Source organism: Anser anser (assembly GCF_964211835.1).
Source record: "Anser anser genome assembly, contig: HAP1_SCAFFOLD_32, whole genome shotgun sequence".
Classification (NCBI taxonomy): domain Eukaryota; kingdom Metazoa; phylum Chordata; class Aves; order Anseriformes; family Anatidae; genus Anser; species Anser anser.
Genome location: NW_028154148.1, coordinates 4,169,640 through 4,239,291, shown reverse-complemented (window position 1 = coordinate 4,239,291; position 69,652 = coordinate 4,169,640). Strand labels below are relative to the sequence as shown.

General features: G+C 51.5%; 6 protein-coding genes across 6 annotated transcripts; 2 read left to right on the top strand and 4 right to left on the bottom strand.

Annotated features, from left to right (window-relative positions):
* Positions 1-8,082: 8,082 nt before the first annotated feature.
* Positions 8,083-9,688, bottom strand: LOC310890610 (olfactory receptor 14J1-like). The gene has a single exon (XM_083852923.1). The coding sequence runs from the start codon at positions 9,608-9,610 to the stop codon at positions 8,681-8,683; it is 930 nt and encodes a 309-aa protein (XP_083709049.1). The 5' UTR covers positions 9,611-9,688; the 3' UTR covers positions 8,083-8,680.
* An 18,351-nt stretch (positions 9,689-28,039) lies between these two features.
* On the top strand, positions 28,040-29,090 carry LOC310890573 (olfactory receptor 14C36-like; the record flags this gene model as incomplete). The annotated part of the gene is made up of 1 exon (XM_083852893.1): positions 28,040-29,090. The coding sequence occupies exon 1, from the start codon at positions 28,155-28,157 to the stop codon at positions 29,088-29,090; it is 936 nt and encodes a 311-aa protein (XP_083709019.1). The 5' UTR covers positions 28,040-28,154.
* Positions 29,091-38,823: 9,733 nt separating this feature from the next.
* Positions 38,824-42,698, top strand: LOC310890619 (olfactory receptor 14C36-like). The gene has a single exon (XM_083852931.1). It carries the CDS (start codon positions 39,364-39,366, stop codon positions 40,429-40,431), a length of 1,068 nt encoding a protein of 355 aa, XP_083709057.1. The 5' UTR covers positions 38,824-39,363; the 3' UTR covers positions 40,432-42,698.
* A 4,867-nt stretch (positions 42,699-47,565) lies between these two features.
* Positions 47,566-48,987, bottom strand: LOC310890572 (olfactory receptor 14J1-like; the record flags this gene model as incomplete). Its single annotated transcript, XM_083852892.1, has 1 exon — positions 47,566-48,987. The coding sequence occupies exon 1, from the start codon at positions 48,799-48,801 to the stop codon at positions 47,566-47,568; it is 1,236 nt and encodes a 411-aa protein (XP_083709018.1). The 5' UTR covers positions 48,802-48,987.
* A 4,801-nt stretch (positions 48,988-53,788) lies between these two features.
* On the bottom strand, positions 53,789-55,315 carry LOC310890665 (olfactory receptor 14C36-like). Its single transcript, XM_083852976.1, has one exon. The coding sequence runs from the start codon at positions 55,208-55,210 to the stop codon at positions 54,296-54,298; it is 915 nt and encodes a 304-aa protein (XP_083709102.1). The 5' UTR covers positions 55,211-55,315; the 3' UTR covers positions 53,789-54,295.
* A 12,002-nt stretch (positions 55,316-67,317) lies between these two features.
* On the bottom strand, positions 67,318-69,186 carry LOC310890539 (olfactory receptor 14J1-like). Its single transcript, XM_083852867.1, has one exon. The coding sequence runs from the start codon at positions 68,639-68,641 to the stop codon at positions 67,679-67,681; it is 963 nt and encodes a 320-aa protein (XP_083708993.1). The 5' UTR covers positions 68,642-69,186; the 3' UTR covers positions 67,318-67,678.
* Between the last annotated feature and the right edge of the window lie 466 nt (positions 69,187-69,652).

The following is a 69,652-nucleotide window of genomic DNA, read 5'->3' as shown; positions in this document are numbered from 1 at the left end:
CTCAGCTATTAGGGGTAAACGTTCATCTATGCAAGGAAGACAATATGGTGGGCACACACACCGCGCCACCCTGTGGTTTTACCTACGTGACCATGGAGAGGCCATGAGAAAATGGGATGGAAAATCTACTGCGACCCTAGAGGCACGGGTACGTGAATTGCAAAAGAAAACAATTGGGAAAAAGGGGTTCTCTGAAAAGTTTGCTGCTCCAACTTCCAGCAGGCAGTCCTTTAAACACAGAAATGAAGATTCTGACCAGGACTAGAGGGGCCCTGCCTCCAGCCAGGGGGAGGAAAGGGACAATCGAGTTTATTGGACTGTGTGGATTCGATGGCCTGGCACGTCAGACGCACAGAAGTATAAGGCTTTAGTAGACACCGGTGCACGATGTACTCTAATGCCATCAAGCTATAAAGGGCCAGAGCCCATCTGTATTTATGGTGTGACGGGGGGATCCCAGCAGTTAACTGTATTGGAGGCTGAAGTGAGTCTAACCGGCAATGAGTGGCAAAAGCACCCTATTGTGACTGGCCCAGATGCTCCGTGCATCCTTGGCATAGACTATCTTAGAAGAGGATATTTCAAGGACCCAAAAGGGTTCCGCTGGGCTTTTGGCATAGCTGTCTTAGAGACAGAGGACATTAAACAGTTGTCTACCTTGCCTGGTCTCTCAGAGGACCCTTCTGTTGTGGGGTTGCTGAGGGTTGAAGAACAGCAAGTGCCGATCGCTACCACAACTGTGCACCGGCGGCAATATCGCACCAACCGAGACTCCCTGAGTCCCATCCATAAGCTAGTTCGTCAACTGGAGAGCCAAGGAGTGATCAGCAAGACTCATTCACCTTTTAATAGTCCCATATGGCCAGTGCGAAAGTCTAATGGTGAGTGGAGACTAACAGTGGACTATCGTGGCCTGAACGAAGTCACGCCACCACTGAGTGCTGCAGTGCCGGACATGCTAGAACTCCAGTATGAACTGGAATCAAAGGCAGCCAAGTGGTATGCCACAATTGATATCGCTAATGCATTTTTCTCCATCCCTCTAGCAGCACAGTGCAGGCCACAGTTTGCTTTCACTTGGAGGGGAGTCCAATATACTTGGAATCGGCTGCCCCAGGGGTGGAAACACAGCCCTACCATTTGCCATGGACTGATCCAGTCTGCGCTGGAGCAGGGGGAAGCTCCTGAACACCTGCAGTACATCGATGACATCATTGTGTGGGGTGACACTGCAGAAGAAGTTTTCGAGAAAGGGAAGAAAATAGTCCAAATCCTTCTGAAGGCCGGTTTTGCCATAAAACAGAATAAAGTTAAAGGACCTGCACGAGAGATCCAGGTTTTAGGAATAAAATGGCAAGATGGACGTCGTCAAATCCCAATGGATGTGATCAACAAAATAACAGCTATGTCTCCACCAACTAGCAAAAAAGAAACACAAACTTTCCTAGGTGTCGTGGGGTTTTGGAGAATGCATATTCCAAATTACAGTCTGATTGTAAACCCGCTCTACCAAGTAACCCGTAAGAAGAATGCTTTTGAATGGGGCCCTGAGCAACGACAAGCCTTTGAACAAATTAAGCAGGAAATAGTTCATGCAGTAGCCCTCGGGCCAGTCTGAACAGGACCAGATGTAAAGAATGTGCTCTACACCGCAGCCGGGGAGAATGGTCCCACCTGGAGCCTCTGGCAGAAAGAACCTGGGGAAACTCGAGGTCGACCCCTGGGGTTTTGGAGTCGGGGATACAGAGGATCTGAGGCCCGCTATACTCCAACTGAAAAGGAGATATTGGCAGCATATGAAGGAGTTCGATCTGCTTCGGAAGTGGTCGGTACTGAAGCGCAGCTCCTCCTGGCACCCCGACTGCCGGTACTAGGCTGGATGTTCAAAGGAAGGGTCCCCTCTACACATCATGCAACTGATGCTACATGGAGCAAGTGGGTTGCACTGATTACTCAGCGGGCTCGAATAGGAAACCCCAGTCGCCCAGGAATCTTGGAGGTGATTATGGACTGGCCAGAAGGCAAATACTTTGGGATATCATCAGAGGAGGAGGTGGTCCGTGCTGAAGAAGCCCCACTGTACAACAAGCTACCGGAAAATGAGAAGAAATATGCCTTGTTCACTGACGGGTCCTGTCGTATTGTGGGAAAGCATCGGAGATGGAAAGCTGCTGTATGGAGTCCTACACGACGAGTTGCAGAAGCTGCTGAGGGAGAAGGTGAATCGAGTCAGTTGGCAGAAGTGAAAGCCATTCAGCTGGCTTTAGATATTGCAGAACGAGAAAAGTGGCCAGTTCTCTATCTCTATACTGATTCATGGATGGTAGCAAATGCCCTGTGGGGGTGGTTATAGCAATGGAAGCAGAACAACTGGCAGCACAGGGGCAAGCCCATCTGGGCTGCGGCATTGTGGCAAGATATTGCTGCCCGGGTAGAGAACCTGGTTGTAAAGGTACGCCATGTAGATGCTCATGTGCCCAAGAATCGGGCTACTGAAGAACATCAAAACAACCAGCAGGTGGATCAGGCTGCTAAGATTGAAGTGGCTCAGGTGGACCTGGACTGGCAACATAAAGGTGAATTATTTATAGCCCAATGGGCCCATGACACCTCAGGCCATCAAGGTAGAGATGCAACATACAGATGGGCTCGTGATCGAGGGGTGGACCTGACCATGGACACTATAGCACAGGTTATTCATGATTGTGAAACATGTGCTGCAATCAAGCAAGCCAAACGGTCCAAGCCTCTTTGGTATGGAGGACGATGGCAGAAATATAAATATGGAGAGGCCTGGCAGATTGATTACATCACACTCCCTCAAACCCGCAACGGCAAGCGCCACGTACTTACAATGGTGGAAGCAACCACCGGATGGCTGGAAACATATCCTGTGCCACATGCCACCGCCCGGAACACTATCCTGGGCCTTGAAAAGCAAGTCTTATGGCGACATGGCACCCCAGAGAGAATTGAGTCAGACAACGGGACTCATTTTCGAAACAACCTTATAGACACTTGGGCCAAAGAACATGGTATTGAGTGGGTGTATCACATCCCCTATCATGCACCAGCCTCTGGAAAAGTTGAACGATACAATGATCTGTTGAAGACTACACTGAAAGCAATGGGTGCTGGGACATTCAAAAATTGGGATACACATTTGGCAAAGGCCACCTGGTTAGTCAATACTAGGGGAGCTGCCAACCGAGCTGGACCTGCCTGATCAAACCTGTTACGCACTGTAGAAGGGGATAAAGTTCCTGTAGTGCACGTAAGAAACATGCTGGGTAAAACAGTCTGGGCTACTCCTGCCTCAGGAAAAGGGAAACCCATTCGTGGAATTGCTTTTGCTCAGGGACCTGGATGCACTTGGTGGGTAATGCAAAAGAATGGGAAGGTCCGGTGTGTACCTCAAGGGGATTTGATACTGGGTGAGAATAGCCCATGAGTTGAATTGTAGTATGTTAATTATTATATAATACTGTATGTCATCACTACCATGATTGCTATATATCATAGATGAAAATGGTGATTAATTACAAGGTATTGGAAAGAGTGTAACCTGAGCATGACATAAAATGTTATGGAATAAGGGGTGGATATCTGTCCTGGTTCCAGTTAGGACAGAGTTAATTTTCCTCCTAGTAGCTGGTAGGGTGCTATGTTTTGGATTAGGATGAGAAGAGCGCTGATAACATGCTGATGTTTTAATTGTTGCAGAGCAGTGTTTACACCAGGGCAAGGACTTTTCGGCTTCTCGCTCTGTCCTGCCAGCAGGCAGGCTGGGGGTGCAGCAGGAGCTGGGAGGGGACAGACCCAGGACAGCTGACCCAAACTGGCCACAGGGGTATTCCATACCATCTGACGTCATGCTAAACAATATATAGGGGTGGCTGGCCGGGGTGGGGGGCCGGCTGCTCGGGGATAGGCTGGGCATCGGTCAGCGGGTTGTGAGCAATTGCATTGTGCATCACTTGTTTCTTACACATTATTATTATTAATACTATTATCATTATCACTATTATTATTATTATTGTTATTATTATACTCCTGTCTTAATAAACTGTCTTTATCTCAACTCACCGGCTTCACTTTCCCATTTCTCTCCCCCATCCCAGAGACGGAGGGGATAGGGTGAGCGAACGGCTGTGTGGTGTTTAGCTGTCGGCCGGGTTAAACCATAACAAGCATAATTTGGTGGAGGTGCAGAGCTGATGGGCACATTTTGGAGGATGCTCCTAAAGACCTTTGTGCCCTTTTCCCTCCTGACAGCAACGTCACTTCCTTCTCAAGAGTAGAGTCGGCAACAGAAGTGAGACAGATACTCTGGGATCAAGAATGTCATCAGAAAGCTGATCCCAATAAGATATGTGGAGGTCAGGAGCAGCCTGGACAAGAGAGATGTGAGATTTTGGGGTGGGAAGAAGAGCTTGCCCAGCAGAAACCTATGATTTCGTAGAGGTAAGAGGGTTCATGTAATGTAGATGTTGCGATAACACTGACTTAAAACAGCTATATACAGTCCTTACCTTACTTGAACCAGGAATTTTAATCCCTAAACCCAAATGTTACTACAACGCTCTGACAGGAATCCATTTTCTTGCTTGCTAACCCTAATGTCTTCCCTTAACACTAAAATTAAAATGGTCTCTTTAAACCTAGACTTCTTGGCAGGCCTAAAACACCCCTAAACCACAGAGCTAGTCCATGCCTTAACCACAGACGTGACACCACAAGCAGAACACCAAACACTCCCACTAAAACTTTGCTTAATCTCTAACCCAGAAAGTGAAATACAGGTACCGAGGAGGCTCTGTAGGTCAGCTACGACTCCCCCAGGTGAGCTCTGCCTCAGGAGGAATGTGACTGGGGCAGTGACTGGGAGGTCACTTCTGTCTCTGCAGCTGATAGGGCAGCAGCAGGAACGTGTCACGCAAAGGGACTGTGAGGTCCCTTGTGTCTGGAGGTGGCACGTCACCCTTGGCTTCTCCCTGGGATGTGCACTTTGGGGCTGACATCTGCCAGTGGCCCTGCTAGGCCAGCAGAAGGCCCCTGCTTGGCATGCTGCCTGTGGGATCCCCTCTGCCTCCATCCCCAGGAGGACCCAGACACAAAGAAGGCCCGCACAGGGGTTGTCCTGTCCCTTCTGCTTGAGGCCAGGACTGGACAGCAGGAGGCACAAGGCTTGGCTGTGTCTAGCCAAGAAGCTGCAAGGCCAGCAGCAGGCCCGGGCCTTGGGAGATGCTGGTGAGGTGACTTCTGTCTGTTTGGCTGACAGGCCACAAGGAGCCTGATGGGTTGGGATGCCTGCTTTAGGAGTGGTTTCCACCCTGATGGAGCTTTCTTTGGTAGTAGGAAAGAGCAGAAGAGGAAAAACTGCCACTAATTGCACCTTGGAAGGCTTTAATTGGCTACGAGGAGGAAGAAGTATTCCTCAAATGGTAAGGTTGTGGTGCCATAGGTCACTGAAAGAGTGTCTCTGATCACAAGATGGTTTTATGTTTCAAGGAACAGCTGGTGAGTGTTGATGAGACACTGGTGGAATGATGGAAATGCAGGGATGAGAGCAAGGTGGTGGACAGAGATGGGCGTCTGCAGACTTCAAGGAAATAGGACAAAGTATGGAACAGCATAGGAAAGCCTTCAGAGGAGAAGGCAGAGGGTGCTGGCAAGAATGGAAGGCCCCAACAGCCCTGACATTTGTCCTTTTGGCTAGAGCTTCTGAGGAGACGAGATAGAGTCATTGCAATGGGGCCTCACTGCTTCCTTGATACCCTGGGCAGGGGTGGGGAGGTGTCCTAATGAAGTTCTTCTCGTGGCATCACACTGCCCACCACATCATACAGCCCCCAAGAAGAACCCTGAGCCAGACGGGGGGGTGCAGGATCTCCCCTCCCAGTGGCTGGGGTCAGGCCTTGGCCCTTCTGCTTCACCAAAACCAACCAAGACTTTTCTCAGCACAGCGCTTTGCCTGTCTGCAATCATGGCCTCCAATTATCTGCCCTAACAAGTCCCTGGGGAGGCTTTGTTAGGAACACCCCTCAGTGGGGCCCATTAATACCCAAGTCACTTCAACTTTTCCCTTTGACTTTACCTTCTCAAGCGGTTACATCATTCTCTCAGTACCTGAGCTTCATAGACTGAGCACCAAAATACACCATGGAACTCACTAAAAGAGAGAAAGTCCTAAGCAGCTATATCTAGCTCGCTTCATATGCTAATTATCTTATCAGTCCTTCTGCGCTTGCTTACTTCTCTCTGATGGTCGTCTGGGTGGTCGTCGGGATGAAGTAAGATGTCTTCATCAGAGCTGAACTTTTTAACCTTTCCTTCTCACGCATGCTCTCTGAGCCCTCGGTCTCAGTCCAAACCTCAAGGTTGGTTTGATCCAGTTCCCAGTGTCCAAGAAGCCCCAGTTACTTAGATGTCTTGCAAATTGAGCATTCTTTTAATCCTCCTTACTCCTCATCATGAATCGGTGCATTCTCTCATGCTACCCTTGCACATATATTTTGTATCTTCCAAGCGCAGCCCCGGAACAGTACATCACAAATGTAACATATTAAGCAATATTGTATTATTTCATCTTCTATTACTAACAAGCCCAGCACAGGAAACACCTTCAAAGACAACACCCTAGTTCAGTGGGTTCCTGGGACTGACCTAAATCTGAAATGGCCATTGGAAACCCAAGATACTCTCCCTTATTCCTTACGAGACACTTGAACATCCGTTTACCTTCCTGGGTCATCTTTAGCAAATTCTGACTGAAAAAATCAAGTATAGCACGCTTCAAATGGCTGAGGCAGAACCCATCAGCTTGTCCCATTTTCGAAATAGTCCCTGTCCAACTCAGGTTTTGAAAGAGAAAAATGTGAAATGACCCGTCAGGTCAATGCGCAGAGTAAGGGAAAGTCACACATATTGTGCTGCAGTAGCAGAAGGCAAAAAGCCCTGCACTGTGCCTCAGAGTAATCAAAGAGACTTAACCCAGTTCATCCGTGAGATAAAGCAGAGTGAAGGACATTGAGTTGTGTCCTAACATGAAGAAGGATGTACATCACTGGTGAAGGAACTGTCTTTTTGTGCCATCACCAATGCAAATTACAAAAGAACTACATCAAATAAAGGTAACCTGTCCCACCCTGGCCCTGTCACACCATGGGGCAGCGGAGGGACCTTTTTCACTTTAAGCCTCTTTTTCAGAGAGGCTTTGCCCTCTCCCTGTGCACCATGGCGCAGAGCCTGGCCCTGGATGCTCCGTGAGCGCCTTGCAGGTCGTGGCAGGCTGCGGTGAGGGGACGAATGCCCTGGGCCCCCTTCCTGCTCTGCCCAGGCCAGCAAGGGCCCCGAGCGGCCTCGTGTCCCCTGCCCCTGCAGCTCGGGGCTCCCTTCCCCAGCCCTGGCTCTGCAGCACCAAGCCCTGCTGGGAGCCCTCCCCTGCATGCTGCCACCGCTCCCTGACGCTGCTGGTGCCCTCTGCCGGGCACTGCCCAGCCCAGCCCAGCCCCTGCCCACCTCTCCCCACCTCCCGGACCTCTCCCCAGCCCAGCAGCCCAGGCTGGGCTGGCCCCAGGCCAGTGCCCACCGCAGCCTGCTGCAGGGCTCTGGGCACGGCCAGCACAGCCCCAGCCCCTCGCAAGGCACCGCAGCTGCTGGCACAAAGGCGGCTCTGGGCCTCCCCAGCAGCCCCCGCGCTGGGGCCAGCCACGGCTCAGGAGATGGAGGGCCGTGAAGCTGCAGGAGCCCTGCTCTCCTGCCTGGGACATCCCCAGCACAGAGTGCCTGTGCCCCGCAGGGCCAGCCCCGCTCCCCAGCCCAGCACAAGAGGCCTGGCCCAGGCACAGAGCAGCTCCAGATTCCTCTCCAGGATGCCATTGGCCATCAGACCCAGTACCACTGGGACAGTACCAGGCCAGTCAAGGCCAGTTACTGTTTTCTGAGCCATGGACAGCAAAGAAGGACGCTCCCAGTGCAGCCCTTGGTCCTTCACTGGTCACTCTGGGGTTCTGATTCATTCTGAGGCCCAGAAAAGCAAGAGGTCTGTTCAGGAAGCAGCTCCTGGGGTGTATTCCTGAAACCAGGTTTGCAAGAGGCGTGCAGAGATATTGAAGAGATGCCAATGTAGAGATAACAGGACTGTCACCAACATACATGAGATCTCAGGGCTTATCCAAATACAAGAAGCACAATGTGGAAGCCAGAAGAGAGCAGCAGTGGAAAGGCCACGTCCTGCTGCTGGCCATGGCCATGGCTCCAGGGAAGCAGCAGCCCCGACCCGAAGGCAGCAGAGAGGCAGAGCCCAGCGGGCAGTGAGGGGCAGCCGCGAGGGCCAGCGGGGCTGCTCCTCCCTGTGGCAGCTGGGCTCTGGGCCCTGAGCCCCTCCTGCGTGCTGGGGCTGCTCCCCCAGCTGCACAGGAGATGGGAAGAGACGGCAGCTGATAACAATGAATTTCTCCTGGCTTCTTTACTGTATTTATCTACATGTGAAGCCCAGTTTTATAAGTACATGAGACAATTCGGTTAAAGTAAGTTAGAAAATATAACGGGCAGAATGTTAAGAATAACTTTATTTAAACGAAAACCACAACTTGGAGAAAATATTCATAAAGGCAAATAATAAAAAATATTTTCCTGTTTCTGAAATAAACCTGGAACTCAAGTGAACATTAATGGTTCACAAAAGCATGTGTCCAAAGAGTTTCCTCACTGCCTCCTTGAGGTCCTGGTTCCTCATGCTGTAGATGAGGGGGTTCAGTGCTGGAGGCACCACCGAGTACAGAAATGACACCACCAGGTCCAAGGATGGGGAAGAGATGGAGGGGGGTTTCAGGCAGGCAAACACAGCAGTGCTGACAAACAGAGAGACCACAGCCAGGTGAGGGAGGCACGTGGAAAAGGCTTTGTGCTGGCCCTGCTCAGAGGGCATCCTCTGCACGGCCTTATATATCTGAATATAGGACACCACAATGAAAACAAAACAGCCAAATGCTAAACATGCACTAACCACCAGAAGTCTAAGTTCCTTTAGGTAGTCTGAACCTGAGCAGGAGAGCTTGAGGATCTGGGGGATTTCACAGAAGAACTGGTCCACAGCATTGCCTTGGCAGAGGGGCAGGGAAAAAGTAGTGGCCGTGTGCAGGACAGCATTGAGAAAGCCACTGCCCCAGGCAGCTGCTGCCATCTGGGCACAAGCTCTGCTGCCCACGAGGCTCCCGTAGTGCAGGGGCTTGCAGATGGCAACGTAGCGGTCATAGGACATGACAGTGAGAGTATAATATTCTGCTGATATGAAGAAGAGAAAGAAAAAGACCTGTGCAGCACATCCCTGATAGGAGATGGCCCTGGTGTGCCAGAGGGCATTGGCCATGGCTTTGGGCAGAGTGGTGGAGATGCAGCCCAGGTCGAGGAGGGCGAGGTTGAGGAGGAAGAAGTCCATGGGGGTGTGGAGGCGGTGGTCGCAGGCTACGGCGGTGAGGATGAGGCCATTGCCCAGGAGGGCAGCCAGGTAGATGCCCAGGAAGAGCCCGAAGTGCAGGAGCTGCAGCTCCCGCGTGTCTGCGAATGCCAGCAGGAGGAACTCGCTCACAGAGCTGCTGTTGGGCATTTCCTGAATTTGGGAGCAGTTGTCTGTTGAAAAGGAGAAGGCAGAAAAATGTTAAAACAGACTTCTCTGAGGAAAACTTATTGCAAGCCTTACAGCACTCTCATCCCAAGCCTCTCTCTTTGCAGGAGAACCTTTCTGCAGCTCTCCTCCTTGAGCTGCGGTTCGTGCTGGCTGAGAGTGGCATTGGGAGCAGGGGCTGCTGTGGGCTCCAGAGGAGTCCTTCCTGCTGTGCAGCAGGAGGGAGGCAGGAACATGGGGGAAACTCAAGTTCAGTCCACTGGTCAGACCAGAAGATTTGCAGTGTTGCTTCAAGGAAAGTATCCAACGACTGTGTAGAACAAGGGACATATATTTGCTTCATTTTCTGGTAGCTACGCCTGTAATGTTTAGGAAGAACCATCTATTCGGTGTTCCCCTGAGAAGAAACTACCGACAGCTGAGAACAGAGAAGCCCCAGACCAAGTGCAGCTGGACAGGATCCTCACCTGGTCTTGCATGAGCAGGATCTCAGCTTTTCCCTCTTTGCCAGGGCTGCAGAGGCCTCACTCCAGCTGCCCACAGACAGCCATCCAGCAGCACGGACATGGCCTTAGCATGGAGGTGTCTTCTCCTTGGGGCACCTGGATAACACAAGGATGCCACGAGAGAGCTGCATCCTGCTGGAGAGCAGCCTCCAGCCCAGAAGAACACCCCACAGACTGACATGAATATCTGCAAACCGGCCTGTTCCAATATCCCATCTGCATCCCCTGCAGTATCTGGAGGAGGATTGGCCACTCCAATCTTGGCTGACCAGGGGCAGCTGGGTTATGACACTCCAAGGGGCTTCTGCCAGACTTCCTCACCTCGCAGTGCCATCCAGCAGGACCCCCAAAGCCTACTGCATTGCCCACTGCCCTCCCAGGAACAAGACCCAGCAGGAGACCCTTCCAGGACGTGCAGCTGCATGGCCCTGCAGCCAGAGACGTACGTTGTCAAGGGCTGTGCAGATTTCTCCTGCAGGCAGCTCTCAGCATCCTCCCACTGCCAACTGCCTCCAAGCCCTCTCTCCTTCTCTCCTGTCCCCGTGCCACCTGCGGTCAGAGCCCCCAGCCCTGCTGCGCTGTGCACAGGAGCTGCTCCTGGGCACAGCTGTCTCTCTGCACCACGGCCCTCTTGCCACGAGCTCTCTCTGTCCCACGAGCCCGGCCCAGCTCAGCACCAGACGCCCAGCCCAAGGCATTGGAATCCCCCCTCGGGGGGCTTTGCTGAGGAGCCCACGAGCCTCAGGCACTGAGAGACAATTGAAGACATCTCTCAAGACGTCCAAGTCAAGGCAAGTTTCCTGCAGTGTCCCCCTGAGGGCCAGCACTGACACAGCCTCCCTTGGAGCTCGTTAGAGCAGAGCATTGGAGGCAGTGAGGACAAGGAGACAAAGGCAATGTGAAGGTGACCTTGATGTGTAGAAAAGCTGGATGTGTTTCACCAAGGAAAAGGGCCAGGCCTTGATCCCCAGCTAACATAAGGAGGGTCAACAAGTCCAAGTGCAAGGTGCTGCACTTTGACCCCCAGCTCCTAGGAAGAAAAATTAAGTCTATCCCAGCTAAAACTCAGACTATATCCACCCCTCATTCCATACCATTGTTCCTATGTCATACTCAGGTCTGACACTTTCTAAATAACTATCACCATCTATCCTCTCTTTTGATATACACACAGAGGTATCTTGCCCTTAGTCTATTTGTGTCCTGGTTTTGGTTAGGATTGAGTAAATTTTCATCCTAGTATCATAGAATCGTAGAATGGCTTGGGTTGGAGGGGACCTTAAAGATCATCTAACTGAACTCCCCCCAGATTCCACCCACTAGATCAGGTTGGCCAAGGCCTCATCCAGCCTGGCCTTGAACACCTCCAGGGATGGGGCATCCACAACTTCTCTGGGCAACCTGTTCCAGTACCTCACTACCCTTACAGTGAAGATTTTCCTCCTAATGTCTAGTCTAAATCTAAAAGACCATTCCCACATCCTCCTGTCATTGTCTACCCGAGTAAAGAGTCCTTCTCCATTGTTTTTGAAAGACCCCTTTAAGGTTTGAAAAGCTGCAAGGAGGTCTCCCTGGAGCCTTCTCTTCTCCAGGCTGAACAAACCTAACTCCTTCAGCCTGTCTTCACAGGTGAGGTGCTCCACCCCTCTGATCATCTTTGGAGCCCTCCTCTAGATTTGCTGTAGGAGGTCAACATCTTTCTTGTGCTGGTGGCCCCAAACCTTGACACAGTACTCCAGGTGAGTCTTCACAAGGGCAGAGCAGAGGGGGACAATCACCTGCCTCTATCTGCTGGCCACTCCTCTCTTGATGCAGCCATGGATGCACTTGGCCTTCTGGGCTGCCAGCACACACTGCTGGCTCATTTCAAACTTTTCATCCAGCACTATCCCCAAGTCCTTCTCTGCAGGGCTGCTCTCAATGAGTTCTTCTCCCTGCCTATCCCCATGTCTGAGATTTCCCCAGCCCACATGCAGCACCTTGCACTTGGACTTGTTGACCCTCCTTAGGTTAACATGGGCCCAAATTTCAAGCTTGTCCAGGACCCTTTGGATGGCATCCCTTTCTCTGTTGCATCCACTACACCCCTCAGCTTGGTGTCATCTGCACACTTGCTGAGGGTGCACTCTACCCCACTGTCCATGTCATTGATAAAGATATTAAAAAGTACTTAGCTCAGGATAGACCCTGACGGATGCCACTCATCACCAGCCTCCACTTGGGCATAGAGCCGTTGACCATCACTCTGTGGGTGTGACCTTCAAGCCAACTCCTTATCCACTCAATGGTCCACCCATCAAATGCATATCTCTAGAATTTGGAGACCGGAATGTCATGGTGTACTGTGACAACACAATTCCAAATAGATGGAATTGTAGATGTACCAGATTGGTCAGGCACGATTTACCCTTTGGTGAAGCCATTCTGGCTGTCTCTGATCACCTCTTTCTCTTGCATGTGCCTTGACATTGATTCCAGGAGGATCTTTTCCATGATCTTGCCAGGCACAGAGGTGAGGTTCACTGTTCTGTAGTTCCCTGGATCCTCCTTCCTACCCTTAATCAAAAGGGGGGTGATGTTTCCCTTTTTCCAGTCACCAGGGACTTCACCCGACTGCCAGGACTCTTCAAATAGGGTGGAGAGAGGCTTGACAACTACATCAGCCAGTTCCCTCAGGACCCTGGGATGCAAATCATCATGCCCCATAGACTTGTACGTGTTGAGTTTCATCAGGTGGTCTCGAACCTGCTCTTCACTTCCAGCAGGTGGGACTTTGGCCCCCCAGCCTCCATCTCTGGGTTCAGGGAAATGAAAGACTTGGGAAGCCTGACTGGCAGGGAAGACTGAGGAGAAGACGTTGCTGAGTCCCTCAGCCTTCTCCATGGCTGTCATTACCAGTTCACCCTTCTCAGCCATCAGAGGGGGTACACGCTCCTTGGACTTTCTTTTCTGAGCCATGTATCTGTAGAATCTTCCTTTTATTCTTTGCTTCACTTGCTAAGCTCAGTTCCATCCGTGCCTTGGCTTTCCTTATCCCATCCCTGCACATCCGAAACAAATCCATGCATGAGGGCCTGGAAAAAGGAACCCTGCACCAGAGAAGCCATTCTGGAAACTTGTAGGTAGGAAACGCAGTTTTGTGGAGGTGCAGAGCTGATGGGCCCATTGTTCAGGATGATCCTAAAGACCTTTGTGTCTTTTTCCCTCCTGATTACAATGCCACTTCTATCTCAGGAATGGAGTAGCCAGCAGAAGTTAGACAGATACTCTGGGATCAAGAATGTCATCAGAAAGCTGATCCCAATAAGATATGAGGACGTCAGGAGCAGCCTGGACAAGAGAGATGTGAGATTTTGGGGTGGGAAGAAGAGCTTGGCCAGCAGAAATTAATGATTTCATACAGGTAAGAGGGATCATGTAATGTAGATGCTATGATAACACTGACTTAAAGCAGTCATGTATGGCCCTTACCTCACTTGAACCAATAAAATTAATCCCTAAATATAAATCCTACTACAACACTCTGAAAGGAATCAATTTTCTCTCTTGCTAACCCTAATGCCTTCCCTTAACAATACCATTAAAATGCTCTATTTAACCCTACACTTAGTGGCAGACCTAAACAAAAACCTAAACCACAGATCTTGTCCATACCTTAACCACAGACCTGACACCACAAGCAGAACACCAAACACTCCCATTAAAACTTTGCTTAATCTCTAACCCAGAAAGTGAAAAACAGGTACCGAGGGGGCTCTGTAGGTCAGCTACATTTTCCCTAGGTCAAATCTGCCTCAGGATCTCCTGCCCCAGCAGGAGGAATAGGACTGGGGCAGTGACTGGGAGGTCACTTCTGTCTCTGCAGCTGATAGGGCAGCAGCAGGAACGTGTCACGCAAAGGGACTGTGAGGTCCCTTGTGTCTGGAGGTGGCAGGTCACCCTTGGCTTCTCCCTGGGATGTGCACTTTGGGGCTGACACCTGCCAGTGGCCCTGCTAGGCCAGCAGAAGGCCCCTGCTTGGCATGCTGCCTGTGGGATCCCCTCTGCCTCCATCCCCAGGAGGACCCAGACAGAAAGAAGGCCCGCAGAGGGGTTGTCCTGTCCCTTCTGCTTGAGGCCATGCCTTGACAGCAGGAAGCCCAAGGCTTGGCTGTGTCTAGCCAAGAAGCTGCAAGGCCAGTAGCAGGCCCAGGCCTTGGGAGATGCTGGTGAGGTGACTTCTGTCTGCTTGGCTGACAGGCCGCAAGGAGCCTGATGGGTTGGGATGCCTGCTTCAGGAGTGGTTTCCACCCTGATGGAGCTTTCTTTGGTAGTAGGAAAGAGCAAGAGAGAAAAACTACCACAAAGTGCAACTTGGAATGTTGGCACTGGCCACAAGGAGGAAGAAATGTCCCTCAAAGGGTAGTGTTGTGGTCCCAGAGGTTACTCAAAAATCAGACCCTAGCTTTGTGTTTCAAGGAACAGCTGGTGAGGGTTGATGAGACATGGGCGAGATGATGGAAAGTCCTGGATGAGGGCAAGGTGGTGGACAGAGATGGGTGTCTGCAAGCTTCAAGGAAATTGGGCAAAGGAAAGCCTGCAGAGGAGAAGGCAGAGGGTGCTGGCAAGAATGGAAGGCCCCAACAGCCCTGACGTTTTTGTCCCGTTTTGCTAGAGCTACTGAGGAGACGAGATATAGTCATTGTAATGGGGCCTCACTGCTTCCTTGATACCCTGTGCAGGGGTGGGGAGGTGTCCTAATGAAGTTCTTCTCATGGCATCACACTGCCCACCACATCATACAGACCCCAACAAGAGCCCTGAGCCAGACGTGGGAGTGCAGGATCTCCCCTCCCAGTGGCTGGGGTCAGGCCTTGGCCCTTCTGCTTCACCAAAACCAACCAAGACTTTTCTCAGCACAGCGCTTTGCCTCTCTGGAATCATGGCCTCTAATTATCTGCCCTAAGAAGTCCGTGAGTAGGCTTTGTTAGTAACAGCCCTCAGTGGGGCCCATTAATACTCCAAGTCACTTCAACTTTTCCTCCTGACTTTACCTTCTCAAGCAGTTGCATCATTCTCCTCTCAGTACCTGAGCTTCATAGACTGAGCACCAAAATACACCATGGAGCTCATTAAAATGCAGAATGTCCTAAGCAGACATATCTCTCCCATAATTTTCTTCAAGTCTTCAAGACTTGTGCAGCTAATTGGAGAGCTTTCATGGTGTAGTTAAGGAGGAAGATTTCAAGAAGCACCTGAAAAAAATCTTTTACTCATCTTAAAGGATGCGTTTAGTTGAATTTCAGTTTGGAGCATTATTCTCCAACTGATATTGATCCAGGGTGTCTCCTTTGGAGACCTGCACAGGGAGGAAAAGCAGACTCTTGAGCTCTGACACTGCATGGAGAACCTTGCTCCTCAGCACCCCAGCCCTGACATTTCTTTCTTTGGTGCTTGCATCACTTTTCCTTCCACCAGACGTTGGCACAGAAGTCTGCAGCTGGATGTTACAGCTCCTTTGCACCAGCTCCCTCCTGCTTGCCTTAGAGACCTGGATGCACACAGGCGCAGAAGGGTTTCTCCTTATTTCAAAACAAACAACAGGAAAACATGCAGCAAGTTCCCACAAGCAAAGCAAGCTCCTCATCCTGTATGCCTCCTGTGAGGTTTATGTTCCCAAAAGAATGACTGGACAAGAAGTCTTTTATACTGATAGATCGGAAATTATAAGTGTTAAGATTAGAATTAATCCATTTGATGTTAATTCCATGATAAATGATGATGAGCTTTTTAAGGACACAGTTAGACAGACTGCAGGTAGATGGGCAAGCTTCAACTCCCTGAAGCTCAAAGCAGCACCTGGGTTGGTGAGGGCGGTCTGAGTGATCCAGGAGGAAGGGGAGGGCAAGCCAGGAGAACCATGGGAAGTGCATAGGTCCAGACAGGCAGCTGGAAAGGGGACATTCACATGGACTGCTTAATCAAGACAGGTGGATGTACCTGGAAGATGAGGGAGCACACCATGATAGACAAAGCGATGACAATGCAAGTACAGGTGAACACCAGTTTTTCTTTTTCTGTGATTTCATCCTGAAAATGCCTATTTCGTCGTGAGAGAAACTACACTGTGTGACATTTTACAGAAGGGATTGAATCATTTGAGGTAATGAGTAGTTGCTTTATGACTTAAGTCCTGAAGAAAATACTGGGTACTGAGGCAGAGCTTTGCTGTCTGACCATAAGCAACCAGTGCCAAGGTCTTCAGAGTAGTTTACTCACATTTGAAATATTTCCTTGAAATCCCATTTCCTGGTTCTGCTTTCAATGAAATCATTAGGCCTCCAGAGGCTCTGGTGCATTTAGAGTAATTCCCTGGAATGGAAGCTGTCTGAAAGGACCTGTAGGAGACCAGAGCCCGTTGGTGGATAAGGTGGGGACAGGTGATGTTTCCCGGGCACCTCCACTGCCAGCAGTGCTCTTTCTCCGTGAAACTGCAGCCCAGCCCAGCACAGGAAACCCCTTCAAAGCAAATTCGTTCTTCAGCCGTTTCTTGGGATAGACCTAAATTTGAAATGGCCGTTGGGATCCCAAGACACTCTCCCTCCTTCCTAGGAGACAACTAAACATCCATTTACCATCCTGGGTCATGTGTGAAAAACTGAGGCTGAAAGACTCAAGAGCAGGACACTTCAAATGGCTGAGGCAGAACCCATCAGCTTGCCCCACTTTGGGGAATCATCCCCTTCTAACTAGGCAAAGTGAAAAATGTGAAATGACCTGTCAGGTCAATGCGCAGAGTAAGGGAAAGTCACACATATTGTGCTGGAGTGCCAGAAGGCAAAAAGCATTGCATTGTGCCTCAGAGTAATCAAGGAGACCTAATCCCGTTCATCCGTGAGATAAAGCAGAGTGAAGGACGCTGAGTGGTGTCCTAACATGACGAAGGATGTACATCACTGGTGAAGGAACTGTCTTTTTGTGCCATCACCAATGCAAATTATACAAGAACTACATCAAATAAAGGTAACCTGTCCCACCCTGGCCCTGTCACACCATGGGGCAGCGGAGGGACCTTTTTCAGTTTCAGCCTCTTCTTCAGAGAGGCTTTGCCCTCTCCCTGCACACCACGGGGCAGAGCCTGGCCCTGGACGCTCCGTGAGCGCCATGCAGGTCGTGGCAGGCTGCGGTGAGGGGACGAATGCCCTGGGCCCCCTTCCTGCTCTGCCCAGGCCAGCAAGGGCCCCGAGCGGCCTCGTGTCCCCTGCCCCTGCAGCTCTGGGCTCCCTTCCCCAGCCCTGGCTCTGCAGCACCAAGCCCTGCTGGGAGCCCTCCCCTGCGTGCTGCCACCGCTCCCTGACGCTGCTGGTGCCCTCTGCCGGGCACTGCCCAGCCCAGCCCAGCCCCTGCCCACCTCTCCCCACCCCCCTGCCGTCGCCTTGTCACCCAGTCTTGGCCCTTTCCGCTTGGTCACTGAAGGCCTCTGAGACCTTTGTGCTGTGGCCTTGCTGTGTGTCCTGGCATTGCAGAGCTCCCATCAGCCCGTGCATCCGTTGGCTTAGCTTTACTGTGAAGACCCACTCGCTGCCCACCCAACACAAGGCACACGGCATCCCAGGAGAACCCTTAGGGTATCCTGGTGGCTCCCAATACCTCCCTGATGCCACCAGCCCTGTCACGTTTCAATCCCAGGAAGCTGCTTCTTGACCGGTCAGGGCCTCCAGGGACACTGGGAATCCACCAGTGACGACTCAGTCCAGACCTGACTCCCTCACCCCCCCACCCCGTGGCCTCCTGCCCCTGTGTCCAGGTGGCACCCAAGCACAAGAGTGAGGCCTTGAGCCTGGCATTCCCTGAGCGTCTTCTGCACTCCAGTTTGGGAAGAGGAGCCCTGAGCACTGAGCAACTTCACTTTTAGTACCGAGATGCCACAACAGAGGCCAGGTGTCATTTAGGAATAAACACGTTTACAGAATACCTCTCTGTCAAACAGAGGGTTGGTCATCTGGAAAAGAGGAATGAAAACAAACATTTATCTGCAAACAGAATTACAAACAATACTACACATCAAGGTCAAAGATTGCCTGAAATTAACTTGAATAAAACTAGAAAAGTGAGATAGCCGAATCATTGCTAAGTAAATATTACCACTAGAATCAGTTTCTTCAGTATGGCTTTCAGGTCCTGGTTCTTCATGCTGTAGATGAGGGGGTTCACTGCAGGAGGTACCACCACATATAAAACTGCCACCACCAGGTCCAGGGATGGTGAGGAGACAGAGGGGGTCTTCAGGTAGGCAACCATGGCAGTGCTGACAAACAGGGAGACCACAGCCAGGTGAGAGAGGCACGTGGAGAAGGCTTTGTGCCGACCCTGCTCAGAGGGCATCCTCAGCACCGCTCTGAAGATCTGCACATAGGACAGCACAATGAAGACAAAACAACCAAAGACTAAACAAACGCTAAACACAAGTGCCCCAACTTCCCTGAGGTTGGCGTCTGAGCAGGAGAGCTTGAGGATCTGGGGGATCTCACAGAAGAACTGGTCCACAGCATTGCCTTGGCAGAGGGCCAATGAAAATGTACTGGCCGTGTGCAGAACAGAATAGAGAAAGCCACTGCCCCAGGCAGCTGCTGCCATCTGGGCACAAGCTCTGCTGCCCACGAGGCTCCCGTAGTGCAGGGGCTTGCAAATGGACACTTAGCGGTCATAGGACATGAGGGTGAGAAGGGAAAACTCTGCTACAACCAAGTAGACAGAAAAGAAGACCTGTGTGGCACACCCTTGATAGGAGATGACCCTGGTGTCCCAGAGGGCATTGGCCATGGCTTTGGGCAGAGTGGTGGAGATGCAGCCCAGGTCGAGGAGGTCGAGGTTGAGGAGGAAGAAGTACATCGAGGTGTGGAGGCGGTGGTCGCAGGCTACGGTGGTGAGGATGAGGCCGTTGCCCAGGAGGGCAGCCAGGTAGATGCCCAGGAAGAGCCCGAAGTGCAGGAGCTGCAGCTCCCGCGTGTCTGCGAATGCCAGCAGGAGGAACTCGCTCACAGAGCTGCTGTTGGGCATTTGCTGGTTCTGGGCATGGGGTGCTGACCAAGGAGGGAAAACTCAGTAAGAAAATACAACAGAATTTTCTGATAATATGTGGTTCAATTTCAGCCTATTAAGCAGACGTTAGGCAGGTCCCTTTCATGAGCTCTGACTGGTGCTGCCTGAGGCTGTCCCTAGGAGCAGAGGACTCTGCTGTGGGCAGTGTAGTTAACAGTCCTTACCTATAGAAAGAAGTAAAGAGGAACATGGAGTATTCTCAGATTAACTTAACTCTTGACATGAACGAATTTTTGCTGCCAAGTCCCCTAAGGGCAGAGAAGGGCTGTGGCAGTTTCTTTTTTCTATATTGTCATTCCTGCTGCACTTCAAGTGAAACCTTGTGGATCCTCAGAGTTACAGATACTATTTCTCTGGTGCCGAGTGTACTTCAGAGAGCACAGCCGGTCTGTCCATCAGTTCTGATCTCAGCTGCCCTGTGCTGGTGGGAGAGGAGAGCAACGATTGTTCCAGGGAGGTGCCTGAGCCCTCCCTCGCACAGCATTACTGGCAGCAGCTCCCTCTCACCACCTGTCCATGTCCCTGCTGCCTGCCCGTGTCCCTGCTGGGAGCTGGTCCTGTGTCCCCACATCTCCTCCCTGTACATGCTCACATACCCATCCCACAGTCTATGTGCAAAGATTCACTCAGATTCCCCTCCACAACAGGAATCTGAAAGCACAGAATCCAAAAATCTCATATTAACCAATCCTCAGTCTTCCCCTTCAAATGCCCCCTTATAAATGACATTCACTAAAGCATCTTCTACTCCTCGCTGGAGTAACAGACATCCTGACAGCGGCTATCAGGCATCGGATGTGCCAGCTGTAGAAGACCCCTCTGGCAACCCCACCTGCATGGCCCTGCTGTCAGAGACTCACGGTGCCTGCAGATCTGTCCCGCCACACGCTGCCCTCTGTTGCTGCGCTCCTCACTGCCTCCAAGCCCTCTCTCCTTCTCTCCTCTCCCCGTGCCAGCTGTGGTCAGAGCCCCCAGCCCTGCTGCGCTGTGCACAGGAGCTGCTCCTGGGCACAGCTGTCTCTCTGCACCACGGCCCTCTTGCCACGAGCTCTCTCTGTCCCACGAGCCCGGCCCAGCTCAGCACCAGACGCCCAGCCCAAGGCATTGCAATCCCCCCTCGGGGGGCTTTGGGGAGGAGCCCACGAACCTCAGGCACTGAGAGACAATTGAAGACATCTCTCAACAAGTCCAAGTCAGAGGCAAGTTTCCTGCAGTGTCCCCCTGAGGGCCAGCACTGACACAGCCTCCCTTGGAGCTCGTTAGAGCAGAGCATTGGAGGCAGTGAGGACAAGGAGACAAAGGCACTGTGAAAGTGACCCTGATGTGTAGGAAAACTGGATGTGTTTCACTAAGCACAAGGGCCCAAACAATAATGAATGATTGAAAATTTGAAAAGACAGAAAAAGGAGTTAAAACAGTAATAATAACAATAATAACAATAAAAATAATGACAATAATATGTACAAAGCAAGTGATGCACCACGCAATTGCTGAGAAGCCCCTCACTGATGCTCAACCTGTCCCTGAGCATTGGTCCGCTGCACCCTGGCCAGCCTGCATCAGGATCTCTTGTGCACGTCCCTTCACCTTCAGTTCTTTTAGTGTGAAATCAGCTTTCAGAGGAATTTGGAGTATTTTCTTCCCTTTCTCAAACACTTCCTCTGCTGTGTCACCCCACACAACGATGCCATCGATGTACTGCAGGTGTTCAGGAGCTTCCTCCTCTTCCAGGCCAGTCTGGATCAGTCCATGGCAAATGGTAGGGCTGAGTTTCCTGCCCTGGGGCAGTCGATGCCAGGTTGAAAGCAAGCTGTGGCCTTCAGTCTGCTGGCAAATGCATGGAGAAAAATGCATTAGGGATATCAGTTGTGGCAAAACGCTTGGGTGCCTTTGATCCCAGTGTGCATGGAAGCTCTACCGTGTCCAGCATGGCAGCAATCAGCACTGCATGACTTCCTTCAAGCCACGACAATCCTCTGCCAGCGGACTCCCTTGGTGCTCTACTGACTGAGGTGCACGGCTGTGGCAGTGATTGGCACCAGCTGTCCTTCAGCCCTCATCAACCCCACAACAGAAGGGTCCTGTGAGAGACCAAGGCAAGGCAGACAACAGCATCATGTCCTCCGCATCCAAGGCAGCTGTGCCAAAAGCCCACCCATACCCTTTTGGGTCCTTGAAATATCTCTCCTCTCCTGAAGCAGTCTCTTCCAAGGATGCACAGAGTCCGGGGCCAGTCCCAGTGGGGTGCTTTTGCCACTCCTTCCCACTTAGACTCACTTCAGCCTCCAGCACAGGTCAGTGTTGGGATCCCCCTGTCACTCCAGACATACAAATGGGTTCACCCCTCCACAGCTTGATGGCACTAGGGTACGCTGTGCAGTGGTGTCCACTGGAGCCTGAGACTTCTGGGGGCCTGATGTGCAAGGCCATCGAATCCACACAGCCCAATACAGCCGATTGTCCCCTTCCTCCCCCTGGCTGGAGGCAGGGCCCCTCTCGTCCTGCTCATAGTATTCCTTACTGTGTCTGCAGGACTGCCCGCTGGAAAGTGGAGCAGCAGTTCTCTAAGAACCCCTTTTAGGGATTGTTGTTCCTTGCCACTCACATACCCGTGCCTCTAGGGTTGAGGCAGATTTTCCATCCCACTTTCTCACGTCCTCTCCATGGTCACACAGGTGAAACCACAGGGTGACACATCGTGTGTACCCACCATCTCTCCTTTCCTGCCCTCTGAGTCCAGGGAGGGGCCCCGTTTCTCCCAGCACCAGAACAGCACAGGGATAGGGATCGCGTGATTACTGATGCTCTTAGGACCTCTTCCTCTTCGTCCTCCTACTCACATGATGGTCCAGCTTTTTGAAGCCTGCCTCATCTTCTTTCTCCTCCTTTCTTGTCTAGGTAGGATTTTATTTTCTCTCTAAAAAAAATGACTTTCATATCCATTGTTTTTTCTTGCATATAGGAGCAACTGATACAGTCACAGGTTGCTTCTCTGGCCAAGACAAAGGGCCTATAAAAGGAGCTGGAGTTGCTGCAGGGCATTTTGCAGATGCTGTAGTGGCTGCAGGGTCTGTCAGAGGGGTTGGAGTGGCTGCAGGGCTTGTCACAGAGGTTGGAGTGGCATTGATTGTGTCTCTGTAGGCATAGGCCGAGACCCAGCACACTGCAGTGGTATGTGTCTCTTTGGAAATGCCAGGGTGATAACACCACTTTTTCAAGCATTTCACAGTTTTTTAGGATTCTGCACTTGCTCAGGGATGACGTTCCAAAGCTTTGGAGGTGCCCCCTGCTCTAGGTGCCTGCCCAGATCCTCCCACAGTCCCTGCCACTCCTCACTCTCCTGCCTCTGGACAGATCTCTGGATGGCATGTTTAAGTAGTTGCTTAAACATAAACAAAAGATGGAACACATGCAGGAAATGTAACAATAGGAACATGCTGGTTTGACCATCCCAAGGATATTCAAAGCTTTGAAGAGCTATTGTAATTAGCCTGGAGGAGAAGGGGGAGGTGAAGGAGAAAAGGAGAGTGAAGAAGTGGGGAAAGGCCTCCCCCACTGTCCATACCAGTTCCACCCCCCCACCTCCTGCCCCACCCCGCATAGATTTACTCCCTGAGGAGAAAAGGCAAAAAGTGTAAAAGAGTGTAACTACTAAGAGTTTCTAAGAGATGAAGAGATGGTTCCCGAGGTACAGAGGGGGCAATAATGTTATCCTATCAGAAGTCAGTGTTATCCAATACAGCAAAAGATTAACCTTAAACCTGTCCCCAGAATTGATGAACAGCATGACATGGAAGACAGACAGTTAGCAATGTGCTATACAACACAATTCTGAAAACAAGCACAACAGACCCCAGATCAAAAAGGTCGACATTGTGATCAGCAACTGCTAAACTGTTCTAATGCTTAGAACAACTTACTTTTAAAACGCTCTGGTCAGATCTGTCATCTCAACCTTTGTGCTCCACGCTAGGCACCAAGAAGACTTGCTGTGGTTTGACCCGGCAGGCAGCTCAGCACTACAAAGCTATTCATCCACTGGGATGGAGGAGAGAACTGGGAGGAAAGGAAAAAAGAAAAAAAAATTTATGGGTTGATATAAAAGCAGATTAATAGGACACAAAGGAAATAATAACAACAATAATAAAAACAACATAATAATAATAGAATATATTATTATTATTATTATTATAGATACAAATAGGCTAACGAGATGATCTTTTTGTGAGCATATCAAAAGAAAGAAAAGACGGGTGGTGGTGATTAGTTGGAAAGTGTTGGACCTGAGCATGACAGACATGGTATGGAATAAGCGGTGAATATTGTCCTAGTTTTTGCTGCAAAAGAGTACATTTTTCTTCCTAGTAGCTGGTATGGTGCTGTGTTTCATATTTACAGAATTACAGAACAGTTTGGGTATGAAAGGACCTTAAAAATCACATCATTCCAACTCCCCTGCCATGAACAGAGACACCTTCCACTAGACCAGGTTGCTGAAGGCCCCATCCAAACTGGCCTTGAACACCTCCAGGGATGGGGCATCCACAACTTCTCTGGGCAGCCTGTTCCTCTCACCCTCTGAGTAAAGAACCTCTTTCTAATGTCTAATCTGAATCTACCCTCTTTCAGTTTAAACCATTACCCCTAGTCCTATCACTGCTCTCTTTAATGAAGAGTCCCTCCCCAGCTTTCCTGTAGGCCCCTTTAGGTACTGGAAGGCCGCTGTAAGGTCTCCCCGGAGCCTTCTCTTCTCCAGGCTGAACAACCCCAACTCCCTCAGCCTGTCTTCATAGGAGAGGTGCTCCAGCCCCTTGATCATCCTCGTGGCCCTCCTTTGGACTCATTCTAATAGATCCATGTCCTTCTTGTGCTGGGGGCCCCAGAGCTGAATGCAGTACTCAAGGTGTGACCTCACCAGGGCCGAGTACAGAGGCACAATCACTTCCCTATTCCTGCTGGCCACAGTATTCCTGGTACAAGCCCGGATGCTGTTGGACTTCTTGACCACCTGAGCACCCTGCTGGCTCCTATTCAGCCGACTATCCACCAATATCCCCTGATCCTTTTCCCCTGGGCAGCTGTCCAGACACCCTTCCCCCAGCATTATGTTGGGCTGTTGTGCCCCAAGTACAGGACCCAGCACTTGGCCTTGTTGAATTTCATGCAGTCGGCCTCAGCCCATGGGTGCAGCCTATCCAGATCCCTCTGCAGAGCCCTCCCACCCTTGAGTCGATCTGCACTTGCATCTAACTTGGTGTCGTCTGCCAACTTACTGAGGGTGCACTCGATCCCTTCATCCAGATCACTGATGAAATTATTGAAAAAGAAGATACAGCCAATTTTTAACCCAAGAAAGCATACATCCCTCCTGGCCTTGAGCAGCCAGTTTCCCCAGGAGAATGCTGGGAGAAACAGTTTCAAAAACCTTACTGAGGTCTAGGTAGACCACATCCACAGCCTTTCTCTTCTCCACTGAGCACATCGCCTTGTCTTAGAAGGAGATCAGATTTGCCAAGGAGGACCTGGCTTTGGTAAACTCGTTCTGACTGGGTCTGATCACCTGGTGGTTCTGTAAGTGTTATGTGATGCTACTCAAGATAATCATCTCCATGAGCTTCGCCAGCACCGAGGTCAGACTGACAGGTCTGTAGTTCCCCAGATCCTCCTTCTGCCCCTTCTTGTAGATGGCCGTCACATTTTCTAGTCGCCAGTCAGCTGGGACCTTGCCTGATAGCCAGGACTGCTGATAAATGATGGAAAGTGGCCTGGTGAGCACTTCTGCCAGCTCCCTCAGTACCAACACGTGGATCCCACCTGGCCCCATAGACTTGCGTACATCTAAGTGGAGTAGCAGGTCTCAAAACTTTTCCTCATGGATTATGAGGGCTTCATGCCACTCGCTGTCCCTATCTACCAGTTCAGGAGTCTGAGTACCAGGGGAACCACTGTTCTTGCTGCTGGAGAATGAGGCAAAGGAAGCAATAAAAACCTCAGCATTTTCCTCATTACCTTTACCTGTGTTTCCCCCCACAACCAGTAGAGGATGAAGATTTTCATTAATCCTCTTTTTTTTTTTTTAAAGAATTAAAAAAAATAATTATTTTTTTTATTATCCTTAATAGATAGGTTGGGCTCCAGTTGGTCTTTTGACCGTTTAATTTTGTCCCTGCACAGCCTCACAACATTTAGAATGTGGTTCCAAACGAAATGGCAGCATGCAAGAGAAGGAAGCAGAGAAAAGGTAGAATCCAGTGGACTTCCATGCCTTATCGTTCTGTGATACTGTGCTGCAGTTTTATTCCACTAAATCCTGTATTGTCCAAATTGTCCTGCAATTGTTGATGCAGTTATCTTGTAACAGACAGCACAGTCAGGGTGAGCTATCTGCCTGCAGGTATTAACAGCTAAATGAATGGAGCATCAGTCAGGAAGAACCTTGAGAAATCCCAGGATTTCTCCTGCAGAAACCTGTTGACATTTGACAGGAGAAGAGCCTAGACCTGCACCAGAGTAAGACGAACCCCACGCATCAGGGCAGACTGGGACCCTGCTGAGTGAGCAGTGCCCAGGAGGAGGAGGGCCTGGGCACCACGAGGGATCTCATATGAGCTACTCAGCTAAGACCCGGTGTGACATCACACGGACAAGGGCTTGCAGCCAGCAGGGAAAGAGGTGAAGGTCTGGGAGACACTAAGATACTCTGGTCTTCAGAGGAGCAAGGACATAGGCAAGGCTAAAAGTCCCAACAGGACCCAGGGCTTTGTTTCCATGGCTCTGGCTGTTGTCTCTGCCACTGAGGCCTAGGAGGAGACAGCTTATCGGTAAAGCACCAGGGCCTCATTGTCTCCTCGCCCCCACCCATGAACCAGGCAGGGCTCGTACCATTCTCCTGCACTTGGCCATGCACATCCCCATCTCCTCCTGCCCCAGGAAGAGCCCTGAGCAAGGTGTGAAGGGAAAGGGTCTCCCTTCCCAGGGGCTGGGGGTCAAGGCCTGACCCTTGTGCTTGGTGACACACATGTAGTTTTCCTACACATCAGGGTCACCTTCACAGTGCCTTTGTCTCCTTGTCCTCACTGCCTCCAATGCTCTGCTCTAACGAGCTCCAAGGGAGGCTGTGTCAGTGCTGGCCCTCAGGGGGACACTGCAGGAAACTTGCCTCTGACTTGGACTTGTTGAGAGATGTCTTCAATTGTCTCTCAGTGCCTGAGGTTCGTGGGCTCCTCAGCAAAGCCCCCCGAGGGGGGATTCCAATGCCTTGGGCTGGGCGTCTGGTGCTGAGCTGGACCGGGCTCCTGGGACAGAGAGAGCTCGTGGCAAGAGGGCCGTGGTGCAGAGAGACAGCTGTGCCCAGGAGCAGCTCCTGTGCACAGCGCAGCAGGGCTGGGGGCTCTGACCGCAGCTGGCACGGGGAGAGGAGAGAAGGAGAGAGGGCTTGGAGGCAGTTGGCAGTGGGAGGATGCTGAGAGCTGCCTGCAGGAGAAATCTGCACAGCCCTTGACAAGGGAAGTCTCTGGCTGCAGGGCCATGCAGGTCGGGTTGCCAGAGGGATCTTCTACAGCTGGCACATCCGATGGCTGATAGCATCTGTCGGGATGGGTCTCTCTGTTTCTCCAGCAAAGTGTAGAAGAAGCTGTAGAGAATGGCATTTATAAGAGGAAATTTCGAAGGGAAGAGAGAGGCTTGGTTTATCTGAAGGGAAGAGAGTTTTTGGACTCTGTGCTTTCAGATTCCTGCAGTGGAGGGGAATCTGAGTGAATCTGAGCACACAGCTTGTGGGATGGGTCTGTGAGCATGGACAGGGAGGAGACGTGGGGACACAGAACCAGCTCCCAGCAGGGACGCGGGCAGGCAGCAGGGACATGGGCAGGCGGTGAGAGGGAGCTCCTGCCAGAAATGCTGTGCGAGGGAGGGCTCAGGCACCTCCCTGCCAGCCCCTGCAGGGCAGGCGCCTTCCCTGGGACACCCCCTGCTCTCCTCTGCCACCAGCACAGCCTCTGCCCTCAAGCCCCCGCTGTCCCCAGCAGGAGCTGCCTCCTCTGCAGGCAGAGCTGCAGCACAGGAGGGTGTGCTGAGTGTCCGTCTGTCCCTCCCTGGCCTTGCCTCCCCTGGCAGCAGCACGCTGCCATTCCTGCTGGCTTCTCCACCTGGCCGTGCTGCTGCTGCTCTTGTTCCCAGGCTGCCTGGGGATGGGGGTTTCACCTGCCCATGGAGTGAGCCCTCGGGGTGCTTGGGGGAAGGGGAGTACGGGGACAGGGTGAGGGGTCTGGAGATAGGCGCTTGGAGCCTGGCTTCTTCTGCTCTCAGAAGTACCCAGGTTCTTCTCAGGAGAACCTCCTTAGTGCAATTGTCCTGTAGCTCAAAGAGATGTCAGCACAGCTCAGACCAGCACTGATGGACAGACTTTCTGTCGTCTCTGTGGGACGCTCTGCACTAAAGGGACAGTCTCTTTGCCTCTGAGGATCCACAAGGTTTTACTTGGAGTGCAGCAGAACGCCCAGGATTTATGCCTTAGAATCACTCCTCAGGTGTGGTGGGGCAGCTAAAACCAAAAATAGAAAACAAATAATTAAATAAGTAAATCTCCACACCCTGCTCTGCAGTTGGGTGAACTGGGAGAAAAACTGGAGAAATCTCTTTGATATCAGCAGTAAAGTGAATCTGAGACTACCCCATGTTCCTACCATGTTACTACCATGCTACTACCTCTGGCTGTAGTGCAGGACTGATTCTTGCATTGCCCACAGATGAGTCCCCTGTTCCCAGAGACACTCTCAGGAAGAATCAATGAAAGAGACCTTCAAAATATCTGCCTGGAAATGGGCAATTTTTGGTGATTTTAAGTGAGAAAATGGAAAGAGTTTTCCTCTGATATGCCTGTGGTACATTATCACTGCCTTTCTTCTCCTTGTACAGGACCTCATGACCAGAATTAGCAGATGTCCAACAGCAGCTCCATCACCGAGTTCCTCCTGCTGGCATTCGCAGACAAGCGGGAGCTGCAGCTCCTGCACTTCGGGCTCTTCCTGGGCATCTACCTGGCTGCCCTCCTGGGCAACGGCCTCATCCTCACCGCCGTAGCCTGCGACCACCGCCTCCACACCCCCATGTACTTCTTCCTCCTCAACCTCGCCCTCCTTGACCTGGGATCCATCTCCACCACTCTCCCCAAAGCCATGGCCAATGCCCTCTGGGACTCCAGGGCCATCTCCTATCAAGGCTGTGCTGCACAGGTCTTTCTGTTTGTCTTCTTGATTGGAGCAGAATTTTATGTTCTCACCATCATGGCCTACGACCGCTACGTTGCCATCTGCAAGCCCCTGCACTACGGGAGCCTCCTGGGCAGCAGAGCTTGTGCCCAGATGGCAGCAGCTGCCTGGGGCAGTGGCTTTCTGCACGCTGTGCTGCACACTGCTAATATATTTTCACTACCTCTGTGCCATGGTAATGCCTTGGACCAGTTCTTCTGTGAAGTCCCCCAGATCCTCAAGCTCTCCTGCTCAGACTCAGACTACTTCAGGGAAGTTGGGTTCATTGCATTTAGCTTCTGTTTAGGTGTTGTTTGCTTTGTTTTCATTGTGGTGTCCTATGTGCAGATCTTCAGGGCGGTTCTGAGGATGCCCTCTGAGCAGGGCCGGCACAAAGCCTTTTCCACGTGCCTCCCCCACCTGGCCTTGGTCTCCCTGTCTATCAGCACTGCCACATTTGTCCACCTGAAGCCCCCCTCCCTCTACTCCGCACACCTGGACCTGGTGGTGTCATTTCTGTACTCAGTGGTACCTCCAGCAGTGAACCCCCTCATCTACAGCATAAGGAACCAGGAGCTCAAGCACGCACTGAAGAAGCTATTTCAGTTGTCTTCCAGAAGCAGTTAGCTGCATCTGTGCTGTTAAAATGGGAATAAGTCAGAAAAAAAATAATCACAGAATCATAGAATATCCTGAGTTGGAAGGGATGCATAAGGATCATCAAGTCCAGCTCCTGGCACCACACAGGTCTACCCCAAAATTCAGACCATGGGACTAAGTGCACAGTTGAAATTTTTCTTAAACTCTGAGAGGCTTGGTGCAGTAACTAGTTCCCTGGGGAGCCTGATCCAGTGGGTGACCATCCTCTCGGTGAAGAGCCTCTTCCTGATGTGTAGCCTAAACCTCCCCTGCCTCAGCTTGACACCATTCCCGTGGGTCCTATCACTGGTGACTAAAGAGAATAGATCGGCGCCTGCCCCTCCACTCCCCACCGTGAGGAAGCTGTAGACTGCGATGAGGTCTCCCCTCAGCCTCCTCTTCTCCAGGCTGACAAGGCCAAGTGACCTCAGCCGCTCCTCATACGTCTTCCCCTCTAGGCCCTTCACCATCTTTGGAGCCCAGTATCTTACTGACTTGAAGAAAGAGGCTTTAATCTCTCCTGGTTTGTTTCCTAATGAAGGAGCACGAAAGAGACGCGTGTCCTTGTCTCTGAAGAGGAGGTGAAGGAACAGCTAGGGCAAGGGACACAAAAATCAGTTGCGCCAGACTAAACTGTGGTTGTATCTGAGCTTGGAGACTGCAACCCTCTTCAGACTTCCAGATCTAGAGGAACACTTTGGCTGCAGCCTAAAAGCCACATGTACATAAGCTCCCCCAAGCCAGCCAATCTCCTTCCCATGACCTGCCAGGAAACAGCAATGTAGGCATGTAACCAAATTAAAGCCCAAACCTTCAGCCCAGCCCTTGACCTGAATAGTGAGTGAGGATCCGGATCCTGGCATTTATACGTGAGAGTTTATACACAGTCAAAGTAAATACTGTAGTCAGAGGTCACGGGGCTAGATTTTGAAAAGCACTACAGAAAGAAGAGATCTCAGAAAAGCAAATTTAAATAACATTAATGTCAAGAAAAGTAATTCTGATTGCTATATTCTTTATCTGCCATGACTAGACAGAAGGAAATCTGTGATAACAATTTTGCCTTTAAGGTCATTTTCTTTTTCCTTTTATTTCTTCTATTTATTTATAAATTGATTGATTGATTGATTGATTTTAACAGGCTCTGTACTAATTTTCCTCACAGAATGACTAAGAGAAATGTGACCCTTGTGCACCATTTGTAGTTAATTCATTAGGTCAACTCTAAGTGGTTGATCTGGTCAACCACTAAGCCCCTTCTCAGGCTATTTCTATTAGTGATAAGGAGCGATTGACCTTCAAAGACTGAAGCCAGGTAGATGAGCCTATTCCACAAGGTCTCTTGGCTCCACCCTTGTTAAGTGAAATCTGCCAGGTGTGGATCATTTGACCTTTGCTCTATAGGAAGCATGAGGAGTGGTGGGGAATTGTCTCCCCAGGGGAGTTGGAGGCTTGTGTTATTTAGGGTGTGTTTCTATTGTGGTGCAATGGACTCAGTGTTCCCCATAGGCTGCTTTTTCTTCATGTTTTCTACCATCTCTGTGAAATAGTTTTAGTGACTCTAGGAGCTAGCTATGTTGGTGGTGCCTTCTCAGTGCAGTAAAACCCTGGTGGTACGACTTCACTGTGAAGTAGTTGGGAAGTGACTCAAGCTCAGAAGCTGGCAGGTAAGTGTTCCTGGGTTCTACAGTTGTTTAATGTTGAGGAGTTTGAGTACTTCCTTCACCTTGTCTGTTTTCAGTTAAATTACTTACGTGGGTTCTGAGCTCCCTTTCCAGCCTTTAAAAGTAAAATAAAATAACAATAAAAAAGACAAACTCAGAAGCTCAAGTGTTTACAGGTAAGCCTGACTTTGAAGAATGTTCTTAAGTATTTGTTAAGATGGAACAACAGCCTGTGTGAAAAAGGTGCCTTAATGTGAACTCAGATGATGTCTTGTGGGAAGTAGAAACAGATTTGGATAGATACTGGTGGCATTAGTGTTACTTTCACTAAGTGGAAATTGTGAGAATGTTCTGTTCCTACAGAAAATAATGTTCTCACTATAGGCAAGTCAAAAGCAGTGGGAAGGAAGCCTATCCTCTTCCCTACAGGCCTGCGTCTCGGCTGTGGAGAAACTTTTGGAAGAGGTCCACCAACTTAAAGAGAACTGATCTTCCTCCCCACCTGTACAAACCAATGTCTCAGCTCTCGGGGTTAAGCGTTCTTCTGTGCTAAGAAGATGACAGTGTGGAGAGGCTACCCGAGAAACTCCCCTGAAGAACACTACTGCTGCCAAGAAGAACCTGCACCTTGTAGTTTGCCGCAACCGAACTGACAAGCGAGGCAGAGAGTGAAACGGTGGGGAACTGCGTGGCCGGGTAAAGAACTCCGGAAAATGAGCCCTAGCCACTTTTTGCGATACATAGTGTACATAATAATAGGTGCAATTGTTTTCACTGTTCCTGGGTCTGCGCACCCGCATAAACCTTTTACATGGAGCCTAATTAGATGGGAAGATCACCATGTTGTGCAGCAGATAACTACTGCTGGAGGCTCTAGCTTTAAGGTCTCACTGTGTGACCTTGTGACATGGGGCAAAAACATAGCAAACGTGTTCTGGTCAATTGAGCTTCTATATGTGCCCAAGTTCTAACCTGGGAAGACCGTATTGTAATTATCCACATGAATACTTTTGTGCTTATTGGGATTGTGAGACTATCGCCACAGACTGGAATCCCGGAGCTGGAGCAGACAGATATTTGAAGGTGGGATACGGGCCACCAGGATGTAACCATAAGGGCGAACTACAGCATTACACCACCCTCTCTGGTGGGGGTCCACAGTACTCCAGGTCAGATTGCAAATTCATATACATCAATGTAACCCAACCGGGGGATCAAAGATGGACCCTAGGACAACATTGGGGAATCAGGTTTCATGAATCTGGAGCTGATAGGGGAGGGATAATATATAAGAACCCCCAGTGGGTGGGACCAAACCAAGAATTGTCAGGGAGTGTTTTAAGAATTCAACCTACACAAGCTTTTGGAATACAAACTTCTAATAGCCCAAAACCACTAAAGGTCATTAATAAATCAGTGGGTCAAAAATATGAAATTAAAAGTGAAGGGATGACTGAGAATAACATGTGGAGAATCATGGATGCTACTTATTACTTATTGAATCAAACAAATCCAAACATACCTAGACCTTGCTGGTTATGTCTTGATATAAGGCCTCCATATTATGACGCTATTGGAAATCTGGGAGAGGCCACCCGTTCACGTAACCCCAACCCTCCACAATGCAATTGGGGAAGGGATGTAGGAATAACATTGACGGAAGTAACTGGGAATGACAGGTGTGTAGGTACAATCCCTAGTGAGAAGCTCCATCTATGCAGTATTACGGAGAAGGTTACACCAGGAAGTAGAGAAAGGTGGTTAATACCCGCAACCAATGCTAGATGGGTCTGCTCATCGATAGGTGTTACCCCTTGTTTATCACTTGAACTCTTTAATGTATCTCAAGATTTTTGTATACAGGTGATAATTATACCAAGAATTCTATACCATTCTGAAGAGTACGTATATACACGGCACACAGTAGCAGAGAAACATTTAACAAAAAGAGAACCAATCACGGCTATAACATTGGCAATGTTGATAATTCTGGGAGGCACCGGGGTGGGCACTGGAGTTGCCTCTCTGGTCAGACAGAGTCAGGAGTTTACCTCCCTACGTGTGGCTGTAGATGAGGACTTAACTCGAATTGAACAGTCAATCACTGCCCTGGAAAAATCGGTACGGTCACTATCAGAAGTTGTTTTGCAAAATCGTAGAGGATTAGATCTGATGTTTTTACAACACGGTGGATTATGTGCCACATTGAAAGAAGAATGCTGTGTATATGCAGACCACACTGGAGTAGTGAGGGATACAATGAGGAAGCTCAGAGAAGGATTAGAAAAAAGAAAGCAAGAAAATGAGGCTAAGCAGAATTGGTACGAATCTTGGTTTAATTATTCACCCTGGCTTACAACTTTACTGTCGACAATAGCGGGACCTTTGTTGTTACTAATATTGAGTCTAACTTTTGGACCATGTATTCTTAATCGAGTAATTGTGATTGTAAAAAAAACCGTTTGGAGGCAGCACATTTGATGCATATCAGTGCCAAATACGAACCCATAACCACGAGTGAGGATGCTGAACCTCTAACGCTCAGCAGACAGGCATACCAGGAATTAATGAACAAAATAACTAACTAAAAGAAAAAGGAGGGATTGTGGTGTATGAAGCATGTTTGTTCATTATTTCCCATGGCTATATTAAGAAGGAACAAAGGGAGTCGCCAGGTGGCTGTAAGGACCTTGAGGCTCCCTGCCTGTTGCTGTCTCGGGCGGATAGTTGAGAGAACTTTGTGTAAATACTATAACTGCAAAATTGATAACCCACTGTCCTATCTGAAGACAAAACAGCATGACCGGTTAAGGAGGCAAAAACATCACATACCAAGCGGAGGAAGACTATGGCCTTCATCCGTGCGACCACCAGAGGGACCGGAGACGACCCCCTAGCAACAGTCGGCGCAGCCGCAGTAGCAGGAAGGGGGGCTACGTAACCCCGGAAGAACTCGATGATAAAAGGGGACTGTGACGGGGGGGGGGGGGGGGCACGCACCGTTTGGAGGAGCACGGACTCCCCGGCCGCCAAGCGCTGTTTTGCTTGCTGATCGCTTACTCAATAAACTAATTCTTTCTGGCTAAAAGAGTAATTTATAACACTAGCAGCACGGTAGCAAGGGGGGTTGCTCAGGGCAAATGCAGTCTTGGACTCATCTGCATGGGACTGCATCCCCTGCAGTGGGGCTGATGGCAGATTCCAGCCTGGAGAGGAATCTGGAGCTGGCAGCAGATGTCAGGGGATCTCCAGGGACAATGTGCTCAGTGGGTAGTGATTAGGACCTCTTAAAATGAGTGACCATCCAAGGAAGAGTCTTTTAGGGGGAAAAGCAAATCTGAGGTGTCCAGGGGCTAAGGAGGGCTCTGCAACACCAGGGGAGGCCGTGAAGAGGCAGCAGGTGAAGGCCCATAAGACTGCATAATAATTGGCGAGGCCTTATTTAAAGCCTTGATGAAGATGCAATATTTCATCAGCTCTGCAGCCTGCCACCGAGAAATTTCTACCCTCTCTTGGAAAGATGACCCCATTATTTATTGCTGAGCACCACGTTACTGAGTTCCACCTGGAAGGCAGGGCTAGGCACTGGGGATGGCAGGAGGAAGTCTTGTGTGAAGACTATGAAAAACATGGAAATTCAGGGCTTTAGCAGATCCTTAAAGTGCTGCCTGGGTCCCCAAATGGAAAGCAATGTATGTCTGTGGGTGGACGAGGAGGAGGCGAGTCCCAGGACAGGGGCAGGGCTGAAGGGCCCTGCGCGAAGCTGGGCTGATGGAGAAGTGTCCACCTTGCGTGTGTGCCTCAGCCTGGGAGAAGGGGCCTGCCCGCGGTGCGGGATGGCTGGGCTGTGCTCAGCCATGCCCCAGGAGCTGACCTTGCTCTCCTCCTCCCCGCCACTCCCCACACGGGGCAGGCCCTCAGGAAACAGCCCTGAGCCTGGAGATGCACCAACTTGCTGCGGTGAGGTGCCACTACTGCAGGGGAAGAGGGCAGGGTTGGAGAGACACGTGGGGCCTGTGGGAAGAGTGGTGTGGCCTGGGGAAGTGAGGGCCTGGGAAAAGTTACCCTGGATCCATAGGAGCCATTCTGGAAAGAAAACTTGTAGGCAGGAACAGCACATTTCTGGAGGTGCAGAGCTGCTGGGCACATTGTACAGGGTGCTCTGATGGACTTTTGTGTCCTTTTCCATCGTGTCTTCAGTGCCACTTTTCTCAAAAATAGAGGAGCCAGCAGAGGTGTGATGGATCCGCTGAGATCATGAAAGCCATCATTAACATGCCCCTAACAAGGTGACTGATATGGGGAGGTCAGGAGAAACTCAGGACAGGAGAGATGTGAGATTTCGAGGACGGAACAGGGGCTTGGCCAGCAGAAATTAAGGATTTTGTAGAGGTCAGAAGGTTCAGGTTATGCTGATGCTGCTCTAACTGAGACTTTAAATAGTCACATGAGGCCCTTCACCGGCTTCAACCAGTAAACATAATTCCTAAATTTAAATGCTACTCCACACCCTGACAGGAATCCACTACTCTTATGCCTGAGCTCAAAGTATGTACTGAAGCCAAAACTCAGCCCATAGCCTCTTTTCCTTACCCTTACTCTCTTGCTTACCTTGATCCCTACCCTTAACATGAGATTTAAATGCTCTATTTAAGCCTAGATTCTTGGAAGAACTAAACAAAACCCTAAATCACAAGGCTTCTCCATACCCTAACCACACACCTGACACATCAAGCAGAACAGCAAACCCTCCCACTAAAACTTTGTTTAATCTCTAACCCAGAATTATGAGAGCTAGTCCCTAATCCCATTCATGAAAATCTAACACATAAAGCCCTGTTCCTGTGCATTAACCTCCTCACCTTCAGCCCCTCTCCTAACCCTTAACTTAAGGTGTTTGGCCCCTTGGGGCAAGGCAGGAACTGTGAGACTTCTCTGCAGCCACATGGCATTCAGAGATGGATGTGAGGGGCCATGGATCTGATCAGCTTGTGGGCCACAAGGAGGAGATGGGTGGGAATGCTCTGCTGAGCTCAGCTCTGCCTCAGGATCTCCTGCCCCAGCAGGAGGAATGGGACTGGGGCAGTGACTGGGAGGTCACTTCTGTCTCTGCAGCTGATAGGGCAGCAGCAGGAACGTGTCACGCAAAGGGACTGTGAGGTCCCTTGTGTCTGGAGGTGGCAGGTCAGCCTTGGCTTCTCCCTGGGGTGTGCACTTTGGGGCTGCCATCTGCCAGTGGCCCTGCTAGGCCAGCAGAAGGCCCCTGCTTGGCATGCTGCCTGTGGGATCCCCTCTGCCTCCATCCCCAGGAGGACCCAGACACAAAGAAGGCCCGCAGAGGGCTTGTCCTGTCCCTTCTGCTTGAGTCCAGGACTGGACAGCAGGAGGCCCAAGGCTTGGCTGTGTCTAGCCAAGAAGCTGCAAGGCCAGCAGCAGGCCCAGGCCTTGGAAGATGCTGCTGAGGTGACTTCTGTGTGCTTGGCTGACAGGCCGCAAGGAGCCTGATGGCTTGGGATGCCTACTTCAGGAGTGGTTTCCACCCTGATGGAGCTTTCTTTGGTAGTAGGAAAGACCAGGAGAGGAAAAAGTGCCACAGAATTCACTTTGGAATGTTGGCACTCACCATGAGGAGGAGGAAAAGTCCAGGGGAACAACTGGTCTTGCTGCTAGAGCCTGAGGCAAAGAAGACATTAAGTGCCTCAGCCTTTACCTCGTCTCTTCTCACCAGGTTTACCCCCACATCCATTAAAGGATGATGAGTCTTCTTAATCCTCCTTTATTAAAGTGTTTATATAAACGGTTTTTATTGTCTTTGACAGTAATAGACAGATTGAGCTCTACCAGCGCTTTGGCCCTTCTAACTTTGACCTGCACAGCCCCATAACATTCAGGACACAGCTCCAGACAAACTGACAGCATGCATGAGAAGGAAGCACAGAGGAGGTGGAACCTGGCAGCCTTCCATCCCCTGCCCTTCTGTGACTCTGTGCTACGATTCCATTCAGCTGGTTACTCCTGTGTTATCCAAACCTTCCTGCAGCTCCTCATGCCGCTGTCTTAGAGAAAGCACAATCACACGAAGGTTGAACTGTCTGCCTGCAGACGTTAACAGCTGACAGAATGCAGCATCCATGTGGGAGAACCCTGAGAAACTGCAGGATGTTGCCTACGGAAACATCATGGCATTTACAAGGAGAAGAGCCCAGTCCTGCACCAGAAGAACAATAACCCCACACATCAGGGCAGACTGGGACCCTGCTGAGTGAGCAGTGCCCAGGAGGAGGAGGGCCTGGGCACCATGGGGGATGCCATACGAGCAGTGGTGCTGCTCCCCAGGAACCAGGCCAGCTTCCTACAGAGCTGCCTTACGAGGAGCATGGCCACCAAAAAATCTGAGTTATCAGACTCAGCTCAGATCCTGTGAGATACCACATGGACAAGGGTCTGCAGACAGCAAGAAAACAGGTACAGGTCTGGAAGTCCCTAGGACAGCCTCGTGTGGAGAGCAGCAAGGGCTGTGACAAGGCTGAGAGTCCCAACAGGACCCAGGGCTTTGTGTCCATGGCTCTGGCTGTTGTCTCTGCCACTGAGGCCTAGGAGGAGACAGCTTATTGGTAAAGCACCTCATTGCCTCCTCGCCCCCACCCACGAACCAGGCAGGGCTCGTACCATTCTCCTGCACTTGGCCATGCACATCCCCATCTCCTCCTGCCCCAGGAAGAGCCCCGAGCAAGGTGTGACAGGAACAGGTCTCTCTTCCAGGGTTCCAGGGGTCAAGGCCAGACCCTTGTGCTTGGTGAAACTCATCCAGATTTCCTACACATCAGGGTCACCTTCACAGTGCCTTTGTCTCCTTCTCCTCCCTGCCTCCAATGCTCTGCTCTAACGAGCTCCAAGGGAGGCTGTGTCAGTGCTGGCCCTCAGGGGGACACGGCAGGAAACTTGCCTCTGACTTGGACTTGTTGAGAGATGTCTTCAATTGTCTCTCAGTGCCTGAGCTTCGTGGGCTCCTCAGCAGAGCCCCCCGAGGGGGGATTCCAATGCCTTGGGCTGGGCGTCTGGTGCTGAGCTGGGCCGGGCTCGTGGGACAGAGAGAGCTCGTGGCAAGAGGGCCCTGGTGCAGAGAGACAGCTGTGCCCAGGAGCAGCTCCTGTGCACAGCGCAGCAGGGTTGGGGGCTCTGACCGCAGCTGGCACGGGGACAGGAGAGAAGGAGAGGGGGCTTGGAGGCAGTTGGCAGTGGGAGGATGCTGAGAGCTGCCTGCAGGAGAAATCTGCACAGCCCTTGACAAGGGAAGTCTCTGGCTGCAGGGCCATGCAGGTCGGGTTGCCAGAGGGATCTTCTACAGCTGGCACATCCGATGCCTGACAGCATCTCTCTGGATAGTTGTCTCTCTATTTCTCCAGCAAAGTGTAGAAGGTGCTGTAGAGAATGGCATTTACAAGAGGAAATTTCCAGAGGAAGACTGAGGCTTGGTTTATCTGAAAGGGAAAGACCTTTTATTGGATTCTGTGCTTTCAGATTCATGCAGTGGAGGGGAATCTGAGTAAATCTGAGCACAGAGCTTCTGGGTTAGGGTCTGTGAGCATGAACAGGGAGGAGATGTGGGGACACAGAAGCGGCTCCCAGCAGGGACACGGGCAGGCAGCAGGGACATGGGCAGGCAGCAGGGACATGGGCAGGCGGTGAGAGGGAGCTGCTGCCAGAAATGCTGTGCGAGGGAGGGCTCAGGCACCTCCCTGCCAGCCCCTGCAGGGCAGGCACCTTCCCTGGGACACCCCCTGCTCTCCTCTGCCACCAGCACAGCCTCTGCCCTCAAGCCCCCGCTGTCCCCAGCAGGAGCTGCCTCCTCTGCAGGCAGAGCTGCAGCACAGGAGGGTGTGCTGAGTGTCCGTCTGTCCCTCCCTGGCCTTGCCTCCCCTGGCAGCAGCACGCTGCCATTCCTCCTGGCTTCTCCACCTGGCCGTGCTGCTGCTGCTCTTGTTTCCAGGCTGCCTGGGGATGGGGGTTTCACGTGCTCATGGAGTGAGCCCTCGGGGTGCTTGGGGGAAGGGGAGTACGGGCACAGGGTGAGGGGTCTGGAGATGGGCACTTGGAGCCTGGATTCCTCTGCTTTCAGCAGTGTCCTGGTTCTTTTCATTTGAACAACTGAGTACAGCTTTCCTGCAGCTCTCACAGGGCAGCTGAGACCAGCACTGATGGACAGATTGCCTGTCCTCACTAAAGGACACTCTGCACTATATGGCCAGTCCCTTTTTCTCTGAGGATCCACAAAGTTTCTCTTCAAGTGCAGGAGAAATGCCCAGGATTTCTGTTTTAGAAAAACTCATCAGGTGTGGTGGGGTGGCAACAAGACACAATATGACCCCATGAAAGGAAAATGAAAAAAAAAAATCCATATATATATATCTGCTCTGCAGTTGGGTGACCTGGGAGCAACACTGGGGCAAAGTTCTTTGATATCAGGCCTGAAGTGAATCTGAGATAACCCCATGTTCCTCTTTACCTCTGCCTATAGGGCATAACTGACTCTTCCATTGCCCACAGAGGAGTCCCCTGCTCCCAGGGATACTCTCAGGCAGCATCAGGAAGAACTTATGAAAGGGACCCGCCAAATGTCTTCCTGGAAGTGGACAATGTTTTTGGCAATATTAAATGAGAAATGGGATGAGTTTTCTTCTGGTAAGTCTGTTGTACATTATTACTGTTCTTTCTCTTCCTTGTGCAGGACCACATCCCAAAACAAGCAGATGTCCAATAGAAGTGCCATCACTGAGTTCCTCCTGCTGGCATTCGCAGACACGCGGGAGCTGCAGCTCCTGCACTTCGGGCTCTTCCTGGGCATCTACCTGGCTGCCCTCCTGGGCAACGGCCTCATCCTCACCGCCGTAGCCTGCGACCACCGCCTCCACACCCCCATGTACTTCTTCCTCCTCAACCTCGCCCTCCTCGACCTGGGCTGCATCTCCACCACCCTCCCCAAAGCCATGGCCAATGCCCTCTGGGACACCAGGGCCATCTCCTATCAGGGGTGTGCTGCACAGGTCTTTTTCTTTCTCTTCTTCATATCAGCAGAGTATTCCCTTCTCACCATCATGTCCTACGACCGCTACGTTGCCATCTGCAAGCCCCTGCACTACGGGAGCCTCGTGGGCAGCAGAGCTTGTGCCCAGATGGCAGCAGCTGCCTGGGGCAGTGCCTTTCTCAATGCTGTCCTGCACACGGCCACTACCTTTTCCCTGCCCCTCTGCCAAGGCAATGCTGTGGACCAGTTCTTCTGTGAAATCCCCCAGATCCTCAAGCTCTCCTGCTCAGACACCTACCGCAGGGAAGTTGGGGCACTTGTATTTAGTTTTTCTTTAGCATTTGGCTGTTTTATTTTCCTTGTGTTGTCCTATATTCAGATCTTCAGGAAGGTGCTGAGGATCCCCTCTGAGCAGGGCCGGCACAAAGCCTTTTCCATGTGCCTCCCTCACCTGGCCGTGGTCTCCCTGTTTGTCAGCACTGCCATGTTTGCCTACCTGAAGCCCCCCTCCATTTCTTCCCCATCCCTGGACCTGGTGTTGTCATTTCTGTACTCAGTGATGCCTCCAGCAGTGAACCCCCTCATCTACAGCATGAGGAACCAGGAGCTGAGAAATGCACTAAGGAAATTACTTTCATAGATACTCCTGAAGCATCAGTAATATCCTCACCATCCTAACAGCACTGAGAGAATTTCTCACAAAATGTTTTCTGAAATTGTATAGCCTTATTTTTTAAAATATGTGATAATAATATTTTAATTTAAGGAAATTTCTTCTTATCCTTCTAGCTTTTAATTTTTATTTTTATCCAGTCATCTACTGTACTGTAAGAACCAAATTGCCTGTGTAGGTAAAGACAATAAAGAAGCCATGAGATATTCAAAGCTCTCAGATCCCATCTCATTCTCTCAACGGAGAAGGGGCTCAGGACCAAAATCCCCACTGTCACATTTAGGAACAGTCCTGGTGGCCCTTGGGGCTGCCCATCACTGCTCAGTGGGGCAATCTGGAGCTTCATGGAGAGGAATCTGGAGGTGCTCTGTGCCTGGGCCAGGCCTCTTGTGCTGGCCTGGGGAGCGGGGCTGGCCCTGCGGGGCACAGGCACTCTGTGCTGGGGATGTCCCAGGCAGGAGAGCAGGGCTCCTGCAGCTTCACGGCCCTCCATCTCCTGAGCCGTGGCTGGCCCCAGCGCGGGGGCTGCTGGGGAGGCCCAGAGCCGCCTTTGTGCCAGCAGCTGCGGTGCCTTGCGAGGGGCTGGGGCTGTGCTGGCCGTGCCCAGAGCCCTGCAGCAGCCTGCGGTGGGCACTGCCCTGGGGCCAGCCCAGCCTGGGCTGCTGGGCTGGGGAGAGGTCCGGGAGGTGGGGAGAGGTGGGCAGGGGCTGGGCTGGGCTGGGCAGTGCCCGGCAGAGGGCAGCAGCAGCGTCAGGGAGCGGTGGCAGCATGCAGGGGAGGGCTCCCAGCAGGGCTTGGTGCTGCAGAGCCAGGGCTGGGGAAGGGAGCCCCGAGCTGCAGGGGCAGGGGACACGAGGCCGCTCGGGGCCCTTGCTGGCCTGGGCAGAACAGGAAGGGGGCCGAGGGCATTCGTCCCCTCACCGCAGCCTGCCACGACCTGCACGGTGGTTGTGGAGAGTCCAGGGCCAGGCTCTGCCCCGTGGTGCGCAGGGAGAGGGCAAAGCCTCTCTGAAGAAGAGGCTGAAACTGAAAAAGGTCCCTCCGCTGCCCCGTGGTGTGACAGGGCCAGGGTGGGACAGCTTACCTTTATTTGATGTAGTTCTTTTGTAATTTGCATTGGTGATGGCACAAAAAGACAGCTCCTTCACCAGTGATGTACATCCTTCTTCATGTTGGGACACAACGTCCTTCACTCTGCTTTATCTCACAGATGAACGGGATTAGGTCTCCTTGATTATTCTGAGGCACAGTGCAGTGCTTTTTGCCTTCTGACACTCCAGCACAATATGTGTGACTTTCCCTTACACTGCGTATTGATCTGACGGGTCATTTCACATTTTTCTCTTTCATATCCCTAGTTGGAAGGGGATGATTCCCCAAAGTGGGGCAAGCTGATGGGTTCCTTCTCAGGCATTTGAAGTGTCCTGCTCTTGAGTCTTTCAGCCTCAGTTTTCCACAGATGACCTAGGATGGTAAATGGATGTTTAGGTGTCTCCTGGGAAGGAGGGAGAGTGACTTGGGATCCCAAAAGCCATTTCAAATTTAGGTCTATCCCAAGAAACGGCCGAAGAAGGAATTTGCCTTGAAGGGGTTTCCTGTGCTGGGCTGGGCTGCAGTTACAGGGACAATGACCACTGCTGGCAGTGGAGGTGCCCGGGAAACATCACCTGTCTCCACCTTATCCACCAACAGGCTCTGGCCTCCTGCAGGTCCTTTCAGACTGCTTCCATTCCAGGGAATTACTCTAAATGCACCAGAGCCTCTGGAGGCCTAATGATTTCATTGAAAGCATAACCAGAAAATGGGATTTCAAGGAAATATTTCAAATGTCAGTAAACTACTCTGAAGACCTTGGCACTGGTTGCTTATGGTCAGACAGCAAAGCTCTGCCTCAGTACCCAGTATTTTCTTCAGTACCTAAGTCATAAAGCAACGACTCATTCCCTCCATTGACTCAATCCCTTCCGTAAACTGTTGCACAGTGTAGTTTCTCTCATGAAGAAATAGGCATTTCAGGATGTATTTTCATCACAGAAAAAGAAATACTGGTGTTCACCTGTACTTGCATTGTCATCGCTTTCTCTATCATGGTGTGCTCCCTCACCTTCCAGGTACATCCACCCAGCTTGATTAAACAGTCCGTGTTGAATGTCCCCTTTCCAGCTGCCTGTCTGGACCTATGCACTTCCCATGGTTCTCCTGGCTTGCCCTCCCCTTCCTCCTGGATCACTCAGACCGCCCTCACCAACCCAGGTGCTGCTTTGAGCTTCAGGGAGTTGAAGCTTGCCCATCTACCTGCAGTCTGTCTAACTGTGTCCTTAGAAAGCTCATCATCATTTATCATTGATTTAATATCATATGGATTAGTTCTAATCTTAACTAATAATTTCCGGTCTATCAGTATAGAAGACTTCTGGTCCAGTCATGCTTTTGGGAACATAAACCTCAGAGGAGGCATACAGGATGAGGAGCTTGCTTTGCTTTTGGAAGATTGCTGCATGTTTTCCTGTTGTTTGGTTTGAAATAAGGAGAAACCCTTCTGCGCCTGTGTGCATCCAGGTCTCTAAGGCAAGCAGGAGGGAGCTGGTGCAAAGGAGCTGTAACATCCAGCTGCAGACTTCTGGGCCGAAGTCTGGTGGAAGGAAAAGTGATGCAAGCGCCAAAGAGAGAAATGTCAGGGCTGGGGTGCTGAGGAGCAAGGTTCTCCATGCAGTGTCAGAGCTCAAGAGTCTGCTTTTCCTCCCTATGCAGGTCTCCAAAGGAGACACCCTGGATCAATATCAGTTAGAGAATAATGCTCCAAACAGAAATTCAACTAAACGCATCCTTTAAGATGAGAAAAGATTTTTTTCAGGTGCTTCTCAAAATCTTCCTCCTTAACTACACCATGAAAGCTCTCCAATTAGCTCTACAAGTCTTGAAGACTTGAAGAAAATTATGGGAGAGATATGGCTGCTTAGGACATTCTGCATTTTAATGAGTTCCATGGTGTATTTTGGTGCTCAGTCTATGAAGCTCAGGTACTGAGAGGAGAATGATGTAACCGCTTGAGAAGGTAAAGTCAGAAGGAAAAGTTGAAGTGACTTGGAGTATTAATGGGCCCCACTGAGGGCTGTTCCTAACAAAGCCTCCCCAGGGACCTGTTAGGACACATAATTGGAGGCCATGATAGCAGACAAGCAAAGCGCTGTGCTGAGAAAAGTCTTGGTTGGTTTTGGTGAAGCAGAAGGGCCAAGGCCTGACCCCAGCCCCTGGGAGGGGAGATCCTGCACCCCCCCGTCTGGCTCAGGGCTCTTCTTGGGGTCTGTCTGATGTGGTGGGCAGTGTGATGCCATGAGAAGAACTTCATTAGGACACCTCCCCACCCCTGCACAGGGTATCAAGGAAGCAGTGAGGCCCCATTGCAATGACTATGTCTCGTGTCCTAAGAAGCTCTAGCCAAAGGGACAAAAATGTCAGGGCTGTTGGGGCCTTCCATTCCTGCCAGCACCCTCTGCCTTCTGCTCTGCAGGCTTTCCTATGCTGTGGCACACTTTGCCCTATTTCCTTGAAGTCTGCAGACACCCATCTCTGTCCACCACCTTGCTCTCATCCCGGCAATTCAATCATCTCACCCATGTCTCTTCAACCTTATTCAGCTGTTCCTTGACAGACAAAGCCATGGTGTGATCACAGACACTCTTTGGGTGACCTTTGTCACCACAGCAAGACCCTTAGAGGGACATTTCTTCCTCCTTGTGGCCAGTGCCACCCTTCCAAGGTGCACCTTGTGGCAGTTTTTTCTCTCCTGCTCTTTTCTACTACCAAAGAAAGCTCCATCAGGGTGGAAACCACTCCTGAAGCAGGCATCCCAACCCATCAGGCTCCTTGCGGCCTGTCAGCCAAGCACACAGAAGTCACCTCAGCAGCATCTTCCAAGGCCTGGGCCTGCTGCTGGCCTTGCAGCTTCTTGGCTAGACACAGCCAAGCCTTGGGCCTCCTGCTGTCCAGTCCTGGCCTCAAGCAGAAGGGACAGGACAAGCCCTCTGCGGGCCTTCTTTCTGTCTGGGTCCTCCTGGGCATGGAGGCAGAGGGGATCCCACAGGCAGCATGCCAAGCAGGGGCCTTCTGCTGGCCTAGCAGGGCCACTGGCAGATGGCAGCCCCAAAGTGCCGATCCCAGGGAGAAGCCAAGGGTGAGCTGCCACCTCCAGACACAAGGGACCTCACAGTCCCTTTGCGTGACACGTTCCTGCTGCTGCCCTATCAGCTGCAGAGACAGAAGTGACCTCCCAGTCACTGCCCCAGTCCCATTCCTCCTGCTGGGGCAGGAGATCCTGAGGCAGAGCTCACCTCTCTAGTCTCTTTGGGACTAGGGCTCACTTTTCTGGGTTAGAAATTTAGCAAATGTGGTGGTCGGCTTAGGGTATCACGTCTTTGGTTAGGTAATGGGCAAGCTTTGTGGAATAGTTTTTTGTTCTATGTCTGCCTAGAAGTCTAGGTTTAATAGAGGATTTTAATGCTAGTGTTGAAGGTAGGGATTAGGGTGAGCGCAAGAGGAAAGGCAAGGGAATGGGCTATGGGCTGAGTTTTGCTTCATGGAATACTTTGAGTTCAAGCATTAGACTAGTGGATTCCTGTCAGGGTGTTGGAGTAGCATTTAGGTTTAGGGATTTAGGTTACTCTTTAAAATTGGGTAACGGCCTTACATCAATGTTTCAATTCAGTGTTAAAGCAGCATCAAAATTACCTGAAGCCTCTTACCTCTACAAAATCATTGCAGAGGTTCGCTCACCCTTCCCCCTCCGTCTCTACGATGGGGGGAGAGAATTAGAAAGAAATGAAAACTTGTGGGTTGAGATAAATAGAAAGGGTTTATTAGGACAGAAAATAAAGGATGATAATAATAATAATAATAATAATAATAATAGTAATAATGTGTACAAACAGGTGATGCACAATGCAATTGCTCACCACCCGCTGACCGACGCCCAGCCTATCCCGGAGCAGCCGGCCCCCCCATCCGCGGCCAGCCACCCCTATATATTGTTCAGCATGACACCAGATGGTATGGAATACCCCTGTGGCCAGTTGGGGTCAGCTGTCCTGGGTCTGTCCCCTCCCAGCTCCTGCTGCACCCCCAGCCTGCCCACTGGCAGGACAGAGCGAGAAGCTGAACAGTCCTTGGCTTGGTGTAAGCACTGCTCTGCAACAATTAAAACATCAGTGTGATATCAACATTATTTTCATCCTAAATCCCAAACACAGCACCATACAATGACATAGGCAAAGCAGAGACGCTTAACGCCTTCTTTGCCTCTGTCTTCAATGCCGATGATGGGCTTCGGGACCCAGGGTGCCCTGAGCTGGAGGACCGGGACGGTGGGGATGACAAACTCCCAACCGACCCTGAACGTGTGCGGGATTTGCTACTCCACCTGGATCCCTACAAGTCCATGGGTCCGGATGGGATTCATTCCCGGGTGCTGAAAGAGCTGGCGGACGTCATCGCGGAACCTCTCTCAATTATTTTTCAACGATCCTGGGAATTTGGAGAGGTCCCGGTAGACTGGAAGCTGGCAAATGTTGTGCCGATTTACAAGAAGGGTCAGAAAGAAGACCCTAGCAATTACAGGCCTGTCAGTCTCACGTCAGTGCCTGGTAAAATCATGGAGAAGATGGTTCTCGAACTTATTGAGGCTCACCTGGGGGACAAAGCAGTCATTGGTCCCAGCCAGCATGGGTTTGTGAAGGGCAGGTCCTGCCTAACTAACCTGATTTCCTTTTATGATAAGATCACCCGTATGATGGACCAAGGGAAACCAGCTGATGTGATTTTTTTGGACTTCAGCAAGTCTTTTGACACGGTTTCCCATAGGATCCTACTGGACAAAATGTCCACCATACAGCTAAATAAAAACATCATACGATGGGTGAGCAATTGGCTAACGGGCAGGGCCCAAAGGGTTATGGTAAATGGGGCTGCGTCAGGCTGGCGGGCGGTCACCAGTGGGGTCCCTCAAGGCTCCATTTTAGGGCCGGTACTTTTCAATATTTTTATAAACGATCTGGATGTAGGAATAGAAGGTATTTTGAGCAAGTTTGCTGATGACACCAAACTTGGAGGAGTTGTGGGCTCGAATGAGGGTGGAAAGGCCTTGCAGAGGGATCTGGATAGGTTGGAGAGCTGGGCGATCACCAACCGCATGAAGTTCAATAAGAGCAAGTGCCGGGTCCTGCACCTGGGACGGGGAAACCCTGGCTGCACGTACAGACTGGGCAATGAGACACTGGAGAGCAGCCTAGAGGAGAGGGATCTGGGGGTCGTGGTAGACAGCAAGTTGAATATGAGCCAGCAGTGTGCCCTGGTGGCCAGGAGGGCCAACCGTGTCCTGGGGTGCATCAAGCACGGCATCGCTAGCAGGTCAAGGGAGGTGATTGTCCCGCTCTACTCTGCGCTGGTGCGGCCTCACCTCGAGTACTGTGTGCAGTTCTGGGCACCACAGTATAAAAAGGACATGAAACTGTTGGAGAGTGTACAGAGGAGGGCTACGAAGATGGTGAAAGGCCTGGAGGGGAAGACGTACGAGGAACGGCTGAGGTCACTGGGCCTGTTCAGCCTGGAGAAGAGGAGGCTGAGGGGAGACCTCATCACAGTCTACAACTTCCTCGTAAGGGGGTGTCGGGAGGCAGGAGACCTTTTCTCCATTAACACCAGTGACAGGACCCGCGGGAACGGGGTTAAGCTGAGGCAGGGGAAATTTAGGCTCGACATCAGGAGGGGGTTCTTCACAGAGAGGGTGGTTGCACACTGGAACAGGCTCCCCAGGGAAGTGGTCACTGCACCGAGCCTGTCTGAATTTAAGAAGAGATTGGACTGTGCACTTAGTCACATGGTCTGAACTTTTGGGTAGACCTGTGCGGTGTCAAGAGTTGGACTTGATGATCCTTAAGGGTCCCTTCCAACTCAGGATATTCTATGATTCTATGATTCTATACCAGCTACTAGGAGGAAAATTAACTCTGTCCTAACTGAAACCAGGACAAATGCTACACCTAAAGGTCACAACTTGCCTGAGATTAACTTGAGTTAAACTAGAAAAGAGAGATAGACAGTTCCTGACTAAGTAAATACTACAACTAGAATCAGTTTCTTCAGTGTGGCTTTCAGCTCCTGCTTCCTCATGCTGTAGATGAGGGGGTTCACTGCTGGAGGCACCACCGAGTACAAAAATGCAAACACCAGGTCCAAGGATGGGGAGGAGATGGAGGGGGGCTTTAGGTAGCCAAACATGGCAGTTCTGACAAACAGGGAGACCACAGCCAGGTGAGGGAGGCATATTGAAAAGGCTTTGTGCCGGCCCTGCTCAGAGGGCATCCTCAGCACGGCCCTGAAGATCTGCACATAGGACACCACAATGAAAACAAAACAGCCAAATGCTAAACATGCACTAACCACCAGAAGTCTAAGTTCCTTTAGGTAGTCTGAACCTGAGCAGGAGAGCTTGAGGATCTGGGGGATTTCACAGAAGAACTGGTCCACAGCATTGCCTTGGCAGAGGCGCAGGGAAAAGGTAGTGGCCGTGTGCAGGACAGCATTGAGAAAGCCACTGCCCCAGGCAGCTGCTGCCATCTGGGCACAAGCTCTGCTGCCCACGAGGCTCCCGTAGTGCAGGGGCTTGCAGATGGCAACGTAGCGGTCGTAGGACATGACTGTGAGAACATAAAATTCTGCTCCAATCAAAAAGGCAAAGAAAAAGACCTGTGCAGCACACCCTTGATAGGAGATGGCCCTGGTGTCCCAGAGGGCATTGGCCATGGCTTTGGGGAGAGTGGTGGAGATGCAGCTCAGGTCGAGGAGGGCGAGGTTGAGGAGGAAGAAGTACATGGGGGTGTGGAGGCGGTGGTCGCAGGCTACGGCGGTGAGGATGAGGCCGTTGCCCAGGAGGGCAGCCAGGTAGATGCCCAGGAAGAGCCCGAAGTGCAGGAGCTGCAGCTCCCGCGTGTCTGCGAATGCCAGCAGGAGGAACTCGCTCACAGAGCTGCTGTTGGGCATTTGCTGTCTTTGGACACAGCTTTCTGTTGGAGAAAGAAGGCAGAACAATGTTAGAAGAGGCTTCCCTGAGGAAAACCTATTGTCAGCTTTGGAGTACTCCCCAGGCTGAGCCTCTATCTCTGCAGGAGAAGCTTTCTGCAACTCTCCTGCTTTAGCTGCAGCGGGTGCTGGCTGAGAGTGGTACTGGGAGCAGGGGCTGCTGTGGGCTCCAGAGGAGTCCTTCCTGCTGTGCAGCAGGAGGGAGGCAGGAACATGGGGGAAAATCAACTCCATTCGACTTGTCGGTTGTTGCAAACAACTCATCTGAACGCAGACCTGAGCTGTTCATTTTGCTTCATTTTATCTCAGTAGCCCCCGTAATGCTTAGGATAGGTATTGGATGGTTGAATGCCCTCACATTTCCTGTACACTCCTGCTGATATTTTATGGGAGTGTCCATTATGAAGACTGAGAAGAGCCCTTCTGTCCACCAGTCCTGTTCTCAGCTGCCTTGTGTCACCCCTCTCTGAGCTGCACTGTCATCCCATTCAGGTGTTTCCCGAAGAAGGAACAGGAGAATGCTGCTGAGGAAGAAGGGCCACAGCAAGCCAGGTGGAGCTTGGGAGCTTCTCTTCTTTCCATGGCTGCATGAGCTCCGGGGCAGCTGGCAGAGAGCCCGGCCTGGCCAGGCAGGGCAGGGTGTTCTGGTCTGACCGGGGGCACCTGGCTTAGGGCACTCCGAGGGGCTTCTGCCAGACTTCCTCACCTCGCAGTACCATCCAGCAGGACTCCCAAAGCTTACTGCATTGCCCACTGCCCTCCCAGCAACAAGACCCAGCAGGAGACCCTTCCAGGACGTGCAGCCGCATAGCCCTGCAGCCAGAGACGTACCTTGTCAAGGGCTGTGCAGGTTTCTCCTGCAGGCAGCTCTCAGCATCCTCCCACTGCCAACTGCCTCCAAGCCCTCTCTCCTTCTCTCCTCTCCCCCTTACAGCTGCGGTCAGAGCCCCCAGCCCTGCTGCGCTGTGCACAGGAGCTGCTCCTGGCCACAGCTGTCTCTCTGCACCAGGGCCCTCTTGCCACGAGCTCTCTCTGTCCCACGAGCCCGGCCCAGCTCAGCACCAGACGCCCAGCCCAAGGCATTGGAATCCGCCCTCGGCGGGCTTTGCTGAGGAGCCCACGAACCTCAGGCACTGAGAGACAATTGAAGACATCTCTCAACAAGTCCAAGTCAGAGGCAAGTTTCCTGCAGTGTCCCCCTGAGGGCCAGCACTGACACAGCCTCCCTTGGAGCTCGTTAGAGCAGAGCATTGGAGGCAATGAGGACAAGGAGACAAAGGCAGTGTGAAGGTGACCCTGATGTCCCTTTTGCAAACTGGATGAATTTCATCAAGCACAAGGGCCAGGCCTTGACCCCCAGCCCCTGCAAAGGGAGATCCTTTCCCTTCACACACTGCTCAGGGCTCTTCGTGGGGCAGGAGGAGATGGGGATGTGCATGGCCAAGTGCACGAGAATGGTACGAGCCCTGCCTGGTTCATGGGTGGGGGCGAGGAGGCAATGAGGCCCTGGTGCTTTACCGATAAGCTGCCTCCTCCGAGGCCTCAGTGGCAGAGACAACAGCCAGAGCCATGGACACAAAGCCCTGGGTCCTGTTGGGACTCTCAGCCTTGTCACAGCCCTTGCTGCTCTCCACACTAGGCTGTCCTAGGGACTTCCAGACCTGTACCTGTTTTCTTGCTGGCTGTAGACCCTTGTCCGTGTGGTATCTCACAGGATCTGAGCTGAGTCTGATAACTAAGATCTTCTTGGTGGCCATGCTCCTCGTAAGGCAGCTCTGTAGGAAGCTGGCCTGGTTCCTGGGGAGCAGCACCACTGCTCGTATGGCATCCCTCGTGGTGCCCAGGCCCTCCTCCTCCTGGGCACTGCTCACTCAGCAGGGTCCCAGTCTGCCCTGATGTGTGGGGTTCCTCTTCCTCTGCTGCAGGACTGGGCTCTTCTCCTTGTAAAGGTCCAGAGGTTTCTGTAGGCCAAATCCTGCAGTTTCTCAAGTTTTCTCTGGACAGATGCTCCATTCTGTCAGCTGTTAAGGTCTGGATTCAGACAGTTCAATCTTTGTGTGACTGTGATATCTGTGACAAGACAGCAGCACCAGGAGCTGCAGGAAAGTTTGGATAACACAGGAGTAACCAGCTGAATGGAATTGCAGCACAGAGTCACAGAAGGGCAGGGGATGGAAGGCTGCCAGGTTCCACCTCCTCTGTGCTTCCTTCTCATGCATGCTGTCAGTTTGTCTGGAGCTGTGTCCTGAATGTTATGGGGTTGTGCAGGTCAAAATTAGAAGGGCCAAAGCGCTGGTAGAGCTCAATCTTTCTACTACTGTCAAAGAAAATAAAAAATGTTTATATAAATACCTTAATAAAAGAGGATTAAGGAGAATCATAATCTTTTAATGGATGTGGGGGGAAACCTTTTGACAAGAGATGAGGTAAAGGCTGAGGCACTTAATGTCTTCTTTGCCTCAGGCTCTAGCAGCAAGACCAGTTGTTCCCGTGGACTTTTCCTCCTCCTCATGGTGAGTGCCAACATTCCAAAGTGAATTCTGTGGCACTTTTTTCTCTCCTGCTCTTTCCTACTACCAAAGAAAGCTCCATCAGGGTGGAAACCACTCCTGAAGCAGGCATCCCAACCCATCAGGCTCCTTGCGGCCTGTCAGCCAAGCACACAGAAGTCACCTCAGCAGCATCTTCCAAGGCCTGGGCCTGCTGCTGGCCTTGCAGCTTCTTGGCTAGACACAGCCAAGCCTTGTGCCTCCTGCTGTCCAGTCCTGGCCTCAAGCAGAAGGGACAGGACAAGCCCTCTGCGGGCCTTCTTTGTGTCTGGGTCCTCCTGGGGATGGAGGCAGAGGGGATCCCACAGGCAGCATGCCAAGCAGGGGCCTTCTGCTGGCCTAGCAGGGCCACTGGCAGATGGCAGCCCCAAAGTGCCCATCCCAGGGAGAAGCCAAGGCTGACCTGCCACCTGCAGACACAAGGGACCTCACAGTCCCTTTGCGTGACACGTTCCTGCTGCTGCCCTATCAGCTGCAGAGACAGAATTGACCTCCCAGTCACTGCCCCAGTCCCATTCCTCCTGCTGGGGCAGGAGATCCTGAGGCAGAGCTGAGCTAGGAGAGACGTAGCTGGCCTAAAGTGCCCCCTCGGTACCTGTTTTTCACGTTCTGGGTTGAAGATTAAGCAAATTTTGAATGGGAGTGCTTGGTGTTCTGCTTGTGGTGTCAGGTCTGCGGTTAAGTTATGGACAAGCTCTGTAGTTTACGGGTGTTTTAGGTCTGCCAAGATGTCTACGGTTAAAGAGAAGATTTTAATGTTAGTGTTAACGAAAGACATAAGGGTTAGCAAGAGAGAAAATGGATTCCTCTCAGAGTGTTGGAGTAGCATTTAGGTTGAGGGATTAAAATTCCTGGTTCAAGTAAGGTAAGGGCCATACATGACTGTTTTAACTCAGTGTTACCACAGCATCTACATTACATGAACCCTCTTACCTCTATGAAATCATTAATTTCTGCTGGCCAAGCTCTTCTTCCCACCCCAAAATCTCACATCTCTCTTGTCCAGGCTGCTCCTGACCTCCCCATATCTTACTGGGATCAACTTTCTGATGACATTCTTGATCCCAGAGTATCTGTCTCACCTCTTTTGTCTACTTTATTCCTGAGAAGGAGTGGTGCTGTTTCCAGGAGCAAAAAGGACACAAAGGTCTTTAGGATCATCCTGAACAATGGGCCCATCAGCTCTGCACCTCCACAGAATCACACTTCCTACATAAAACTTTTGTTTCCCAAATGGCTTCTATGGATCCAGGGTTCCTTTTCCCTGGCCCTCATGCATGCTTCAGTTTTGGATGTGCATAGATGGAATAATGAAAGCCAAGGCGCAGATGGAACTGTGCTTGTCAAGGGATGAACGGAATAACAGGAAGGGATTCTGTAGATGCTTTGCTCAGAAAAGAAAGGCCAAGGAGAGTGTTCCCCCTCTGATGGATGAGAAGGGTGAACTGGTAATGACAGCCATGGAGAAGGCTGAGGGACTCAGCAACGTCTTCTCCTCAGTCTTCCCTGCCTGTCAGGCTTCCCAAGTCTTTCATTTCCCTGAACCCAGAGATGGAGGCTGGGGGTCAAAATCCCACCCGCTGGAAGTGAAGAGCAGGTTCGAGACCACCTGATGAAACTAAACAAATACAAGTCTATGGGGCCTGATGACTTGCATCCCAGGGTCCTGAGGGAACTGGCTGATGTAGTTGCCAAGCCTCTGTCCATCCTATTTGAAGAGTCCTGGCAGTTGGGTGAAGTCCCTGGTGACTGGAAAAAGGGAAACATCACTCCCCTTTTGATGAAGGGTAGAAAGGAGGACCCAGGGAACTACAGAATGGTGAGCCTCACCTCAGTGCCTGGCAAGACCATGGAAAAGATCCTCCTGGAATCAGTGTCAGGCACATGCAAGAGAAAGAGGTGATCAGAGACAGCCAGCATGGCTTCACCAAAGGGTAGGTTGTGCCGGACCAATCTGGTGGCTTTCTACAATGGAGCGACCACATCAGACGACAAACGAAGACCGACCGACATCATCTACTGAGACTTCTGTAAGACCTTTGACATGGTCCCACACGACATCCTGGTCTCCAAATTAGAGACATACACATTTGATGGGTGGAGCATTGAGTGGATAAGGAGTGGGCTTGAAGGTCACACCCAGAGAGCGATGGTCTACGGCTCTATGTCCAAGTGGAGGCTGGTGATGAGTGGTGTCCATCAGGGGCCTATCCTGGGACCGGTACTGTTTAATATCTTTATCAATGACACAGACAGTGGGGTAGAGTGCACCCTCAGCAAGTGTGCAGATGACACCAAGCTGAGAGGTGTAGTGGATGCAACAGAGGAAGGGATGCCATCCAAAGGGTCCTGGACAAGCTTGAAATTTGGGCCCATGTTAACATAAGGAGGGTCAACAAGTCCAAGTGCAAGGTGCTGCACGTGGGCTGGGGAAATCCCAGACATGGGGATAGGCTGGGAGAAGGACTCATTGAGAGCAGCCCTGCAGAGAAGGACTTGGGGGTTCTGCTGCATGAAATGCTCAACATGAGCCAGCAGTGAGTACTTGTAGTCCAGAAGGCCAACTTTATGCTGGGCTGCATGAAGAGAGGAGTGGCCAGCAGGTGGAGGCAGGTGATTGTCCCCCTCTGTTCTGCCCTTGTGAGGCCCCACTTGGAGTCCTGCGTCCAGGTTGGGGCCCCCAGCACAAGAAGGTTGTGGGCTGTTAGAGCTCGTCTAGAGGAAGGCCACAAAGAGGACAAAGGTGCTGGAGCACCTCTCCTATGAAGAAAGGCTGAGAGAGCTGGCGCTGTTCAGCCTACCAGAAGAGAAGGCTCCAGGGTGATGTCACTGCAGACTTTCAGTCCTTAAAGGGGTCTTATAAAAGGGATGGAGAAGGACTCTTTACTCAGGTAGATAACGATTGGACAATGATCTTTCAGGTCTTTTCCAGCCCAGGTTATTCTATGCTTGCACGATTCTATGCCTGATTAAAAATAATTTTAAAACCTGGTATGCAGGAGGACAAGAATAACATTACTTCTATCAATATAAAATTTTGTGAAATTATTAATAAAATATACTTAAAGAAATCAGTCTATCAGTTTCCCAAATAACCAGGTAGTCTTTTTAGGATTATTTCTCATATTACATTTCGATAATAAGTTTAATGAAAAAATGGTATTGTAATAATCACAATAATGAAGTCATTATTGATGAGGAAGAAGGATTTATAGAAATATTTTCCTCACTGCATCTTTGAGCTCCTTGTTCCTCATGCTGTAGATGAGGGGGTTCAGTGTTGGAGGCACCACCGAGTACAGAACTGCCACCACCAGGTCCAGGGATGGGGAAGAAATGGAGGGGGGCTTCAGGTAGGCAAACATGGCAGTGCTAACAGTCATAGAGACCACGGCCAGGTGGGGGAGGCACGTGGAGAAGGCTTTGGGCCGGCCCTGCTCAGACGGGATCCTCAGCACAGCCCTGAAGATCTGCACATAGGACAGCACAATGAAAACAAAACAACCAACACCTAAACAGAAGGTGATTGCAGTAAGCCCAACTTCCCTGAGGTAGGCGTCTGAGCAGGAGAGCTTGAGGATCTGGGGGATTTCACAGAAGAACTGGTCCACAGCATTGCCTTGGCAGAGGGGCAGGGAAAAGGTAGTGGCCGTGTGCAGGACAGAATAGAGAAAGCCACTGCCCCAGGCAGCTGCTGCCATCTGGGCACAAGCTCTGCTGCCCACAAGGCTCCCGTAGTGCAGGGGCTTGCAGATGGCAACGTAGCGGTCATAGGACAAGACAGTAAGAGTATAATATTCCGCTGATATGAAGAAGAGAAAGAAAAAGACCTGTGCGGCACATCCCTGATAGGAGATGGCCCTGGTGTCCCAGAGGGCATTGGCCATGGCTTTGGGGAGAGTGGTGGAGATGCAGCCCAGGTCGAGGAGGGCGAGGTTGAGGAGGAAGAAGTACATGGGGGTGTGGAGGCGGTGGTCGCAGGCTACGGCGGTGAGGATGAGGCCGTTGCCCAGGAGGGCAGCCAGGTAGATGCCCAGGAAGAGCCCGAAGTGCAGGAGCTGCAGGTCCCGCGTGTCTGCGAATGCCAGCAGGAGGAACTCGCTCACAGAGCTGCTGTTGGCCATTTCCTGCCCTTCATCAGGGAGACTGAAAAGAAGAAAAAATATAGACTGTAGGGGAAATTTCTTTTAGCTATACTCATATCATTCCTCATAAAAGCCTCCATATTGCCTTTCTTTCCAGGTGACCTTTGTCTCTCTCCCGGGCTGAAGCCCTGCTGTGTGCTTGCTGAGTGTCCTGTACACAGCAGCCACCTCTGCCCTTCAGCTCCCCATGGGCCACCTCTTCTCCACTGCAGTGGTACCTGTTGTTGAGTTTGCAAACCTCAGCCAGAGGTCACATCCAGGAGGGCTGCTCTGTCCATCCCCTGGTGCCCAGCTGCTGGCTGCTTGCAGCACTCAGCTGGGGGATGGCTTTCAGAGGTTGTGCTGAAAAATCACCTGGGATGTGCTGGGAGGAGAGGGCACCAGCTCCAAGTGCAGGTGGAAATGCCTCCCTTTCAGCCCAGCAATGCAAAATTCAAGGACAAGTACATGGCAAGGATGCTGATTCACAGGAAGAGATCAAGGGACCTCGCGTATAACAAAAACTCTAACGTATGCTCTGCAGCAGCTCCCTCTCACTGCCTGCCCATGTCCCTGCTGCCTGCAGCTGTCCCTGCCAGCAGCTCTTTCTCTGTCCCCACGTCTCCTCCCATCCATGCTCACAGACCCCATCCCACCTGCTGTGTGCCCACCTCTGACCTGCAGACTCCTCCTGGAGATGGGGACAGCTCTGGGGACATCTCCCTGTCTGCAGGTCCTAAAGGCCAGCTCAGAAAAGCCCTGGTGCAGTCTGTAAGCAGGGAGAAGGGAAGGGATATTCTCAGGTTCCCCACTAACATGTTTAGGTCTCGGTTAAAAGACGTAGGAAACTCCATCATCTGTGTAATCCCTACAACTCTGTTAACACAGAGCCTGCACAAGAATCAGCATGAAAATGCAGGCAGAAACTGCAGAAAGTGCCTTCTCTTTGCAAGCAACCCCTGCCCTGCCCTTTCTCTGCCCAAGGCTGCCCTGCAGCACTTTTCCTCCACACTGCACAAGCCACGAGAGACATCCTGGCAGCTCCTGGCCAGGCAGAGACGTCCCGGACCCAGGAGCCCCTTCCAGGAACCTCCCCTGCACTGTCCTGCTGCCAGAGACTTACCGTGTGCAGGGCTGTGAAGGTTTTTCCTGCACTGAGCTCTCCTCTGCCCACACCCTTCAGGCTGCCTGGAATCCCTTTCTGCCTGGGTGCCTGCGGTCAGAGCCCCCAGCCCTGCTGCGCTGTGCACAGGAGCTGCTCCTGGGCAGAGCTGTCTCTCTGCACCAGGGCCCTCTTGCCACGAGCTCTCTCTGTCCCACGAGCCCGGCCCAGCTCAGCACCAGACGCCCAGCCCAAGGCATTGGAATCCCCCCTCGGGGGGCTTTGGTGAGGAGCCCACGAACCTCAGGCACTGAGAGACAATTGAAGCCATCTCTCAACAAGTCCAAGTCAGAGGCAAGTTTCCTGCAGTGTCCCCCTGAGGGCCAGCACTGACACAGCCTCCCTTGGAGCTCGTTAGAGCAGAGCATTGGAGGCAGTGAGGACAAGGAGACAAAGGCACTGTGAAGGTGACCCTGATGTGTAGGAAAACTGGATGTGGTTCAGCAAGCACAAGGACCAGGCCTTGACCCCCAGCCCCTGGGAAGGGAGATCCTTTCCCTTCACACACTGCTCACGGCTCTTCGTGGGGCAGGAGGAGATGGGGATGTACATGGCCAAGTGCAGGAGAATGGTACGAGCCCTGCCTGGTTCATGGGTGGGGGCGAGGAGGCAATGAGGCCCTGGTGCTTTACCGATAAGCTGTCTCCTCGTAGGCCTCAGTGGCAGAGACAACAGCCAGAGCCATGGACCCAAAGCCCTGGGTCCTGTTGGGACTTTCAGCCTTGCTACAGCCCTTGCTCCTCTCCACACCAGGCTGTCCTAGGGACTCCCAGATCTGCACATCTTTTCCTGCTGGCTCTAGATCCTTGTCTGTGTGGTATCTCACAGGATCTGTGCTGAGTCTGATAACTCAGGTCTTCTTGGTGGCCATGCTCCTCGTAAGGCAGCTCTGTAGGAAGCTGGCCTGGTTCCTGAGGAGCAGCACCACTGCTCGTATGGCATCCCTCATGGGGGATGTTCACAAGTCTATGGAGCTAGATGGGATCCCCCTCTTGGTACTGAGGGAGCTGGCAGAAGTGCTCACCAAGGCGCTTTCCATCATTTATCAGCAGTCCTGGCTATCAGGGGTGTTTCCAGTCAACTGGTGACAAGGAAATATGATGCCCACCTACCAAATGGCTGGAAGGAGGATCTGGGGAACTACAGGCCTGTCAGTCTGACCAGTGACGGGGAAGTTCATGGAGCAAATTATCTTGAGTACCATCATGCAACACTTAGAAGACAACCAGGTGATCAGGCGCAGTCAGGAGGGCTTTATCATAGTCAGGTCCTACTTGACAAATCTAAACTCCTTCTATGACAAAGTGATGCACTCAGTGGACGACGTAATGGCCGTGGATGTGGTTTATCTAAGCCTCAGTAAGGATTCTGAAACTGTTTCCTACAGCGTTCTCCCAGAGAAACTGGCTGCTCGAGGCTTGGACGGGTATCTGCTTCCTTGGATTAAAAAGTGTCTGGGTGGCTGGGCCCAAAGAGCTGTGGGACATGGAGCTAAATGGAGTTGGGGGCCATTCTGTAGTGGTGACCCCCAGGGCTCAGTTCTGGGGCCAGTTCCCTGGAATATTCTCATCAATGATCTGGACAAGGGGATTAAGTGCACCCTCAGTATGTTTGCATACAACGCCAACTTAGAAGAGAGTGTTGGTCTGCTCAACGGTAGATGGGCTCTGCAGAGGGTCCTAGATAGGCTGGACTCATGGGCCAAGGCCAAATCTATGAAGTTCAACAAGGCCAAGTGCTGGGTCCTGCACTTGGGGCACGACAACCCCATGCAATTGTGGGGAATGGCGGGTGGAATGCTGCCCATCGGAAAGGGACTTGGGGGTATTGGTGGATAGTCGGCTGAATAGGAGCCAGCAGGGTGCTCAGGTGGCCAAGCAGGCCAACAGCATCCGGGCTTGTACCAGGAATGGTGTGGTCAGCAGGAGTAGGGAAGTGATTGTGCCTCTCTACTCAGCCCTGGTGAGGCCACACGTCAGGTATTGTGTTTAGCTGTGGGGCTCTCAGCATAAGAAGGACACGGATCTATTCGAATGAATCCAGAGGAGGGCCACGAGGATGATCAAGGGGCTGGAGCACCTCTCCTCTGAAGACAGGTTGTGGGATTTGGTGTTGTTCAGCCTAGAGAAAAGAAGGCTCTGGCGAGACCTTATGGCGGCCTTCTAATACCTAAAGGGGGCTGTAGGAAAGCTGGGGAGGGACTCTTCATCAACTAGCTTAGTGATAGGACGAGGGGAAATGGTTTTACATTGAAAGAGGGTAGGTTTAGATTAGATATTAGGCAGAAGTTCTTTACTCAGAGGGTGGTGAAGCACTGGAACAGGCTGCCCAGAGATGTTGTGGATCCCCCCTCACTGGAAGTTTTGAAGGCCAGCTTGGATGGGGCTTTCAGCAAGCTGGTCTAGTGGAAGGTGTCTCTGCCCACGGCAGAGGGGTTGGTATTTTAGGATCTTTAAGGTCCTTTCCTACCCAAACTACTCTGTGATTCGCTGATTCTGTAAATCCAAAACACAGCACCACGCCAGCTCCTAGGAAGAAAAATTCAGTCTATCCCAGCTAAAACTCGGACTATATCCACCCCTTACTCCATACCTTTGTTCCTATGTCATGCTCAGGTCTGACACTTTCTAAATAACTATCACCACTTTTCCTCTCTTTTGATATACACACAGAGATATCTTGCCCTTAGTCTATTTGTGTCCTGGTTTTGGTTAGGATTGAGTTAATTTTCATCCTACTATCATAGAATCGTAGAATGGCTTGTGTTGGAAGGGACCTTACAGATCATCTAACTGAACTCCCCCCAGATTCCAGCCACTAGATCGGGTTGGCCAAGGCCTCATCCAGCCTGGCCTTGAACACCTCCAGGGACGGGGCATCCACAACTTCTCTGGGCAACCTGTTCCAGTGCCTCACTACCCTTACACTGAAGATTTTCCTCCTAATGTCTAGTCTAAATCTCCCCTCTTTTAGTTTAGACGACATCCTCCTGTCATTATCTACCCGAGTAGTAAAGAGTCCTTCTCCATTTTTTTTAAAAGACCCCTTTAAGGATTGAAAAGCTTCAGGGAGGTCTCCCTGGAGCCTTCTCTTCTCCAGGCTGAACAAACCTAACTCCTTCAGCCTGTCTTCACAGGCGAGGTGCTCCAGCCCTCCGATCATCTTTGTAGCCCTCCTCTAGATTTGGTGTAAGAGGTCCACATCCTTCTTGTGCTGGTGGCCCCAAACCTGGACACAGTACTCCAGGTGAGGCCTCAAAAGGGCAGAGCAGAGGGGGACAATCACGTGTTGCAACCTCTCTTGCATCCACTACACCCCTCAGCTTGGTGTCATCTGCACACTTGCTGAGGGTGCACTCTACCCCACTGTCCCTGACATTGATAAAGATATTAAACAGTACTGGTCTCAGGATAGACCCCTGAGGGACACCACTCATCACCAGCCTCCACTTGGACATAGAGCCGTTGACCATCACTCTCTGAGTGTGACCTTCAAGCCAACTCCTTATCCACTCAATGGTGCACCCATCAAACGCGTATCCCTCCAATTTGGAGACCAGGATGTCATGTGGGACCGTGTCAAAGGACCAGGAATTTTAATCCCTAAACCTAAATACTACTACAACACTCTGAAAGGAATCCATTTTCTCTCTTGCTAACCCTAATGTCTTCCCTTAACACTAACATTAAAATCTTCTATTTAACCCTAGACATCTTGGCAGACCTAAAACACCCGTAAACAGCACAGCTTATCCATACCTTAACCACAGACCTGACACCACAAGCAGAACACCAAACACTCCCACTAAAACTTTGCTTAATCTGTAACCCAGAAAGTGAAAAACAGGTAGAGAGGGGTCTAGAGAGAGGTCAGCTCTGCCTCAGGATCTCCTGCCCCAGCAGGAGCAATGGGACTGGGGCAGTGACTGGGAGGTCCCTTCTGTCTCTGCAGCTGATAGGGCAGCAGCAGGAACGTGTCACGCAAAGGGACTGTGAGGTCCCTTGTGTCTGGAGGTGGCAGGTCACCCTTGGCTTCTCCCTGGGATCGGCACTTTGGGGCTGCCATCTGCCAGTGGCCCTGCTAGGCCAGCAGAACGCCCCTGCTTGGCATGCCGACTGTGGGATCCCCTCTGCCTCCATCCCCAGGAGGACCCAGACAGAAAGAAGGCCCGCACAGGGCTTGTCCTGTCCCTTCTGCTTGACGCCAGGACTGGACAGCAGGAGGCCCAAGGCTTGGCTGTATCTAGCCAAGAAGCTGCAAGGGCAGCAGCAGGCCCAGGCCTTGGAAGATGCTGGTGAGGTGACTTCTGTCTGCTTGGCTGACAGGCCGCAGGGAGCCTGATGGGTTGGGATGCCTGCTTCAGGAGTGGTTTCCACCCTGATGGAGCTTTCCTTGGTAGTAGGAATGAGCAGGAGAGAAAAAACTGCCACAAAATGCACCTTGAAAGGTTGGCACTGGCCATGAGGAGGAAGAAATGTCCCTCTAAGGGTAGTGCTGTGGTGTCAGAGGTCATCCAAAAATCAGACTCTAGCTTTGTGTTTCAAGGAACACCTGGTGACTGTTGACGAGATATTGGTGAAATGATGGAAATGCTGGGATGAGAGCAAGGTTGTGGACAGAGATGGGTGTCTGCAGACTTCAAGGAAATAGGGCACAGTGTGGAACAGCATAGGAAAGCCTGCAGAGGAGAAGGCAGAGGGTGCTGACAATAAGGGAAGGCCCCAACAGCCCTGACGTTTCTGTCCCTTTGGCTAGAGCTTCTGAGGAGACGAGATACAGTCATTGCAATGGGCCCTCACTGCTTCCTTGATACCCTGTGCAGGGGTGGGGAGGTGTCCTAATGAAGTTCTTCCCGTGGCATCACACTGCCCACCACATCATACAGACCCCAAGAAGAGCCCTGAGCCAGACTTGGGGGTGCAGGATCTCCCCTCCCAGTGGCTGGGGTCAGGCCTTGGTCCTTCTGCTTCACCAAAACCAACCAAGACTTTTCTCAGCACAGCGCTTTGCCTCTCTGCAATCATGGCCTCCAATGATCTGCCCTAACAAGTCCCTGGGGAGGCTTTGTTAGGAACAGCCCTCAGTGGGGCCCATTAATACTCCAAGTCACTTTAACTTTTCCTACTGACTTTACTTTCTCAAGCAGTTGCATCATTCTCCTCTCAGTACCTGAGCTTCATAGACTGAGCACCAAAATACACCATGGAACACATTAAAACAGACAAAGTCCTCAGCAGCCATATCTCTCCCACAGTTTTCTTCACGTCTTCAAGACTTGTAGAGCTAATTGGAGAGTTTTCATGGTGTAGTTAAGGAGGAGGATTTCAAAGAGCATCTAATAGAAATCTTTCCTCCTTTTAAAGGCTGAATGTTGTTGCATTTCATTTTGGAGCATCATTTTCCTATAGATGTTGGTCTAGGGTTACTCCTTTGGAGCCGTGCTTAGGTAGGAAGAGCAGGGTTTTTCCTATTTAAAAACAAACAGCAGGAAATCATGCTGCAACTTTCAAAAAAAAAAAAAGTTCAAGTTCCTCATTTTTTTGCCTCCAGTGAAGTTTACCTTCCCAAAAGGATGAATGTACATGATATATTTTACACTGATTAATAGGACTTTTAAAATAATTGTGTTAATATTAACCCATATCATACTAATTCAGTGAGAAACGATGAGTTTCTTGCTAAGGAAACCATTAGACAGCCTGCTGAGAGATGGGCGAGCTGGAACTCACTGAAACACCTGGTTGCTGTGGGCAACCAGGCGATCAGGCCCAGTCAGCATGGGTTTATGAAAGGCAGGTCCTGCTTGACGAACCTGATCTCCTTCTATGACCAAGTGACGCGCTTAGTGGATGAGGGAAAGGCTGTGGATGTGGTCTACCTTAACTTCAGTAAGGTTTTTGACACTGTGTCCCACAACATTCTCCTCAAGAAACTGGCTGCTCGTAGCTTGGACTGGCGTACGCTTCGTTGGGTTAAAAACTAGCTGGATAGCTGGGCCCAAAGAGTTGTGGTGAATGGAGCCAAATCCAGTTGGAGGCCGGTCACTAGTGGAGTCCCCAGGGCTCAGTACTGGGCCAGTCCTCTTTAATATCTTTATCGGTGATCTGGATGAGGGGATCGAGTGCACCCTCAGTAAGTTTGCAGATGACACCGAGTTAGGTGCGTGTGTCGATCTGCTCGAGGGCAGGAAGGCTCTGCAGGAGGATCTGGATAGGCTGGAGCGATGGGCTGAGGCCAGCTGTATGAATTTCAACAAGGCCGGGTCCTGCACCTGGGGTGCAACAACCCCAAGCAGAGCTACAGGCTGGGGGATGAGCGGTTGGAAAGCTGCCTGGCAGAGAAAGACCTGGGAGTACTGGTTGATAGGCAGCTGAATATGAGCCAGCAGTGTGCTCAGGTGGCCAAGAAGGCCAACAGCATCCTGGCTTGTATAAGAAACAGCGTGGCCAGCAGGTCTAAGGAGGTGATTGTCCCCCTGTACTCGGCTCTGGTGAGGCCGCACCTCGAGTACTGTGTTCAGTTTTGGGCCCCTTGCTACAAGAAGGACATGGAGGTGCTCGAGCGAGTCCAGAGAAGGGTGACAAAGCTGGTGAGGGGTCTGGAGAACAAGTCTTATGAGGAGTGGCTGAGGGAGCTGGGACTGTTCAGCCTGGAGAAGAGGAGGCTCAGGGGTGACCTCATTGCTCTCTCTAGGTACCTTAAAGGAGGTTGTAGTGAGGTGGGGGTTGGTCTATTCTCCCACGTGCCTGGTGACAGGACGAGGGGGAATGGGCTAAAGTTGCGCCAGGGGAGGTTTAGGTTGGATATTAGGAGGAACTTCTTTACCGAAAGGGTTGTTATGCATTGGAATGGACTGCCCAGGGAAGTGGTTGAGTCACCATCCCTGGAGGTCTTTAAGAGACGTTTAGATGTTGAGCTCAGTGATATGGTTTAGTGGAGGACTTGTTACTGTTAGGGCAGAGGTTGGACTAGGTGATCTTGGAGGTGTCTTCCAACCTAGACGATTCTGTGATTCTGTGAAAGCCAAGGCACGGATGGAACGGAGCTTATCAAGTGAAGCAAAGAATAACAGGAAGAGATTCTACAGATACATGGCTCAGAAAAGAAAGGCCAAGGAGAGTGTTCCCCCTCTGATGGATGAGAAGGGTGAACTGGTAATGACAGCCATGGAGAAGGCTGAGGGACTCAGCAACGTCTTCTCCTCAGTCTTCCCTGCCAGTCAGGCTTCCCAAGTCTTTGATTTCCCTGAACCCAGAGATGGAGGGTGGGGGGCAAAGTCCCACCTGCTGTAAGTGAAGAGCAGGTTCGAGACCATCTGATGAAACTCAACAAGTACAAGTCTATGGGGTTTTGGTGAAGCAGAAGGGCCAAGGCCTGACCCCAGCCACTGGGAGGGGAGATCCTGCACCCCCCCGTCTGGCTCAGGGCTCTTCTTGGGGTCTGTATGATGTGGTGGGCAGTGTGATGCCACGAGAAGAACTTCATTAGGACACCTCCCCACCCCTGCACAGGGTATCAAGGAAGCAAAGAGGCCCCATTGCAATGACTCTATCTCGTCTCCTCAGAAGCTCTAGGCAAAGGGACAAAAACGTCAGGGCTGTTGGGGCCTTCCATTCTTGCCAGCACCCTCTGCCTCCTCCTCTGCAGGCTTTCCTATCCTGTCCCACACTTTGCCCTATTTCCTTGAAGTCTGCAGACACCCGTCTCTGTCCACCACCTTGCTCTCATCCAGGACGTTCCATCATTTCACCAATCTCTTGTCAACCCTCACCACCTGTTCCTTGATGATCACAAAGCCTGGGTCTGATCATAAACTCCCTTTCGGTGACCTCTGGCACCACAGCACGACCATTTGAGAGACATTTCTTCCTCCTCATGTCCAGTGCCACCCTTCCAAGGTGCAATTTTTGACAGTTTTTTCTCTCTTGCTCTTTCCTACCCCTAGGAAAGCTCCATCAGGGTGGCCACCGCTCCTGAAGTAGGCATCCCAACCCATCAGGCTCCTTGCAGCCTGTCAGCAAAGCAGACAGAAGTCACCTCAGCAGCATCTTCCAAGGCATGGGCCTGCTGCTGGCCTTGCAGCGTCTTGGCTAGACACAGCCAAGCCTTGTGCCTCCTCCTGCTGCCCAGTCCTGGCCTCAAGCAGAAGGGACAGGACAACCCCTCTGCGGGCCTTCTTTCTGTCTGGGTCGTCCTGGGGATGGAGGCAGAGGGGATCCCACAGGCAGCATGCCAAGCAGGGGCCTTCTGCTGGCCTAGCAGGGCCACTGGCAGATGTCAGCCCCAAAGTGCACATCCCAGGGAGAAGCCAAGGGTGACCTGCCACCTGCAGACACAAGGGACCTCACAGTCCCTTTGCGTGACACGTTCCTGCTGCTGCCCTATCAGCTGCAGAGACAGAAGTGACCTCCCAGTCACTGCCCCAGTCCCATTCCTCCTGCTGGGGCAGGAGATCCTGAGGCAGAGCTGAGCTCAGCAGAGCATTCCCACCCATCTCCTCCTTGTGGCCCACAAGCTGATCAGATCCATGGCCCCTCACATCCATCTCTGAATGCCGTATGACTGCACCACCACCTCACGGCTCCTGCCCTGCCCCAAGGGGCCAAGAACCTAACATTAAGGGTTAGGAGAGGGTCTGAAGTTGAGGAGGTTAATGCACAGGAGGACAGGGTTTGGATGTTAGTTGTTCATGTATGGCTTTAGGGACTACGGCGAACATTTCTGGGTGAGAGCTTAAGCAAATATTTAGTGGGAGGGTTTGGTGTTGTGCTTGGGGTGTCAGGTCTGCGGTTAGGGTATGTGCAAGCTCTTTGGTTTAGTGTTTTGTTTAGGTCTGCAAGAACACTGGGGTTAAATAGAGCTTTTTAATGCTTGTGTTAAAGGCTGGAATCAGGGTGAGCAAGTGTGTGAAGGTAAGGGAAAGGTCTTATGGACTTATCTTTGCTTCAGGGGATATTGTGGTCAAAAATTTGAGCAGTAGATTCCTGTCAGGGTGTGGAGTGGCATTTAGATTTAGGTATTAATGTTACAGGTTAAAATAAGGTAAAGGCCTCACATGACTGCTTTAAGTCAGCTTTATGGTGGGATCAACATTACCTGAGCATTCTTACCTCTCCAAAATCATTAGCTTCTGCTGGCCAAGCTCTTCTTCCCTCCCCCAGATCTCACATCTCTCCTGGCCAGGCTTCTCCTGACTTCCCCGTATCAGTCATCTTCTTAGGGGCAGCTTTCTGATGGCTTTCATGAACTCAGAGTATCTGTCTCACCTCTGTTGGCTACTCTGCTCCTGAGAAAGAAGCAGCTCCCAAGCCAGCACGGAGAAGGACACAAAGGCTGTAGGAGCACCCTGCACAATGTGCCCAGCAGCTCTGCACCACCACAAAAGTGTGGTTCCTACCTGCAGTTTTGGTTCATATGGACAGGGTAAATTTTTGCAGGCTCTCCTGCAGGCTTTATGTTCCCCCAGGCATGTAGGAGTCAGTGGTCCCCTCTGTGTAGAAAACTGAAAGCAGCCCTGAAGGATGAGTTAGGCAAATGCTGAAACCTCTGACATGACAACACCTGTTCAAGACCTCTTCCTCTATGGGGGCTACCAGCTACTTAGGAAGAGAGGATCTCACAAACTGGGTGCAGAGCAGATGCATCTGGTGGCCTGTCATGGAGACCAGCAGATGTGAGCCTAAAGGCGCAGATCCCAGCCAGGAGTCAAGGGATGACCTGTCAGCTGCTTCAGAAAAAAGTCACCTCACAGGCCACTTAACAGCCATTAGCTTCCTCCTGGACTTGGAGCTTCTGAGGCACCACTGAGCTCATAATACCACACCTACAAAACACCCCCTTTTTGGCCCAGAATCTGCCCAGGTAGAAGTGATCTGGTTGTGATCCTTCCAGCCCATGGCACACCTCCTGGGCTCCCAGCCTCTCTGACACACAGGAGCCAGTGCCGTGCCAGTTCTGGGAGGTGCTAGGGCAGGAGGGACCTTGCAGTCAAATCACTCGCCAGACTCCTTGGCTGGGGCTGCTGCGTGCCCTGGGGCTGCAGAGCTCTCCTCTGCCTGCTCACAGCAGACTGAGCCCTTGAGCTGTGGTCAGTCCACCTTGGAGGAGATCCCCTCTTAGGAGGGAAGTGCTGCAGCGCAGGCCGGCTGTGCCACTGCCGTGCCCACTGCCTGTCCCTGCCTGCAGTCCCAGCACAGCCCCACAGCAGCACTGGCACCAAGCTACAGGAGCAGCCGGGCCTGACCCCACCAGCAGGGCTCAGCACCAGAGGGGGGCAGTGGCAAGAGAGCAGCTCGGCATGCCCCAAGCGCTGGTGCTCCCTGCCCGTGCTGCTGGGATGGGACTCTTTTCCTCTGCAGCCCTGCACATGGCACTGCCCCTGCAGAGCCAGAGCAGCTCTCAGAGGAAGGACGTCACACAAGGAAGGCAGTGCAGGCTCCTTCACTTTGTTTATGTTCACAGAGAGACGGTTCTCCTCATGTACAGAGTCTCAGTATATACATTCAACACGTACATACTGAAATGGAAGTGGAACAACGGGCTCCTTTCTTTTATTTCAATTCACAGAGGGCCTGGCTCCTCATATACAGAATCTCTGAGCTATACTTGACAGGTACATACAGTAAAAGAAATGAGATGAATCATTAGGCCGCACCTCGAGTACTGTGTTCAGTTTTGGGTCCCTCGCTACAGGAAGGACATGGACGTGCTTGAGCGAGTCCAGAGAAGAGCGACCAAGCTGGTGAGGGGTCTGGAGAACAAGTCTTACGAGGAGCGGCTGAGGGAGCTGGGCTTGTTCAGCCTGGAGAAGAGGAGGCTCAGGGGCGACCTTATCGCTCTCTATAGGTACCTTAAAGGAGGCTGTAGAGAGGTGGGGGTTGGTCTGTTCTCCTACGTGCCTGGTGACAGGACGAGGGGGAATGGGCGTAAGTTGCGACAGGGGAGTTTTAGGTTGGATGTTAGGAAGAACTTCTTTACTGAAAGGGTTATTAAGCATTGGAACGGGCTGCCCAGGGAGGTGGTGGAGTCACCATCCCTGGAGGTCTTTAAAAGACGTTTAGATGTAGAGCTTAGCGATATGGTTTAGTGGAGTACTTAGTGTTAGGTCGGAGGTTGGACTCGATGATCTTGAGGTCTCTTCCAACCTAGAAATCTGTGATACTGTGATACTGTGATATCATTTTAATGGGCAACTTTAGCCGTATTAAAACAAAGAAAGTCCTGTAATAAAACACTCATAAATAAACAAACACACACAAAAATAATTATATACATAATATTAGTTGTTCTTGCAGTCATTGGCATTATTAGTCATCTGCAGAGGTAGAATGGAAATTTATTGCTTCCGAAACACATCTAATCATCAATTTCCAGAGCGCATGCTTGAGCTCCTGGTTCCTCATGCTGTAGATGAGGGGGTTCAGTGCTGGAGGCACCACTGAGTACAGAAAAGACACCACCAGGTCCAGGGACGGAGAAGAGATGGAGGGGAGCTTCAGGCAGGCAAACATGCCAGTACTGATAAATAGAGAGATCACGGCCAGGTGAGGGAGGCACGTGGAAAAGGCTTTGTGCCGGCCCTGCTCAGAGGGCATCCTCAGCACAGCCCTGAAGATCTGCACATAGGACACCACAATGAAAACAAAACAACCAAAGACTAAAGAAACATTAAACACAAGTGCCCCAACTTCCCTGAGGTAGGCGTCTGAGCAGGAGAGCTTGAGGATCTGGGGGATTTCACAGAAGAACTGGTCCACAGCATTGCCTTGGCAGAGGGGCAGGGAAAATGTAGTGGCCGTGTGCAGGACAGCATTGAGAAAGCCACTGCCCCAGGCAGCTGCTGCCATCTGGGCACAAGCTCTGCTGCCCACGAGGCTCCCGTAGTGCAGGGGCTTGCAGATGGCAGCGTAGCGGTCGTAGGACATGATGGTGAGAACATAAAATTCTGCTGTAATCAAGAAGGCAAAGAAAAAGACCTGTGCAGCACATCCTTGATAGGAGATGGCCCTGGAGTCCCAGAGGGCATTGGCCATGGCTTTGGGCAGAGTGGTGGAGATGCAGCCCAGGTCGAGGAGGGCGAGGTTGAGGAGGAAGAAGTACATGGGGGTGTGGAGGCGGTGGTCGCAGGCTACGGCGGTGAGGATGAGGCCGTTGCCCAGGAGGGCAGCCAGGTAGATGCCCAGGAAGAGCCCGAAGTGCAGGAGCTGCAGCGTGCGCGTGTCTGCGAATGCCAGCAGGAGGAACTCGCTATCAGAGCTGCTGTTGGCCATTTGCTGGCTCTGGGCATGGCGTCCTGCCCAAAGAACAAAAGCACAGTAAGATAGTACAGAATTACCTGATAATAACTAATTCCGCTTCGTCCCCTCAAACAGACTTCGGTTAGGTCCCTTTCATGAGTTTTAACTGACACTGACTGAGGATGTCCCTGGAATAAGGGAACTTTTCTGTGGTCAGTGTAGTAACCAGTCCTCACCTATAACGATAAGGAAAGGGGAACATGTGGTAATCCCTGATTACATTCACTCCTGATATTAAGTGATTATCCACATTGCTCTTCCAAATTCACCCAACTGCATAGCAGGGCTGTGAGAATTTCTGTTTCTTTTTAGATTTTCATTCCTTCTGCACTCCAAGTGAAACCTTGTCGATCCTCAGATACAAGGGACTGTCCATTTAGTGCAGACTGTCCTTCCCGAGGGGACAGCCAGTCTGTCAAAAAAGGCTGGTCTCTGCTGCTGGCATGTCTATGAGCTGAAGGATAACTACATGTTCAGCTGAAAAGAACCAGGACACTGCTGAATCCAGGCTCCACGTGCCCATCTCCAGACCGATCATCCTGTCCCCGTACTCCCCTTCCCCCAAGCACCCCGAGGGCTCACTCCATGGGCAGGTGAAACCCCCATCCCCAGGCAGCCTGGGAAAAAGAGCAGCAGCAGCATGGCCAGGTGGAGAAGCCAGGAGGAATGGCAGCGTCTACTTCATATTGGAGAAACAGAGATATCTATCCTGTCAGATGCTATCCGCCATGAGCTGTGTTGGCTTCAGAAAAACTCTTTGGAAATCCCATTTACATGTTCTGCTGCCAGAGACTCACGGTGCGAAGGGCCTGCAGATCTGTCCTGCCACACGCTGCCCTCTGTTGCTGCGCTCCTCACTGCCTCCAAGCCCTCTCTCCTTCTCTCCTGTCCCCGTGCCACCTGCGGTCAGAGCCCCCAGCCCTGCTGCGCTGTGCACAGGAGCTGCTCCTGGGCACAGCTGTCTCTCTGCAGCAGGGCCCTCTT

Bases quoted from the DNA above. Each gene is read 5' to 3' on its own strand.
- LOC310890539 (XM_083852867.1), bottom strand. From the start codon at position 68,641: ATGGCCAACAGCAGCTCTGATAGCGAGTTCCTCCTGCTGGCATTCGCA.
- LOC310890610 (XM_083852923.1), bottom strand. From the start codon at position 9,610: ATGCCCAACAGCAGCTCTGTGAGCGAGTTCCTCCTGCTGGCATTCGCA.
- LOC310890665 (XM_083852976.1), bottom strand. From the start codon at position 55,210: ATGGCCAACAGCAGCTCTGTGAGCGAGTTCCTCCTGCTGGCATTCGCA.
- LOC310890619 (XM_083852931.1), top strand. From the start codon at position 39,364: ATGAAAGGGACCCGCCAAATGTCTTCCTGGAAGTGGACAATGTTTTTG.